The 72089-nt window shown below is 33.3% G+C and overlaps 2 protein-coding genes across 2 annotated transcripts; one reads left to right on the forward strand and one right to left on the reverse strand.

The window, feature by feature from the left end:
• Positions 1 to 1066: 1066 nt before the first annotated feature.
• LOC110103273 (sm-like protein LSM5) lies at positions 1067 to 29696 on the forward strand. Its single transcript, XM_020831916.2, has 4 exons — positions 1067 to 1227; positions 1302 to 1425; positions 12919 to 12991; positions 29412 to 29696. Exons 1-4 carry the CDS (start codon positions 1194 to 1196, stop codon positions 29442 to 29444), a joined length of 264 nt encoding a protein of 87 aa, XP_020687575.1. The 5' UTR covers positions 1067 to 1193; the 3' UTR covers positions 29445 to 29696.
• A 25569-nt stretch (positions 29697 to 55265) lies between these two features.
• LOC114580949 (class I heat shock protein-like) lies at positions 55266 to 55529 on the reverse strand. Its single transcript, XM_028699981.1, has one exon. It carries the CDS (start codon positions 55527 to 55529, stop codon positions 55266 to 55268), a length of 264 nt encoding a protein of 87 aa, XP_028555814.1.
• Positions 55530 to 72089: the final 16560 nt, after the last annotated feature.

Genomic DNA, 72089 nt, shown 5'->3' on the forward strand with positions numbered 1-72089 from the left:
ATCTGAGTATTTTGCATATGGTTGTTGGTTTTGGGCCATATTGCGGGTTGGTTGTTGGTGTTGGCCTGGGCCCCTTTTGCAGGTTTGGCTTGTGGATTATGTGCCCTTCAACTTCTCTCTTGTGATGTCTTGCTTCTCTGTCCTGGAGTTTTTCTGTTAGTGTGTGGAAGGCTCTTTTTTCTCTCTCTCGATAAACCTAGTTTGTCACAATTCAGGTTGATCGATTGGGTGTGGTTGAATGGGTTTGGAGGTAGGATTGAGTGACATTTAGATTACCTAAGTGATGAATGTTGGTTTCAATCTATTATGAGATCTATCAATCTGTACCCTTGTTTGGTTTTTATGTGGTGAAATGGTTTGGAGTTCTTTTATTTTTATGCATGGATTGCCCATCTACTTTTTGTTCCTACTTATGTTTCTTATGTATTGTGGTGGTTTTTGCTCGGAAGCTCAATATTGGTAATATCTCTCCTTGTTATTCTGCTTTTAATTTAGTCATTTCCCATTTATATTTCTATGTTATTTTGTGCTTTTATTTTTTGTTTTGCAGCCTTCTTGATTCTGAGTTGGAATTGCTAATGGCTGTGGTCAAATTTTTTTGCAGAAAGATTGTGCTTCATGCTCCTATCAGTATCTTTCTTTTTTGGATGCTTGTCTATAACATCACTTGCATGTTACTAGAACATTTTGTTTTTTTGCTAAGTGGGGACTATTGGCTCGTAGGTTTTTTTTTTTTTTATTTATTTTGTAGCTCGTTCAAACATTAGAGAGCTGATAGTCTCCCTTAAGGACTTTGTAATCGCTTTATTTATTTAACGCGTAGGCCGTTCTGCGAGTTTTAACTAAAAAAAAAAAATCGCACTGAAGTGAGCTTGATGAAGAGGCATTTAAAGAAAAAAAATATTTTCTAAAAAATAAAATAGTCAATATATTTTTTAAAATTTGAATATTATAATGCATATAAACTCAAATTTAACTAATGAAAATTACCGTAGTGAATGTGAATGAATCACCAAGTGAAAGGGAATTTCTAAATATCATGGTGAACGGGGATAATTTTAGCACCTTAGACGCAATAGAGAAAAAATCTTGAAAAAAAAAGAGTCAAATTTACAAAGCGGAACCTATCAGCACCGCCGACTCCCGTCGCCAGGACGTGCAGCCTTTACTACGGCGCGGAAACAGGCGACGAGATGTCTCATAACCCTTCTCAGCTCCTTCCTTCAGGTTGTCATTTTTGTTTGCTATATTTATTTTGGCTCATCTTTCCTCTTCTCAGTTGTTTCATATTTTGAAAGCAGAATTGATCGATCGGTGCATTGGTTCAAAGATCTGGGTTATTATGAAGGGAGACAAGGAGCTCGTGGGAACCCTAAGAGGTTTCGATGTCTATGTCAACATGGTTCTCGAGGACGTCACCGAATAGTATGCCCTAATTTACCCTTACGTTCCTTTTTTCTCACCAACAATTTCCTTGAGCACGCTAGTTTCTTTCACTGAATCCTTCTTTTATGTTGTCAAACAATCAAGCTAAGATTTCACATCGTTTTAGTTTTATCGGTCTGTTTGGGTTTAGTGTACCGACCTTGTTCCAGAAAACCTTTTTCGCCAATCCTCTTCTTGTCACATGCCTCCCTTTTGGCTCAATGATGTACACTCAACTTTTCCTCTTCAAGGCCTATGAAGAACTTCTACAATCCTTTTCAAGGTCAATGATAAAAAACCCGCACATACACATAGTTTAGTGGTGGAGCAAAAAATTTTAGTTAGGGGGGCCTGAATTAAAATAGTTCCGTTTGCCGTGTCATTTGGAAGGTTAGAATACATTAAAATAGTTCCATTTACAGTTTCATTACCGGGAAGAGGAGCTGTAAGATCAAAATTAGGAATACAAATAACATGACCCTTAAAGCTTAGAAGACATAAGCATCTGCAACATGCGGTATTCGTTTTGGGGGCGAGAGAGAAGTGAAAGGGAAAACGAACCATTGGTGTTTTTCATGTGTCCGGAAAAAAAGATGTTGGTGGCTTCTTTGAATTAATAATAACTTTAAAAGGAAGAATTACAAAAATTAGAGTAGGTTTCCTCGTTTTGCATGTGGGCTAAGTCCTCCCTTGCAACTCTACGTCAAAATCTCTTTTCATCATTCCGTACACAATGGAAAGTCATTCATCCCTCTCTTTCAATATTTTTCCCCATTTGTCTTTCTCTCTCTACAGTTGAAGCATTGCATGGTCTGGGTAGAAGGTGGATTGAAGACTTGAAATTGAAAAAGCCTGTAATAGATTAAATGAATGAGAAAAAGTTCTATATGTGGGCTTATGCCATCCATTGTTCATTAATTTGTTGATAAGATGTCTATCCTCCTTCTAAGTGATTTATTTTTTAGTTTGGGGGTGGGGGGGTGGGGGGTGGGGGCACGTGCCCCCCCTTGCCCCCCTCCCTCCGCCCATGGTAGGTAAGATGCTAGAAACTATAGCAAGAAAGCAAGTTGCAAGATAATAGATATTACAATGAGCAACACTATGAACAGTAACTTGGCAAACTAAAATTTTCCTGGAAGAAAGATTTAGAAAACAAAGTTCAAGTAAATGCCTAAGCTAGCACAATCTTATTATAATCTCATAAAGAATGACCTAGTAAGAGTTCAAAAGTTCCTTCTCAATGATGTGTAAGTATTGGTAAAAGTAATGGAAGCGGCATGAAATTTTCTTGAGAAGGGGAGTTTTGCTCATGTTAAGTTGAATATTGTGTTAACTAGAGTTGTTTAACTTTAGATTTTCCTTGTATTTATTGAAGTGACAGCAATGATAGTGGTCATTTGTGTGGGAAACATCATTTCCATTTTCAACCAAAAGCCTTTGTGGCACTAGTGGTACACAGTAGTCATGGGTGATCATTGGTCCGATGCTTCGGGCAACTCTCTTTAGCAAAGTATTCAATTAGTCATTGGGAATATTTTTATGATTTTGTTCACTTTCTCTATATAAAGACTTGTTCGAGGAAGAAGGAAACATAGTTATAGATATGCATTCCCATTAAATGATTTTAAATAAGATAATGGAAGCTCTCGTTATATGTTCTTAGCCCACATTCACCATCCTAAGAATGTAGGATAAAAAGAAACTTCTCAATTTTGAGGTAGGGGATTGTTATATCTTAAAAAGCTAATAGGAGGTGAGTGGTTTGATTTCTAGCTTGATTTCTTGTAATTGATCACTACAAATTGAATATAACATGGGCTGCTTATTGAGTCGTGCAATCAGTTTTACCAACTAATTTGACTAACAAAACTGAGTACCCCAAATTGAACATTCTTTGGCTAGTTAGTCATTTTTTTTTCTAGGAACTTGCAAAAATGATGCGCTATAACATACCCCAATTGTGGTGAAAAGTGAATAACGTTTGAATTGGTCTATGAATAAGACTAGATTTGCTAGATAAATTTTATGAACTTTAAATGAGATGATAACAGAATTTGATGACACAATGATAAAGCAAGGAGGCTATGATGCAAGGATCAAGGACTAGGAGCAAATATATTAAATAGAGTTTTAATTTATGTTTATGTATGTGTTGAATATTGTAAGTTGAGTTGTAGTAAAAACTATAAAGTGCAAGTGAAAAATTCAAAATTTTGAATATTTGACTTTTAAAAATTGGAATTTTGAATTATTGGAGGGAATGATTAATTCCTTGATTGCACATGTTTAATTGAATGAATAAATTCACTTTAAATATGAGACCATGCTTGGATGGTTGGCCAAGGCAAGATGGTGGGGGTAGTTATAGTTAGACAATCTCTCTCCCACACTATTGTGGTCAGCCCTCTCCTTCCTTGTACCCCCATTTGTGTGCAATTTTATTGGACTTTTTGTAACTATTTAAGTTTGTTGAAATGAAAAAGAAAAGGTTGCTGTGTTTACAAAGTTAGAGTTCCATCTAAGAAAAGGAGGTTTGGTGGCTAACCCTCACATAAAGAGATTTAGTGATCTCCTCAATCTTGCTACTTTGGTGAGTAGCAAACCTATTTTATCTTTTTGTTTTAAAAATTTTCTTTTGCTGTAGAATCTTTCTACACTCATGTGCTCACCACTCTAACCTATTCCTAGCATTCTCCAAACAAATTTTCATCCAAAATCTCTTCTGAAGTGATCAGCCAAAATTATGCTGAATATGACCTAGTTGGATTTTAGCCTTCATTTGACCAGTCAAAATCCCTTAGAATTTGGTGAAAATCTATTGAATCACTTTTAAGACATTTCTCTTTCCTCTCTAAGTGTTTGTAAGTCCTGGAATGCCCACTATTTGAAGCCCTAAAAATAAAAACTCCGCTTGTCTAAATTTGGCCAGAATTCCATCATGCATACATTTCACCACTCCATTGTATGAAACTTGAATACCACTCCATTTCTACCTTTCCCAAGGATAAACCATCAACGCTAACTCATTTTGGAACCTTACCAAGGCCAAAAAAGCAAACCACCTAGGGCGTGGCACCCCATCACACAATAATTAGAAGAACAAATATTTACTTATTTGTAGACAAATAAATGAAACGGTCAAAGTCTAAGGATAATGGAGAAAGTTATAAGTTAATATATTTAGAAAGGGTAACAATATATTTGTATTTGAGAATTGATATAGGGGCAATTTGGTTGGATAAAAAAGAATGCAAGATAAAAGGAATGTAGTGTAAAAGTAATTTTTTGGAGTTATTTGGATGAGTATAAAATGAATTCATGAGATTTCCTTTGTTGTTGGCTTAAAGTAAAATTATTGTAGTATAAATTTAAAAGAGAGTGGTGGTCGGTGGCCGTTGGGCGCTGAAGATGTTGGTGGGCTGTAGCAGACGGTGGAAGGGTTTTCAATGACTGGTGGTGGTTTGTAGTACTGGACATCAGTGGTGGCAGCAGCTGGAGCAACTGGCAATGGTTGGTGCCAGGTCGGCACATGCTGCACTGGGTGGCTACCGATTGACAACGAGCAACAGCGACAATCGGTGGTAGTTGTGTTGCTTGTTGGCTGGTGGCAGCAATGACCGATAGTGGTGGCCAGTGGTTGTAGCGGCTAGTGGTGTGCAACGATAATGATGATGAATTTATGGTATATTTGGAGATCGCCCAAATTAGAATAGAGTGTTTCGACCATACCTCAAGAGATTTGTATTGATTTTCTTTGATGACATCTTGGTATCAGTAAGTTGGATGAGGAATATTTGAAGTACTTGAGAGTGGTATTAGAGTTGTTATAGGAACATCAGCTGAGGGCCAACATGAAGAAGTGTTATTTTATACAACCTAATGTAGGGTACTTTGGGCATGTGGTATCTTAGGAGGAGGTGGTCGCTGATCAGGCCAAGCTTGAGGCAATGCTGAAATGGCTGCTACTTAGGAATTTGGAGCCGAGGGGTTTCCTAGGGTTGACTTGGTACTACTGTAGGTTTGTGAGGGGATACAAAGAGTAGCTGAAGAAGGATAGTTTTTTGTGTGGAGAGGCAGTTACCCAAGCCTTTGATAGACTAAATAAGGTCATGACCACGGTACCAATCTTGACCTTATTAGATTTTAGCCAGTTTTTGTGGTGGAGATTGATGCATCAGGGTATGGATTGGGTGCAGTGCTAATGTAAAATTACAGACCCATAGCTTACTTCAGCTGAGTGTTGACAACCATAGTTAGGCTGAAGTCGGTTTATGAAAGGAAGATGATGACCATTGTGTTAGCTATTCAGAAGTGGTGGCCTTACTTGCTGGGCCGATATTTCATCGCCATGACAGACCAAAGGAGCTTGAAGTATCTGTTAGAGTAGAGGATATGAGTATACGACTAAGGAGCATCAGAGGTGGCTGTCAAAGATGTTGGGATATGATTTCAAGATCTAATATAGGTCAGGGCTAAAGAACAAGACAGTTGATGCCTTGTTCAGATGCGTGGGGGAACTCCAGGAGTTGGCCATTTCGGTACCATTGATGTTGGATTGGGGGGCTTTGTTGGTGGAGAGTGTGCCGGATGAGGAGTTATGCGAGATTAGGGCAGATTTGTTAAGAGATAAGAGTAGCCACCTTGGCTATTCCCTAGAGGGGAGAGATTGCTGTATCAGGGGAGATTTGTGTTATCACGGACCTCGATTCATATTCCTCACATTCTGTAGGAGTTTCACGGGAGTGCTGTGGAGGTCATTTAGAGTTGCAGAAGATGTACAGGAGATTGACGACAAAGTTGTATTGGAAGGGAATGCATAAGGATATGAAGGAGATGGTGATTAGAGGTGAGGTATGCTAGAGGAGCATATATATGGCCATGACTCTAGGAGAATTACTACAACTTCTAGCTCTTCTAGACAGAGTATGGGAGGAGGTCACCATGGATTTTATAGATGGGGCATCTAAATCTAAGCGGTTTATAGTGATTTTGGTGGTGGTGGATAGATTGAGTAAGTATGCTCATTTTATTCCCTTATAACATTCGTACACGACAGTGACATTCATCAAAGAGTTGGTTAGACTGTATGACATATCAGTCTATCATTTTCGATCGAGATAAGTGTTCCATTTTTGGAAGGAGCTATTCAGACTGCAGGAGACAATATTGGAGCGGAGTATCGCTTACCAGCCCAAAGGGACGGACAGACAGAGGTGGTAAATAGAAGCCTTGAGATGTATTTGAGATGTTTTGCTTCAAAGGCGCCTCGACTGTGGGCCAAGTAGCTAGCATGGGTGGAGTACTAGTATAACACTTTATATCATTGAACTTCATAGATGACTCCTTTTAAAGTATTGTATGGAAGAGACCCTCCTTATTTGGTGCACTTTGGGCATAGTAGCACATCGATCTCATTGGTGGAGCAGTACTTGGAGCAGAGGAATAAGATGTTGACTGAATTAAAGAGGCATTTATTAAGGGCTCAGTAAATCATGAAGAAACAGGCAGATAGACGTAGGAAGGACATCCAATTTGAGATATGAGATATATTATACTTAATGCTTCATCCATACATTCAAAGGAAAGTAGCTAACAGGAGAAATGAGAATTTGTCCCTGAGGTATTTTGGCCCTTATGAAATACTTGAGAGGATTGGAGCAGTAGCTTTTCGCTTGAAGTTACACCTGACCGCTACTATACATTCGATGTTCCACGTGTCACAGTTGAGTAGAACTATCGAAGATCATGCATCCAATATAATGTTGCCCATGATACTAACAGAAGATTTAGAGGTTGTACTGGAACCACTGGAGCTAAAAGAGTATGGCAAGGAGAGGGAGGGGTCAAGGAAATGTTGATAAAATGGAAGAATCTACTAGAGTATGATGTCGCATGGGAGCCGTACGAGAGGATAAAGCATCACTTTTCATCCTTCCATCTTGAGGATAAGGTGGGTCTTTGAGAGGGAGCTATTGTTAGATCGGTCCTTTCTGGACCGGCTCTAGTTTATAAGAGGCGGAACAAGAGTTCCTCCTAGTAAGTCCCGCCCCCCTTTGGGGTGTGGTCCAACAATTTCAAGAGGGAAATTAAATTTGGTTATGAGGGAAAATTCAAAAGAGGGACTGTTTTGAGAATTGCCTCATGATTGTATGCTTGATGTAGGTGGATTACCCTTGGGTTCAGTTTTCATGTTTTGTTTTGGCTTAATTTGGATTGTTCTTAGGTTGAGTTGTGGGCTTTAGCCGGCGGTTAGGGATTTGGGAGAGTAGGATCTTCCTATCCAATTGAAAATCCAATTGTATCTTGTCTTTCTTTCATAACGATTTTAATAAAAAAGGTGTTCTTGTGAGTTTTTTCTCTAGTTTTCCAATTTTTGATTTGCTGAAATTAGATTTTAGCCATAGATTTTTACAAGTTATGCATCCACTTCCTATCAATTATTTGCAAATCATTTTAATTTGTTATATGTTGGTTGTCTCTATCAAGCATCAAGAAATCTAGATTTCTTGATTTTTAGCACTTGGATTTTCTCTCCGTTCGACTTGGTGCAGTGTTGAATAGGCAAGAGTTCTCACATCAAGGACGGATATGGGCAAAGAAGCTAGTCCATGAAACTAAAATTAGGATAGGAACTTGGAATATAAGCTCCCTGACAGGAAAATTAATGGAATTAATAGATATTATGATTCATAGGAAGATAAATATTATGTGCATTCAGGAAACTAAATGGGTTGGAGAGAAAGCTAAGGAGATTAATAATTTAGGATGTAAACTATGATATTCGAGTAGGAGTCGTACTAGAAATGATGTAGGCGTGATTATAGGTAAGAGTTTGAAGGATAATGTTATAAAAATTAATAGAATTGGAGATAAAATTATAGTTTTAAAAATTGTTCTTGATGTCAAGTAGGTTTGGATATGTGTTCAAAATTAAAATTTTGGAATGACTTAGAAAAATTACTATAAAATATACATTTTGAAGAAAGAGTTTTTATTGGAGGAGATTTAAATGGACATATTGGTAGAGAGATAGATGATGGTGGCCATGAGTTTGGAACGCAAATGAAGGTGGTAAGATTATATAAGATTTTTTTTTAGCTTATAATTTTTTAATAGCTAATACCTTATTAAGAAAAGAGATAAGCATCTTATCACTTATAAAAATGGATATAGTAAAACACAGATTGATTATTTTCTTATAAGAAAATTAGATCGTTTAGATTGCAAAGATTGTAAAGTTATTCCGAGTAAAAATTTATGTACCCAACATCGATTATTAATTTGGGACTTTAAGATAAAGGGGCAAAAAATAAAAAAATAAAGTAAAACGATTTTCTAGTACTAGATGAGGTAATTTAAATGATATTAACAAAAGTATTTTTGAGAGTAAGATTTTAGATCTTAAGATTCCATCTGTGTATGAGGATGTTAATATTATGTGGGAAAAAGTAACTTGTGATTTTAAAAATATTGTAAAAGATATACTTGAAGTTTCGATGGGAAAAACTCATAATAGTAAAAATAGTTGGTGGTAGAATCCAAATGTGCAAAAGAAGATAAAAAATAAGAAGATTTGTTATAAAAATTAATTTAGATGTAAAAATTCTGATAATTGGGAAAGCTATAAACATGGTTTAAAATTGCGTAATATGAGGCTCGCCTTTGCGCAATTCTAGTAAAAAACGCCTCGATGCTTACGCCTCAAGTTTTTTTTTATGATGCTTGTGCCTTAACTTGGTTGAGGCCCGCCTCGCCTCACTAGCATGAGGCTTACGCCTCACGGTATATATATTAAAACTTAAATAAAACTTGAAGTAAATGCCCGACATTAGACTCTATAGGAGAGGAGGAAGGGGAGAGAGCAGTTCATCATAATGATGATTCAAATGAAGAACCCCTTAGTGATGACAGTGCTTATGACTTATGAGTTCTTATGTGATATGTCATTGTTATTTATTTTTGAAAATTTGAATTATATGTTAATGAAAAAAATACTGGGATTTGAGAAATATAGAATTTTGAGTTGAACTATATTTCATGTTGTCTTATTATTGAGATATTTTGATTTCACTTCATATCTTATGTTTTTTTATGTTTTATATAATTCATTAATTAGTATATAAAAAATTTATCATTTTATGTTTACACAATCTTTTGATTTTGAAGCTTATGCCTCAAAATGCTTTGAGGCTTATGCCTCGTCTCACGAATGAAAAACGTCTGAATACTCGAATACGCAATTTTAAACATTGGCTATAAAGATGCTCGTAAGGAATCTAAGAAAACTATTTGTGATGCAAAGAGCTTAGCTTTTAATGATTTATATAATATATTAGATACTAAAGAGGGTGAAAGATATATGTATAAGCAAGCCAAACAAAGAGATAGGAGTAGTAAGGATTTAGTTCAAGTGAAGTGTATTAAGAATGAAGATCAAGAAATACTTTTCTTAGAAGATGATATTTAACAAAGGTGGATGAGGTATTTTGCTAAACTTTTTAATAAAGAATGTAAAAATATGATTGACTTTAGTGATTTTATCACCCTAAATGAAAAAAAAGATTTTTGTTTTTATCTGCGTATAAGTAAAATCGAAGTTAGAGAGACTTTAAAGAAAATGAAGTGTGGAAAAGCTTTTGGATCCGATGATATTCCATTAGAGATGTGGAAATGCTTAGGAGATGAAGGAATTTCTTAACTTACTAAACTTTCTAATACTGTTTTGAAGACTAAAAAGATGCCAGATCAGTGGAGAATGAGTGTGTTAATTCCTATTTTTAAGAATAAAGGTGATGCACCGGAGTGTGTGAATTATATAGGAATTAAGTTAATGTGTCATACTTTAAAACTGTGGAAGCGAGTTATGGAGCGTAGGTTGCGGTGTGATACTAATGTTTCTCAAAATCAATTTGGATTCATGCCGGGTAGGTCTACTATGGAAGCCATACATTTATTGGGATGTTTGATGGAGAAATATAGAGAGAATAAGGAGGATCTACATATGATGTGTATTGATGACAAAGCATATGATAAAGTTTCAAGAGAAGTGCTATGGAGAGTTCTTGAAAAGAAAGGAGTTAATAATGCTTATATTCAAATCATTGACCAAGTATTTTCCAATTTCGGTTGGATTACATCCAGGATCAACCTTATGTCCATATCTTTTTGCTTTAGTCATGGATGTTCTCACTAGACATTTGCAAGAGGATGTACCTTGGTGTATGCTTTTTGCTGATGATATTCTTCTTGTTGATAAGACTAGAGAGGGAGTTGAAGGTAAACTTGAATTATGGAGGTCAACTTTAGAGTCTAAAGGTTTTCGCTTGAGTAGATCTAAAACTAAATATATGGAGCGTAATTTTAGTAGTAATTGACCTAGTGAGGGGATTGTGACTTTGGGCGATTAAGTCATTAATAAGAGTACACCTTATAGATATCTTGGATCTATTGTTCTGAGTGATGGTGAAATTGATGGGGATATTATCAGCAGAATTCAAGTTGGATGGTTGAAGTGGAGAAATGCATCGAGCCTATTGTGCGATAGAAAAGTCCCCTTCAAACTTAAGGGAAAATTCTATAAGATGGTGGTGAGACCTGCAATGCTTTATGGTGCCGAATGTTGGCCATTAAAAGAGAAGCATAATACTAAGTTAAGTGTTGTAGAGATGAGGATGCTTTTAGGTGGATGAGTAGCTTGACCCTTAGAGATAGGATACGAAATGTGAGCATATACGTGAAAAGGTTGGAGTAGCTCCAGTGGAAAATAAGATTAGAGAGAGTCGCCTTAGATGGTTTGGTCATATTAAATGGATGTCTTTCATGACCCGGTTAGGGAAGTTGAGGTACTAGATTTGACTTATGATAAGAAAGGTAGAGGTAGACCTAAAAAGATTTGTTTAGAAAATATTAGAAATGATCTTTCTTTATTAGATTTAAATGAAAGTATGACTTTTAACCGGACACAATGGCGAAAAAGGATTCATGTAGCCAACCTACGTGGGAAAAAGGCTTGATGTTGTTGTTGTCGACTTGGTTATCTGCAAACAGCCCCCCTCCACGTGGGCGCCCAAGCGCCTACTGACATCTAAATTATATCCTTATTGATAATTATACTCGTATGATTGCTCCTCATTATCAATAAAATCCGTCCTATTAATGAAGCACATTTTATGCTTTCTATTTCGTTCTTTTTTTTTAAAGCAATAGACATTGGCTTGGGTTGGTCTAAGGATAGCCATATTCAGCATTTGTTTCATCTCACACTTTGTTATAAAAAGAAACCTATTTACCTGAGAAAGCTTGAGGTCTGTGTTGAGCAAAATATCACTCATATAAAACATAAAATATGATGCTCACACATATGCATCAGATTTTTCCGTAAACATGAAGTTTGGTATTATCAAATAAAATATAGATGCTACTCGCTAAGTGCTTATTTAAGTTCGTAACTTCTTATTTCAAATTTGCATAAATCAGCCATGTTAGATGTTCCTTGCCGTTTTAGGAGTTACTGAGCTGTTCCATTTGCATTTATAAATTGAATATTTATTAAATGAAGACAATTTCACATTCATTTGGTGAAGGTCTTAAAACAAACCATGGGAGCGAAGATCATCTCATATGGGTCCTTTTCGAAGCTGATTTTGTCAATTGTAGTAGATCCCTTGGACTAAATAGCTTCATTTCTAGATTTATGCCAGTCATCTATTCCCTTTGGACTCACTCCGTTTTGGTTTTAAAGGCCCATTTTTTTCCATAAAAGATCATTTCAAATGCCATGTCTTCAAGCCCCACAGAAGAGTCAACACTTTCCATTACCCATGAAAACATTTATATGCTATTATCTTTGTATTCATAGTTCCTTTTAGGTAGAAAACTTGATCCAGCATCTAGATCTAATTAGCTAGCTCCTCATTGGAGGGTTTTTCAGGGATTAGTTTCTCTATTTTATTAATATCACAAATAATAGTACTGACTTACAAAAGGGTACCTGATAAGCGAATTTACTGGATGCTCTTTACTTCGACTTGATTGAATTGTCTGACTTCCATAAGAATTCGCAAATAGTTTTATTTCTACTTTTGAGAAATTTAGGTTGTGCCTTGTTTTTCTTTTATTGTTAAGGGAGCATTTATGGAGCAATGGTTAGTTGTCTCCATTGTGAAATGGAGATTCTGAGCTGGATAGAACCTCTTTGCAATACCGAGATACTACTGTCCAACAACTCTCTAGATCTTCTATTGGCAGGAAACATCATGCATTGATTACACTATGTTTTTGATTCCTACTTCTCGACTAAAAAGTTACTACCTTCTTTTGGGGATATTTTTCATTTGCTTAAGTTGTTTATGCTGCTGCTGTTCCAATCAGTAGTTAATCAGCACGCTATGTTTTCTATGGCGTGGAACCATATGCAATAGTTTTTATTTTTCTACAATATTTACTTTGATTGTGATAAAGGATTGCCAGTGATTGTATTATATTCCATTCCAGTGAAATAACTGCTGAAGGGCGGAGGATAACCAAACTTGACCAAATATTGTTGAATGGAAACAACATTGCCATTGTAAGTTACTGTTATAATGACCTAGCTAAATTATTTAATTTTTTATTTGTGTACTTTAATAATATGGTCCCTTTGAATAGTAACTCCTATTTTGCTTGCATCATTACTACAAATTCAATAATTACATTGCTGTATTGTGACTTTGAGATATCGTTTAATGCTACTTACTGAAAATAGTTGCAGCAAAAGCGTGATGGTTTCTTGAAGGTTGCAGAGGCCCTAGGAGTTAGATAGGGTTGTTGTGAAAGGTGGGAGGAAGGGCTCCATCTGAGAAGGTGTGGGAACCTGGTAGGAGCACTTTGTTACAAAACTGGCAAGCGGGAGTCGGGGCTCCTTCCGGCCCAGACTAGCCAAACCCAAAAATTTTGCTGGGCGGGAAACAAAGCGGCAAAGAGGGAGTTCAGCCCTCCTTGTGGGGCCCAACAAAGCTATAATCTATTATGTGAGGAGGAATTAAGGGAGATTGTTTACGAAAGTTTTAATTACAATTGTGAGAGAATTAATTAGTGATAGAGATCTAATTTGAATTCAAATTTGAGGGAGAACTATTTAGGGAAAGGAAGATGATTTGGGAGGGAATTAGGGGAGCCTATTTAATGTTAACAATATTGTATTTTGAGGATTATGCTTGTGTTTTCTAAAATCAGTTTTTCTTATTTTGTGAGGGCTCTAGCCAGTGTTTAGAGATTTGGGAGAGCCATATCTTCCTCTTCAATTGAAGATCTACTTATATATTTTATTTTCCTTCAACGTTCTTTCAATAAAAATTATTTTTTTGTGTTCTTCCCAATCTTCTTATGTCGTTCTCTAATTTTTGGCTAAAATTGCATCAACTTATCAAATTGGTATCAGAATCGAGCCCTCAGCTTAAATATAAGTTTTCCTCATTGATTTTTGTTGTGTTTTTTCGCTCCATCTTGCTGATTTTGGCTGTTTGAAGACCAGTTTCGCTATTTTTTGTTGTTTGTAGCTTAAATCTAGGTACCTATGGCGGGAAAAAAAGGTCGTAGTGTTGGAAGGGGATATTAGACAATTGAAATATGAAATTTTAGATTTCGAAACTCAAATTTTAGCTATCCACTAGAAGATCGATGGGTAATTTGCCATCATAGAGATGGTAAAGAAGTTGCTCGAGAGCCAAATCAAAATGGAGTAGTTGAAGGCGAGGGAAGCAGCCGACAGTTAAGTGAGTGGGGAAAACCCTATTCTGATAAGGAGGGGGAAAGAACAAGAGATAGAGATTGTGGAGTGTGAAGAGAAGACCTCCTCTGGAGCCCATTCCTAGGGAGATAGGTAGAAGGTATGGGGAGAGGTTTGAGGGGGTTGGGTATAAATGAAGGGGTGCTGAATTTTAAAGATGAGAGGATGATTATGATTGGTGGGGTGCTGATTTTGAATGGAAGAGGGATTTTGACGAAGGGTTTGGGTGCTAGCGTAGAAGGGAAGATCAGGATATTTGGGGAGGACCACCTCATTGTGTAATGAGAGGTTATGGAAGAAATAGGTAGAACAGAGGAGATTTGTGGGTGAGGAAACTGAATATGCCTGTTTTTGAGGGAGATGATGCACATGAGTGGATTTATAGGGCTGAAAGATATTTTTCTATCAATGGATTGATAGAGGAGGAAGACTGATGACAGTCGGCCTGTGCTTGGAGGGAAAATCATTCATATGGTACCAGTGGAGGGATATAATGCGACCTATATGGAGTTGGAGGGAGTTTAAGAACTGTTTGTTGGAATTAAAAGATCATGAAGGTTATTAAACCTCAATGAACTAACTCGAGGTTAACCAAGAGGGGGGTGAATTTGTAATTTAAAATTTTATTTAACAAAAAGAAAATATTTTAATAACTTTTTCAATATCTAAAAACAGACAATTTTATCACTTGATGCGGAAGTGAATTAATTTCATAATAACAAAATATCAAAGTTTTCAACCAACACAATTAATCAGAGAAAAATAAAGTGCGAAAAATAATAAGAACAAACACACTTGAATTTATTGTGGTCCGGTTCAGCCTGACCTACGTCCTTTCCCCGGAACCCCCCTTTCAAGTATTGCACTAAAACAAGTGACTCTCATTTTTCCCTCACAATAAGGTGGAGAAACACTTACAAAATCACTTTTATCAGTTCTGCGCGGCGGAGAATTGGAAGCTTTTCACACCCCCAAGTGACAGCAGCGTACATCGAAGCTTTTTCTCCTTACCTGAGAAGGCAGAGTTCCTTGAATCCTTTTTCACCCTCCACGTGATGGCAAAAATCACATTCTAGTGCTGTAGAATGTCTCCCCGGTGTCACGACCCGGCTTGGTATGCTCGTATAGGCGAGATGTGAACGAAAGTCAGACAGTAGAATTTAAAAACTTAAATATTACATAAACAAAATATCTCCAAACATGTAGAAAGAGCCAATAAAATATTCCAAGTAAATTTTTTCTTTTTTTTCCTCTATCATCCAATATGTCAACTTAAACATAGAGGTTCAAAACATAAAAGGATATCCATAAATCTACCTATTACAAGTCATCCTGAATCCATCTGATACAAAATTTCAAAAACTAAAAAGAAGAAACCTGTCATCCATCGTCTCTCTACGACGGTACGTATAGGTTGATCTATCCGTCATTATCGCTTATTAGGTTCTCCTAAAAAATATTCCATAAGTTGGGTGAGTCACAACTCAGTAGATAAAATGACATTTAATTAAATTTAGAGGCAAGGAAAGAAGTACATGTATATGCTCTAAGTAAAGAAATAACCAATATGCCATAATATATCAATTAAAGTAAAAAATGCCTCTAAGTCAATCTTTATGTTCTCTTTCTTTGCATAAACTTGCAAATCTTTTTTTATTAAATATTCATGATTCATTTGATGTCTCTTGTACCTATAACATAATGACATGATATCATAATAATATAATATTAATCACCCGTTACGGAAGAATAATTTGTTTTGTACTTATCATGTACACTTTTTAATTGACCATTTCTTTACCATTTGGTTCCGAAGAATCCCTTTACCATTGGCTCAAAAGAGCTCATTTACCATTGATACTCCGTATCGAACATACACATACAAACATTCTTTATTTATTTATAAAAAAGACTTTAACATGCCATTCATGCGTATGGTCTAATGTTCTCATATGTTGCTACATAATTCATAAGAAAAGAGAGATGATCATATATATATATATTACATGTAAAAAGAGATATATGCATTACATATAAAAGAGGCATAAGCTTTATACTTTCTATTATCATCACATGAGAGATGCATTTGCATCATGTATTCAAAAGCATTCATGTAAGAACATGTTAAGCCACATATGAAGGTACAAGTTGCATTTAAAAGAAATAACTTTCTACATGATTGTATTTAAAGAATTTTTCAAATTTAAAAGAATTTCATTTTACCTACTTCACCGCGGTGTGATTTGTTGAATGTCCTAACAAACTCTTCCCTTTACACGATCAATATATAAAAGAAACATAACATAATGCGTAAATATCAATTGTTTTCACATAAACTTCTTAAAACCCTAAACTATGAAAATAAAGACCTTACCCATACAATATTCTTAAATTCCCTAATTGAACCCTTTCCCAATCCAAGATTAGTCTCATTCCTAATTTCTCTAAATTTGATTTCACCATGATTTTACCTTTATGGGAACCATGTTCATGCCCATTATATAACACATGCGTAAAGAATCTCCCATACACTTAATACTTACTATAAAATTTTGGATTAAACCAAACTTAAATGACAAAAAATAACATTTTGTATAAAAATTCTAAATTTCAACTCTAAATTCATTTCTAAGTTAAATTAGAACAATAATGCTTAACGGTTTCATGATTAGGGAAAACCCTAATTTCTAAAAACTTGAAATTGCTTATAAAATTAAATTGACTTTCTAAAGCTTTCGTGTAGAGTTTTATAAAATTTATTGTGTCGAATTCCGACAACTTTGAAAGTTTGTCTAATTTTGTTGCGGCGCATTGAAATGCGTGCGATGCTGATGATCAATATTTTTCGGGTTTTACACCCGGAGCCACCAAAGAATTAAGCCATAAACTTGAAAAAGTCAGGCAAGAACCTTGCTTAGAGTAACCTTGTGAATCCCTCACAAAAAGCTCTCCCTCTCCTCTCCCAATGCTCTCTTATACTCTTTTATGCTCCCTCTCAAGGAGATTATTCTGTGCGGACACTGGACGGGAGAACCGTCCGGTTCCGCGCTTGGTACCGAGCGGTACCAAGCACTCGGTACGGAGCGCGGTATATTTTTTGGGGCAACGTGGCACATTTTTATTGGTCTCCGGACAAATCTGGACCTGCACGTAATAATTTTTCCCTCTCAAGACACTTTGTAGCCAAAAGCTTTTGAACAAGTCTAAGTGAGAGTTTAAATAGAGAGTATCTCAAAAAGCCCTAAATTTCAATTTGTTGTTTAAGATCGTCCAGTATGATCCTATGATCGTCCTATACGATTAGTACAAAACAAATTTTTTTTTTATAATACAAACTTCATTATCATGTACAATCAGTTCAAGAGTTTGTACTAATCGTCTAGTATGATAGGCGAAGACAAATTATTGTCCCATGAAGCACTTGGTTCGTACAGTATGAAATTGGGGGGGTGGGTGGCGCTATGGTATTTTTCTTGTAAGATAAGCAACGATAAGTTATTGTCTCATGCATTGCTTGGGTCATACAGTACGATCGTCACCAATTGTCCTGTATAATTTGATCGAACAAATTAATCATAATTGTCCCCCTAATCACAGGATCACTTTAGGCATGATTGTCATATTTCGTATAGGGGTGTCAATTTCGGGTCACGGGTCAGGTTCGGGTCGAACCCGAAAATGACCCGACACTATTCGGGTCAACCCGAACCCGACCCGTTTTTACAAACAGGTCGATTTATCGGACCCGAACCCGACCCGACCCGCGGACACGACAAGGCCGAGAGCAGCTTCACGGCATCGGCGGCAGAGACGTCCGGCGGCAGCGAGCCTTCAATGCGGCAGCAGCGTCCTTCAACGCGGCGCGTTGGCGGTCAGTGGTCATGAATCAAGTGGTGGGATGCGACGCGGGGGTTAGCGGGCAGTGGTCACGATGGGGTCAGCGGGTCAGCCGTCAGCCGGTCACGCGGGGCAGCGGTCACGCGATATTCGGGCAGGGGGCGGGATTCAAAAAATTTTAAATTAAACGGGTTCGCGGGTTGACCTGGCAACTCGTCGGGTCAACCCGAACCCAACCCATTTTGAAATCGGGTCGGGTCCAACCCGGATTTTCCGGGTCGGGTTTTTGTGTCGTGTCAAATATTGACAGCCCTAATTTCGTACAACACTATGCATATCGTATGATACAATTAGAACAAAATTTGAATTTTAAAATATTATCTAAATTATGATTGGTGATTGTTTTCATGATTATAACTGATCGTTCAGTACAATCTTAATTAACATAAGTGTCATAACTAATAATTTTTTTGGTTAACTAATCGTCCAGTATGATGTAAATCTTACAGTACGATTAGTTAAAAAAATTCATCTTCCTAACTCACTAACTCATCCTTTTAAGTATATGTATGCAAGGTTAGTCAGCTTTAGGATCCACCAAACTATATGATTGACTAAAGAAAGATTAAGTATATGTGTGTAAGGTTAGTCAGCTTTAGGATCCACCAAACTATATGATTGACTAAAGAAAGATAAAAAGTACATAAATTTTGAAAATACAAACTTTAATCTTAGTTACTAAATCTTGAGCTAATCGAAGTTGCAAGTGAACAGTGAACCTAAAATGTTAGTGAGCAGGGCAAAACAGATATGCAATAAACTCAATTATCAGAAGATATCATAATAAGAAATCCAATAATGTTTATTATTATCAAAATTATAAGAATTGGATCAAAATTTGCAACAATCTTTCCCTTTTTGATGATGTCAAACATTATTGATTTATGTTTTAAAAATATTTTTCTATTCCCTAAGCTCCCCCTCACTAAGTAAATTCTTTCAAAAATAGGGGAGGTTACTTTTTTATTTTAATTTTAACTTTTTTAAATAGAAAAAATACATAATAACAAAACACATAATATTAAGAGACAAACATGGAATTAATCATTCCAGAACAAAATATAATCTACCAATAACATGCTACTCCCTCTTTTGACATCACAAAAATGGAGGAAACAACAACAAAAATAGGAAACTATAAAAAAGTATAGGAGCAAACAATGATCACAAAACAAAAACAAGCTAAACAATGTTTTTTAAAGAATCGATCAATTTCATCAAATGATAATTTTACCTCAAGGTGCTGAAGGTTTCAAAAGCCAGTGATTTTATAAAGATATTTGTAAATTGATTTTTAGTGGCTACATGATGTAGTTCTATTTCTCCTTTGGTGATATAGTCCCTAATGAAATGGTGTCTTATGTCTATATATTTGATCTTGGAGTGTTGGATTGAATTCTTTGAAATACATATAACACTAGTGTTATCACAAGATTGGAATGATGCCTACAGGTAATCTTAAATTCAATATTTGTTGCTTTAAACAAAGGGCATGTGCCACACTATTTCCTAAGGCTATATGTTCCGCTTTAGTAGTGGACAGGGCTATCAAGTTTTATTTTCTGCTGGAATAGGAGATTAAAGATTATCTTAATAATTGATAGGTTTTAGAAGTGCTTTTCCTATCAACCCTATATCCTGTAAAGTCTGAATCAGAATATCCTATGATTTTAAAGGAAGTGTTATGTCTAGGATATCAGATTCCTAAGTTTTCGATTTTTAAGAGATATCTAAAAATTCTCTTAACAACAGATATGTGATATTCTTTTGGATTAGCTTGAAATCTAGCATAGAGACAAATACTAAACATATTATCAGATCTGCTAGCAGTGAACTAAAGAAGTGATCAAATTATTCCTCTGTACTTTTCTAATCAACTGATTTTCCGTTCGAGTTCTTATATAACTGAACAGTAGAGCTTATGAGAGTATTTATTGCCTTGGCTTTATCCATTTCATATTTCTTAAGGATGTCTTTAATATATTTTGATTGACTAAAAAAAAATCGATCATCCTTCTGCCTTATACTAAATCCAAGAAAATAGTTTAGTTCTCTCATCATTCTCTTTTCAAACTCTTTACTCATTGTTTTAGAAAATTTATCACATAGATTTTTGTCAGAGGATCCAAATAAATATCATCAACATATATTTGGATAATAAGTAGTTCTTCTCTTACCTGTTGAGGAATAGGGTGATGTGTACGCTACCCTTAACAAAGAATCTATGTAATAGAAATGCGTTTAGTCTTTCATATCATGCTCTCGATGCTTGTTTTAGTCCATATAATATCCTTTTTAATTTAAATACATGATTGAGAAATTATAAATTTTTAAAGCCTAGGGGTTGTTCAACATACACATCTTCTTTTATTACCTAAAATGCACTTTTAACATCCATTTGGTATAATTTGAATTCTTAAAACAGACAAAAGCTAGTAACACTTATGACTTCTAGTCTAGCTATAGGGGCAAAGGTTTTTCAAAGTCAATCCCTTCTATCTAGTTGTCTCCCTTAGCTACTAGTCTTGTTTTGTTTCTTACCACTACATCAGAGTCATTCATTTTATTTTTGAAAACTCATTTTGTTCTAACAACACTCTAGTCCGTAAGTATTTCAATTAGCTTCTTAATATCATTTCTAACAAATTGATTCAATTATTCTTGCATGGCTATGATCCATAATTCATTCGATATTGCTTGATTTATGCTTGTGGGTTCAATCATTGAGATAAAGACAAAGTGATTAACTTCTTTTCTAAGTCTATGCCTAGTTCTAACACCTTCAAATGGGTCTCATAAGATCAATTCTTTACGATAACTTGAAGAATATCTCCATTTTCTGAACAGTGAATTTTTAGGTTTTACCCTTTCTTCTAGATTTACAGATTCTACTTCTTGGGTGACTTCAACCACTTCTTCTACCCTAGACCCTCCAGAATTATCAGATTCATTAAATACTATATGAGTGATCTCCTCTACCCCCATTGTCCTTTTATTAAAAAACTTTATAGGATTTTTCAACATATGAGTGTCCTAGGAAAACTCCATCTGATTTGGGGTCAAATTTTTTCCTAATAGAGGTTTCCATTATTTAGAATAAACACTTTACATCCAAAGACATGAAGGTGAGAGAGGTTTGATTTTCAACCCATAAGGATTTTATAGGATGCCTTATTTAGCTTGGATCTAACATTAACTCTATTTAGAATGTAACATGCTGTATTTATCGTAGCTGTCCAGATATATTTAGGAATTGAGTATTCTGCTAACATGGCTCTAGCAGCTTCTATCAAAGTTCTGTTCTTTCTTTCAACAATCCCATTATGCTGAGGGGTTTTAGGAGCTGAAAAGTTATGATCTATCCCTTGTTCCCTACAGTAAGTTTCAAAATTTTCATTCTCAAATTCTCCAACATGATCACTGTGAATGGTTAGAATTTCACAACTTAGCTATTTCTAAATCCAAGTGGAAAATATTTTAAACTCCTTGAATAATTCACTTTTATGAGATAAGAATCTAATCTAAGTAAAGCTCGAGTAATTATCAATAATCACATACAAGACTTTCTCTCCTAGGCTTGTAGTGCTAACAGGTCAAAAGAGACATGTGAAAGACTTCTAAGGGTTTGCTAGTGTTGATGTCCTTGATTGAGTGGAAGGAGGATATGACTTATTTTTCTAATTTACAGGCATTACACAAGTGGTCCTTACTGAAATCTAGTTTGGGTATGCCTCTTATTAAATCTTTTTGGGTGATTTTTTTAATAATTTTCATGCTTGCATGACATAGTCTTCTATGTCATAACAAGGATTCATCAGAAATAGTTTTTAGGCAAAAAAAAGTAGCAGATTCAATACAATTTATATAAAGCGTGTAAATATTATTAATTTTTTCCGTGTAAAATATTATTTCCATTTAAGCTAATCATGCAGTTGGTAGATACAAATTTTATGCTGAAGTTTTTATAACACAGTTGGCTAATGCTGAAAAATTATATTTCAAGCCATCTACCATTAAGATATTTTTTAATAATAAAATTTTTGAGTTGCCGATTATACTTGATCCAACCACTTTCCTAGTGATTTTATCTCCAAGTGTTACCTTGCCTCCTACCCTGGCCTCCAGCGTGATGAATTTGCTTTACATCTCCAGTCATATGCCTTGAGCATCTGCTAGTGCTCTTACTGGGCCTTTTGTGAGGCATTTCTACAAAGTCATCAAGGATTAGATTTAGGAACTCAAAAAATTTTGAATTTTATATTATGGATTGATGGATGAAATGCTTGCATGCTATGCTGTGATTTATACAGTTTTGGCCTCCACGCTAAATGTGTTCTACGATAGCTAGTGCAAGTGTGTGATATATGTCCTAAAATGACACAAGAAAGACACAACTCCTTGTAATGGATTCACTAGTCTATGTGGGTTATGATGCCTCTTCCTAGATTTAAATGATGCATGCTGTAGTGATGGGTTGTGAAATTCTGCAAGTGTAGGTGATGTTTTGTTTTTTTAAAAGCAGTTAATTTCAATTGCAAAAAATTGTTTGCACTTTCAAGAATTGAATTGTCAATTTTTAATGCCTCCCTATCATAAGCTCCATTTAAACATGCCTTTAATACTTTAAATGAATTTTTTAAATCAACATTAGATGCTTTCAAGGAATCATGTTCAGCAGTTAAATCAAGATGCTTCTTGTTTAATGCATCAAATTCATCAAGTATGATCATATGAGTGTTATTCAAAGTAATATTTCCTAAGGCATTCATGCTCTTTTTAAAAATTTGAAAATCAAAGCTGGCATATATTTTCTTGAGCTTTCTGTGTTATGATTTTTTTTCAGAAACTTCAAATAATTCATTGTAAGAAGGCTCACATACCTCCTTTTGATCAGAATGATCAAGATGATTATTTTTCATTAAGCACATATTGATTACCTCATCTTCTGCTTCTGTCTCAGATGAGTCTTCCTAGAAACCTTTGAGTTTGTTGCTTGGTCTTTTTGAATTTAACTTTTTCTTCACTCTTCTCCTTAATTGGGTGAGCTTTAAGATTTGAACAATCAGTCCTCATGTGCCCTAACTTCTTGCATTCGAAACAGATGACATCAGAAGAAATCTTAAATTTTTTATTAGCTTTACCTTTGTTCCATTGCTGACCATGTTTTTGCTTTTTCCTTAGAAAACTTTTAAATTGCCTTTTCATCAGCACTATGTCATTATCTTTTTGGTACGGAAGTGTCACTATCAGAATCATTTAGCTTTTAAGGCTACAGTTTTGTCCTTTCTTTTCTCACCTACATTAATTTGCCTTACTCCTTGCTCATGGGCAATGAGTGATCCAATCAAGTTATGAATTGAATAAATGTTTAAATTCTCAAATTCAGTAATATTTATTATTTTGCATAATAGGAACTAGGTAGACAACACAAAATCTTGTTAACTTTTTTAGAATTTATAAGTTCTCTACCTAAAGTATGTAGGGATGTCACAATTTTAGTGAACCTATTTTTTCATTTTAGAAATTGACTCCCTAGGTTTCATGTGAAATAGTTCATAATCATGAAGCAGAATGTTTAACCTATATTGTTTTACTTAATTAGTTCCTTAGTAGGTTATGCGGAGTTTATCCCAAATTTTTTTACTAGTAGTACAAATAGATATACGCATGTAATCTTCATATTTTAATACACAGAAAAAATAGTTTAAATATTTAACTTTTAATTCGGCTAAATCTCTATCCTTAATACTCCATTCAGAAAAAGGTTAGTTCAATTTTAATGTCGTTTATAAAGCGATGTGCATAATATCTTTCGTGAACTAACATCCACATGTGATTGTCTATTGATTGTAAGAAAATAGACTTGCGAAATTTTAAAAAATCAAAAGGAATGTTATCAAATATTGGTTGTCGTGTAATTAAATATTCTTCCGCGGTATTACGATTTCCAAAGTTAGCAATTAATTCTTTTTCAAAAGTTTTCAAAAACTTAGGTTTTGAATCCCACTTTGATACAACTTGAAAGTTCATGAAGATTGTTAAACCTCAAAGAACCAGCGTGAGGCTAACTAAGATGGGGGATGAATTGGTAATTTAAAAATTCCTTTAACAAAAAATCTTTTCCTAACTTTTTCAATATATGAAAACAGACAATTTTATCACTTGATGCAGAAGCAAATTAATTTCACAATAACAAAAAGATCAGAGTTTTCAATCACACAGTTAATCACAGTAAAATAAAGTGAGAAAAATAATAAGAACAAACACACTTGAATTTATAGTGGTTCGGTCTAACTTGACCTACGTCCACTCATTGAAATCCTCCGTTCCTGGTATGAGTGAGGGGCTCATGATACTTCATTTGCAAAGCAGGTGACCTTGTAGTCTTAAGAGGCTTAGTCTACAGAAGTGTATTGGATTCCTGGTATGTTAGCTAAATTATGGTGGGTGTGGCCTTCTATTGGTGTCTTCGACGACTCTTATCGTGCTTGCGAACCTTGTGCTGATTGTGCATTAAGGCCGTTCTTGGGCTAAGTGGTTGAGGGCATCGAGGTGAGCACTCTATTTTTAGCCTTCTTAGCTGAACTATCGAATATGAGGATCCTTTGGTGTACTTTCTCTTAGCTTGTTTCTTCGCGATCAATCATGTGTATCTTGTATCAACTTTGTGAGCCTTTCTTCCATCTCTACTATGTCATAGGAAGGGTTTAGGTGGTGTTTTCCATGTCTACCGACTATTCAGGGTTGTGCTGCTCTTTAGTCACTAGTATAAATCTACACTCATTGCACTTTTGAAGATGTTGGATTTGAATTTGTTTGTGGATGATACCCAATTTAACTAATAGCAATCTCGAGTCACGAGTTGGAGTGGATTTCGGGCTAGTATGGAGAGAGAGAGCTCTGTGTCCTAGAAGAGAATAATAGCGAAATTAGGGACAATTGGAAATTAAGATCATCTAGGGCTCTCGAAGGTAAAAAATCACCAAAAATTCTAGAAGTCTCAGAAGAGGCCTCTTCACCCTTGGGTTTAAAGGGCTACAATAAATGCTACTAAGAGAATCTTAAAAAATAATACAAAGTACAATGTGTGACATCATTTATTACAGGCTGTCGTATACATGTGACCTAGCTGATTGACCTCTATATGGATCTCTGCATATAATAGAACCCTTGGTCTCGTGGTGAGTCATTTGTGCGAGTTTTCATGGGCAAGTGCATTGAGAGAGTCCTTGGGGCTCTTTATATTGGGCGAGTTTGTAAAAGTGAATTCTTTGGACATGGTGGTGAGTCCATTGAGATGAGATTCCTACTGCTAGAAGTGAAAGGGTGAGCTCTCTTGAGACGAATAGGTTGTGGATGGGCAAATGACAATCTATGCCTGAGAAATCGGAGTTATTGTTTTTTAAGTGTTTACTTCTTATAGCTGGATCGAGGATATCAGCGGAGGCTGAGTAGCTTGACTGCAGGGAATGATTGTAGATGAATGGTTCCTGATGACTTTAGTGGTGTCTGAAATTTAGATGATTTTAGTTGAGTCCACTTTACGAGACCTGTTTTGAGTATGACTCCTATGGTTTGTTTTGCCTGAGCAAGTCTTAATATCATTATCTTGTTGAGAGCATGACCGTGACCCTGTGGAAAGATGTTGACCAGCTTGTTGTTCAAATGCCTTTCTTTGCTTTGAGTGCTTCTCTTGGGAGGTGGGATTCTTTAGGGTGAGAATCCCAGTGAAAATTTATTGTACCTACATGGACATGTACGAGAGCGTATATTGACCTTCAATGTACCCTAAGGAAGTCAAAAGCGTGCAAAATAACATAAAGCTCTTTCAAATTAAAATATTTTCAATTCTCAATCTAAGAAAAAGGCATCAATTCCGGATGCTATGCGAGCTAGTTTGTTCTATAAAGCATTGGCATGAACGGTCCTCCATATGAAGGATAAGAATTCAATGGACTTCTATAAATACAAACCTCATCTATTCAGACGCTGTGAACTGTTTTAAAGGTTGCCACTTTCATAATGACATAAGTTCTTTTTTTATTATGGTACAAACTCAAGAAATTGTCTTAGGGGTGTGATGTAGTAGATGCTACGAGGCACATGCGATCAGGAGTAAGCTGGGTTCTTCCCTTGGAATTAGTATTCTGAATCTGGTTGCAAAATGCAAACTTATCTAGTTCAAATTTCCCTCGACCAAGTCCTTTTTTTTTCCATGAGAAATGTGGTCCAATAAGAGCCTTAGTGAGGATGAGAGGAAACTCCTGAATAACTGTGCATTTAAATTAGGTTTTGTGAATTGTTGTTGTGGTATACAAATATTTCTATATGCTTAATAAATTTCTTTTTTATGAATTGCATTTAAACGAGTACTCAAAATACAATTACGAGGTAAAGTATCTTTCGTTTCCCCGTAGTTTCTTCAAATCAAACCGAGCCTAAAAGAGCTTATGCTTGGTAAGAGATGGAAATTGATGTTTATGTCCCGTAAAGTGTAAAGTTTCATTAGTCACACTGAACCCTCCCTGAATTTCTTTGTAAGAGGAGCCTTTGTTTTTTGAATGAGGGTGCAAAGCCCAAAGTAAAAGAACCCTTTCTTTGCATGAGAGGGTGAAGTCCCGCTTAAGAGGAGCCTCTTGCCTATAATATTCTCTTTTTGTGTCTAATCTCCGTGCTCATGGGTCTTTGTTTATATGAGGCTTGTATAATGAAATTCTCCAAGTTATAATTGTGTTATTATTTTGGTTAAAAAAACAATAAGCATATTTAGAATGGGGTATCATTATACATATGACTTGCTCATGTAGTTCTAATTGATGAGATTTTTGTTAAAATAAGCAAAATGTTAGAACATAAGAAGAATTATTTAGAATATATGGGGCTGAGAATAATAGAACAAAAATTGATCATATAATATCTAGTTCTAATGAATGTGAAATGAAGAATAGAGTAAATATTTCTTAAAGACCAAGTGATACATAGGCTTGATTGTTTTAAGCATTTTGTATCTCTATACAGAAGAATGGTGATGCAGACCTAAATATAACTTCTAAACTTAATAGTTGGAAGATTTAATTAGAGAAGTTTTTTATGAGTACTATGTAATAAAATTTCATGGATATGTGAATGTAAATTTTATGACTTTTATCAGATTAAATATGTTATATGGATCTTATTGTTGATTGATAAATAAAATTTTGACAGTCAAGTGTATAACAAAAGAGATAAATATGTTATATGGATCTTATTGTTGAATGATAAAGAAAATTTTGAAAGTCAAGTGTATAACAAAAGAGTATGTTACCGATGAATGTGACAAATTTTGGAAGAATGGATTGTGAGATGTTGTGTAGGAGATACTATGGGAGTTGCTCCAACTATAAAAAGGGATTGGAAAAATATCTTGGTGATTTGGGCATTGCAATGGAGGGTGGCAGAGTTACCAATATGACGAGTAGTTTAAAATTAATCTAGAAGGATCAGAGGAAAAATATTTGGGAAATTTACAAACATACCACTATATTAGTATCATTTTATATATCTAATACATCAAATGTTAATATTACACTTATACCACCCAAATTCCTATGTTACCTCGTTTCAATCAGTCCGTCTACCACATACTTCACGACGTATTTCTTCCCGCCAAATTCCCCCCTTCACGCTCAACTTCTCGTGAGCTGTGTCTGTTTTTGTGAACTCCTTTGCGCGGACATCGGCTTGCAAATTCCTTCCGGGTTGCTGCCTTCCAGCGAGGTAATGACTCCATTCAAAGTCATGCTCTTCTTTGAAATATGAAAGTATAGCAACTACGTAAAAACAATGAAAATATAGCAACTATTTATTGTTATTTCTACTGAGAGCACGTAGGGAGAGCTACAACAGAACTCAGCTAGTTACGTCTACAACCTCATGCATACAAAAAAAAAAAAAAACCAAAAAGACCTAGAGGAAACTGCACTTGGGAAACACAATCGCAACCTCATGTATACAAAAAAAAAAAAAAAAAGACCATGTAAAAAAAAAAAAAAAAAAAAAGACCTCCCAAGCCAACTAACAATGCTACCAGCCACCGCTTATTGTCTTTCGAAGCCAACGAACAATGTCCGGCCACCACGGTCCTCCAAAGCCAACGAACAAATGTCCAGTTGCGAGCCCTAACTTCCTTCAGATGCGCACCAAACAAGGGGGAAAAAGATATCGTGAGGACCACAGTAGACGGAGTGATAGAAATGAGGTAAAATAGGGATTTGAGTGGTATAAGTGTAATATTAATATTTGAGATGTTACATATGTAAAAGGATAAAATGTAGTGGTATGCATGTAAATTTCCTAAAATATTTTTGCCACAATATAGATGGAAGTACGAACGGATTTGTGCAAAACACCTCAAACAACGTTTAATCACAAGATTTGTACACCTCAAATAACATGAGAATAATGATTCATAATGCCAACCACTAAATAGTTGGTATAAGTAAAAAAAGAAGATTATGATGATTATCCTTATTAGTTATGATTATTATATAGGAAAACATTTATGATTTTCTTGCCCCCTGTTATGCGATATGTGTTTGTGCATATAAGGTATATTTTAGCGGCATTTTTTATTTATCAATGCTCATTTTATGGTAAATTTTATGAGGTGCATGTTAGAAATTCGTTGCATCCGAGCTTACTGAATTAGATTCTATTTACTTGGATACGTTTATTTTGCTGGTGTATTTGACATGGAGAGGGTTCCTCGTAAGCTATAATTATTAATCAAGGAAATTATGATAACTAAATTCTATGATCTGGATGGCGGAACTGTGACATTTTTTAGCTTTACTTTTTTGTTGGAAAGTTTTTATTGGTGTTTTCTCGAAAACGATATTGGCTTTGGAGCTTATATTCATATGTCTACACAATTGCAAGTCCGAATAGTCTTAACCACAATTTTTGGAACAAGAAGTCCTCATTCTCTCAACAAAGGGAAATTTTGTATGAGAGAAATTGGGTCAAGGTACTTTGATCAAACATTGGCCAGTAGTTTTAAAAAAAAATTAAATTTACTTTCAGACAATTCTATTATAAAAATTAATTGATTATTCATACATTGATGTGATCTCAAAACAAATTTAAGATTCTAAAAGTCCATATTGATTCAATATTTTAATCCACTTTTTATGTGTAGGATTTTGACGTAGATAAGCTCTTTTTGATTCATTCATCCATAGTTGTAATTTTGTATAGGTTCTTGATTGGTGCTACATGATACCAAAACTCTACAAAAGATCAGCGTATTCTTATTTCTATATTGATTGGTCTATCTTATGTGCAGCTTGTCCCTGGTGGTTCCCCTGACCCTGAATGACCCGCAGCTTGCTTGGCACAGGCTTGCTTACATTTTCTTGTTTGATAATCCTGTAGTGATTTGTAGGACAGCCTATTTACTTTTAGCTCAGGAAATGATGTCAAAATCAGGAAGATATCCTGGCAAAATTCATGAAAATATATTTTTCTTTGTTATTTGGAGCTCCTGCATCTCCCTGGTTGATTTGTAGGTTAATATTTTCACCTAACCCTTATTTAAATTACTGCCTTTTTATTTATTGATAAGTTATCATGCTGAGAATTCTGGTGCAGACAACCACTATTCATATTTGTTTGTGATTATTAAGTGAGGCCGTAGGCTAATTAAGGTTTTATTATTCCTCTTTTCTTTTTATAGTTCAAAAATTTATTGGAAGCAGGAAAAACAACCGTGGCCTAAAGTTGTTTCAAACACACAATCGATCAGTTTTATAATATATTAACATTTTTTTTCCCTTAGAATACTCTTTCAATTTTTTTTTATATAATAAATTTTTTTAAATATTACATGAAAAAAGTAATTTTAACATTGATAAGCAATTTTGATACTCGCAAATTTTAAAATGAAAGAAAGCATGTTTAATTAAAAATATTAGATCACGAGAGTAGAAATTCTTGGTATGAGTAAAAATTAGCAAAATCATGAATTCATTTATAATGCTTTGGGTGAACGATCATGTCTGTAGTGGTTGATTGTCAAAATTTAATTAATATTTAAATTTTATGATCATCCTATTATTAGTTGATGGGTGAGTCATTCATAATGAATTGGTGGCATGAGCAGATCTGTTAGTTTGATAGTTAAAAAAAAAATGTTAATTTATTATAGAATTAAGTAAAACATATGTAATTTTCTGTCTGTGATATGTTTAGTTTCCACGAACCGAAAAAAGTGCATATAGTTTAGGTAATTGATGGCAGTGTGAGATACTTGTCCCTATTTTTTAATTGTCTGCATATGCGTTTATTATTACGTTTAAATGTTGACGAAATATTATGTGATTATATAAATAATAAAATGATAAGTAACAGGGGCCGAATTAATCTCTTTTGAGGTAGGTAAAATAAGATTATAAAATATATAATTTTATGTATAAAATAGGAAAAAAAACTTAGAATTTGTGCAAGGTGGCCAAAATAGTTAAATTCTTATTCTTTTAAGGGAAAAAAAATTTGGGTAGTTGGTCACCCTAAGTTCTTCCTAGTTCCACTCCTAAAAAGTATTATGTATAAATTGTGAGAAATAAGTACTGAACTAGGTTCACATTATGCCATTCGAACAATCTAATTAGAGTGGAGATTTGTGAGAAGAAAAGAATATTAAATTATTTTTAAAAAAAAAACTTAGGATTGACAATTAAATGATTAAACATATGTAATAGATTTCATCATATAGATTTGATTGAATACAATCAATTAGCTATACAAAGTTATTATAACCAGATCGATGAAAAATTCATCTTTCTCATGAATGCTGTGGGCTCCAAAAATTTGCACCCCGGCTTCCCCTGCTTTTGGGAAGAGTTTTAATGGATTAAGTTATGGGGTAAATTTTCAGAAGGCATATTAGGTTTGTAGATAAGACATTACCAAAGATTTCGCCCTCCTTTTACGAGGACTATGCAATTCAAGTTCTAGTTTCCTATAGGTGCAAGACTCTATAGTTAATTACCTCTCACAATAACAATAGAGAACTTTCAATTATGGCTAGTCGTTAATCTTATACGTAGTTATATATTTTATATGGCAAATAGTAGTAGCATGGGTAAATATTTGAAAAATTGATATTTAAAATATGGAATTTTACCATCTTGCACTTAAAGTACATGGTGAGGAAATGAATGATGGATCCGATCAAGATCCTATTGTTCTGTAGTCCCGGGCCATCATGGTCCATAGTTTACTTAGTTAGAGGAAGTAGTCGACCCAACCTGACAGAAGGATCCTTGTCGGCAGCCATGGGCTGCTTCATCTAAGGGTAACTTATAAACCTGTGGTGAGTATTTGTCTAAGGGGATAAATTTAAGTCCACCTTAGCTAACATAGGGATTTGTTCCCTATAGATCATATCCTATTGATTAATATCTCAAGAATTTGTTATCATTGGGGACCATATGGGTTTTGGCCATGATCATAATTTAGTGATGTCATTTGGCGGCAAACCACCCGGTTTAGAGGGCTCCGATCATAACTATTTACATGTGCTGCTATTTGACAGCAAAATCACCAATTAGAGGATATGTGCAACGTCCCCGCTAGTAAGAGACTGATTGAGAATGAGGCAGAGTGATATTATCAACAAGATATTAGCTCTTTATGAGATGAAATAATTTTCATATTTGTCCACCTCGACAAATTGTTATGGAGGATGAATGGGTTTTACTTTAAGCATTTGATGGTTATATATCGACTTTAAAACATGTTAGACTTTGATATTTTTGGAGTTTTGAATTTTATGGGCATTTAGGTGGTATTTTTTAAGTGTTTGTGAACTTAACCCCTTCGGTTGAGGTCTACGTTCAATACAACCAACTTTAGGGTACATGGGCTTTTTTTTTTTGGTAGGCTTGGTGCCTTGGTATATTCTTGAAAATTAACCCATCCAAATGAGATTTACATTCAACATAATAATTATCAGGGTAATATGAGTATTTATATTTTATTGATTGGACCTTATTGACATACCCTGTATATTTGTCGACAGATGATCAAGTCTGTTGTCGGCTACATGCTTTTATTAATGGATTTTCTTCATTATCAGCCTTTAAGGCCTAATATGATTTGTAAAACAAAACATTATGGTTGATGTCGTGATCGTATATTTATTCATTGGTTCAAGTTGTGTCGACTCTCGTTCTATCAAGGAGAAGGATTGAACTTAAAGCTAAGTTCATTTCTTGACTCGCACAACATCCTCAGATGTCACGTGTGTAAATACAACATGCTCGTCAGGGCCCATGTGAGTATTTGAGGGCATTTTTATGATTATCTATTGAAACTTGTCATCTCTGTTTAATTCCTGACTGAGGACCAGAATCATTATTGGTTTCAAGTTTAATTAATGATTTTTCATCATTATATATCTTGAAGGCATAATATGAATGTATTAAAATAAATATCACACCATAATCGTATATTTATTTGATGGTTTGAATGACGTCGACTCTATTGACTCGTATAAAAGGATCATACTCGAACTTTGATTTATTATTTTACATGTACACCATCCCTAGATGTCACGTGTATACCTGTAACACACTCATTGGGGCCCATGCGGGTATGCTTTTATTAGTGAATTTTCTTTATTATGATCCTTGAAGGATTAAATTTAACTATAAAATAAATATTCCAGTTGATATCGTGATCGTATATATGTTTAACTATTCAAGTTATGTTAATAACCATCTAATCATGGAGGAGGATTGAACTTAAACTTAAATATATGTAATTTTAACCCGTGCAACATCCTTAGATGTCATGTGTGTACCAACAACATGCTTCCTGGGGCCCATGCAGGTATATGATTGCACATGCATTTGTTTGGGTTTATATGCATACACATTATAGTGCATATGAGGGGACATTTTTGGAATATTTGACATTGGTCAGTTGTGCGGGCAACTATCATTTGAACATGAGCGATGCTTTCTATGAGAACTTGTAGATGCCTTCTATCCGCTTGTATGTATGTTGCAGATCTGGTGGCGTAGCGTTGTACTATAATCATTTGCCATTTCATATAATTAGAATATCTTGAAGTACTTTTTGCTTTCTACACATAGATTATTGTGAATTAATGAATCTTCTGCTATCTCTCATTGATGACTATATTTGCCATGAGCTTGATTCTTCTTTCTGCAATCAGGTTGCTTTGCATGTGTTTGTTTGATTGAAAAAGATTAAGTTTAAAAAAGATTACTTTTTTGGGATAATTAAATTTCAAAAATTTTAGTTTTTTGAATTGAACACATCATTATGAACGATATATCACATTGGGAGGATAAAAGATTATTACCAAGTGAGTTCGGATTACAAAATTTTGAATTTATCCTGATAATCATAGTCAAATTCAGGGAATGATGACATACTATCCCTATGATCAAAATGATGTTTGATAGAGTGTTTGAACATAATAATCCTGATCATTAATTTTATAATCAAAATCATGATAATAAAATGATATATCTTCTGGAAGGAAGAAAATATCGTTCAATGTCAATATTTTGAAAATGATGATAATGACTGTTAAATTTGATTTTTTTAAAGATAATTAATTGAATTTTGAAAATTTAATCTTGGTTCTAAATTTCCTACGAGTGCCAGCTCTCGTAGTTAATTATATTATAGGGAAAATCAAAGTTTTCTATGAAGACTCTCAATTAAAATAATGATAGAAATTTTATTTAAATAGTTTTCAAAAATTGATGTCAAAGGAGTGAGGTTGGAAATTCAACTAGGATTAAAACAAATTGGAGCTCTTATTCTTGGAGGTTAAAGGAAAAAAAGTAGGAGGTGTTTGAGATTCTGAAACAATTTAGAAGCACCTTGATCTATCCTTTGTGTTAGACTCAAATTTTGGATTGAACGATATTTAACTTGAGCTATCAACTTTATTAGAACGTTGAGATTTATTCGGAGAAGGTTGATGTCTCATTTTTTTAAACTTACCTCAAACTTAAATCTAAATTGAGCATTAAAAATCAGTAGCCCAAACCTAGCTAATGTAGTACAAATATCGACTCATCTATCCTGGATTGGGGAGCCATCTAACCACATGGGCGCTTTAAAACCATGTATCCAACTTTTATGCAAGAGTGGTAGGAATATTGTTTAGTTAAGTTTGAGGAAATGTGAGCAACATCTAGAGTAGATCCTAATTGGCATTTTAACTTTTGTTTGGTAAATTGATGCTTTGAAATTAAAAAGCAATTAAACTTTTGACTCTTTAAAATTAGTTTCTAATACAATGTATGCTAGTTGAATCGATAAATGCTTAAATCAAAATGAAGCAGTTTTAAAAATGCTTAAAAATAAATTTTATCCTAAGAAATACAGAACTTCCCCTTGATAGGACTGCACCGTAATTGGTCATGTGGCCTATTAGAACCTATAAGTAGAGAGGTGCTTAACAAGGAGGAGAAAATACAATATGTATATATGAGACCCTCAACGATCCGAGCATACTTTTTAAAATGGTTAGAGTTTCTATATGAACTTAAAATTTTTAATTTTATTAAAATAGAAAATATTTTTAATGTGCCCTCACGAGCCTCCGATCAAATTCCAGGCTAAAATAAAATATAACATGTAGTCGTTAAAAAAAACAAAGAAAAGAATGTAATCTTAATCTTAATTAGAGTAAACAATCAATTAAATCAAATTAATTAAATAAATTTAATAGTCCATATGACAAGTGCCACTTAATATTACAACTCAAAATTATAGAAATTAAAGTGGCAGGGTACCACTAACAATAGTCTAGGTTCTACTCCTAAGTCTCAAGTGAGTTTGAGAATATGATTATTCTTGATCTCCACTTCTTCATCCTTCTAAGTGAAAAGAACTCCTCCCCGAAGGGGTGTTTTCTTTTTTCCTTGGACACTTGAAATCATCCAAATTTGGATCTCCAAATGAAATGCTCTCTCTCTTAAGGGATGGTCCTTCCTCTTGGGATCAAAATTGGATGTATAACATCCCATCTTAAAATACTTTTACAACACTTGATTATAACTCAAGTTACATTAAATTATATTTGAATATTAAAAGAAAAACCTAGACATAACCGGCAGGATTATCCTAGGCAGTTATAGGCAAATTTAATATCTTAAGCAGTTATATAATATAATATTAAAATGCTCAATCCAGTCATATTTGTCCATGCTCTTTTTAATTTAAAAGGGGACTTAAGCAAGCATAACACCAGCAGAAAATTTGTTAATTGAAGGCTTAATTTTTATTTTCCCCCTTTATTTTAATAGCCCGATATAAGCATGACCACCTGCATAAAATTATATTAGCAATGTATAAGATTATATGAACAATACAGATTGTCGTAACCTAAGGGTAATCTAGTGCCTACCACATCAATTCATAGATTACATAAAATGAATAAACAATCAATTTAATCACTTAGTTCTAACAACCAGCATGTAATGAAACTAAAAAAAAAACTAGCACACAATAATAAAAAAGAAAAACACTGACCTAGCCTAAGACTAGTGTTGGTTGTCATGGCAAACCATCTAAAGTGTGTGAGGTAGGCTGTGTGGTTTAGATATGTCCTATGTTGGATAATTTGTTAAAATTGTTTGACATTCTAGTTGGTTGAAAGGCTTAAGGGGAAGTTTAGTTAGAGTTTAACTATAATGATTTAGAATTAATTTTAAGATATATTTTAAATGCTAAATGTCTGCCACCTTTGCTTCTCACCGATGCCGTAAGTTTATTTCACCATCCATGGGACTAAGCTAATAGCTTTGTAGGCCCAGGTTACCAAGTGGTAACTAATATAGTTAAGTGAATTTAATTGATTGAATCTTAAAGGTTGATCAATTTTAATGAAATTGATTGGTTATTGGTTTTTAATGTTGAATTAAAGTTTTTTGAACTTTTTAGATTAAATATTAAATTTCAAGAATTATTTGAATTATTTAATTAAATTAATTATAGGGGTTAAATTTTGAGTTTTTTAAATTAAAGTGAACTCTAAAAATTCAATATTTTCTTAAATATTATAACTTAAGATGAGTAATTAGACACTAAGTTTGCTGGATTTGAATTTTTTTACATTTAATTATGAATTTTTAAAATTTTAACTTATTTTTGAACTATAATTGACTAGTTTGTTGACTTGTTGACTTTGAAATATTTCTGGTGGTTTGATATTTTTAATAAATATTAGGCCTTAAATGGAGTCTAATACCTTTAAGTTTACTCAATTTAGAATTTATTTGAATTAGTTATGATTTTCAAAATTTTGACTATTTATTTGAATTTTTAAAATTGGGTTTTTATGATTTTAATCCAAATGAAATCCAAATTTATTGAAATTACCTCTAAAGGTCAGAGATGACCTAAGTAGCTATTTTGAAGTGTTTGAGAATTTTCTTAAAATCTTAATTAATTTAATTAATTAAATATTTATTTTTACTTAAAAATAAATTAACCTTTAAAATTAAAATCCAGTCAAGGAGCTTTTAATTTTCTCTGCTTAAGGGTTAAATTTTGGTCAGTTTGATCTATTTATTGTAATGTTTGGATTTAATTTGAATTTATTAGGATTTTTAGAAGTTTTAATGCTTAATTAATAAATTAATCTTAAGTTAATTAATTAAGTGGCTTAATAATTTTTCTTAAATCAGTAAGAAATTTTCTTAAGGTATGCGTTGTCACTGAGTTTAAATGGTTCAAGTGTCAAGTCTATCATATGCATATTTTAATTTCTAAATTTTCATAATTTTTTTAAAATATATTTTTAATTTTTATCCTCAAGATGTCACTAGGTTAGGTAAGTTTAGATCAATGTTATTAACCCATGACACATATTCAAATGGATTACATAAATATTAAAATCAAGAGGTAGATTGGCTCTCCACAAACCATAGGCACCACTAGGAATAACTCCAAAGAAGATTATAAAAAAAACATAATCACATGATAAAATTAAAAAACCAAAAAAATCCTTAAATAAATTGCTCTATTTTCATCCTAAATCTGAATTCAAATCAATCCTCTTTCTTTAAAAAACAATCTTTCCTAATTCTCTCCAAAATTTAATTTTAAATCTACCCTCTTTCACTAAGTAAATTTACCTAATTTTCACTAAGAAAATTTACCTAATTCCCTCTCAATTTGAGTTCTCTATGATAAGTAATTAAAGGTGGAAATATTCCCCTATCAACCCTTCTCTCTTATTGTTCACCGCCCACCCTAGTGACCCCACCAGCTTAATAGCCCATCCATCATAAGCACTACTTTTGTCATCTAAATTAGTGGAAAAATCTCTTGTCACGAACTCTAGCCTATTCATTAGTTAGTTTTAGTTTCAAAATGATAGGTTAACATAACTTTTATTTTTTGAGATGAATTTAATATTTCCTATAGCATGTTTAATTATGAAAATAAATATCATTTCTCATTTCAAATTAATAGCCCAACTTTAGTCATATGTCAAAGTAGTAGAATGTTCAACTATGTAGACTTAATTAAAGAGATATTAATGGGAATATATGGACATCCATCTTTTTTTATTTTCCCATAAATTATAGTAGAATGTTCACTTGAACTTTTGAAAGATGAGTTGTGAAAATGACTAATGGCAAGCATTTTTATGGCTACAAGATACTTAAAAGAAAGGTGTAAAAAAATTCACTTGCCCATTTTTACTATTGCGTAAGGCAACATGTTGTTTCCTTATAATGATATTACAGTAATATGATGCCAATCACTTTTCTCTTATATAAGTAGCAATTTAGTGCTTGATGCTCTTATACCATTGAACACTTTATTGAACCCTTGGACATTGTAATGGACTTAATTGAGTTATTCTTGTTAAGTGCTAACTTGATGAGGTGGTCATCAATTCACCTTTCTAAGGGTTAGAGGAGTAAGAGGCACCTTAACTCCTCGACGAGTAAGATGAAGGACATCAAGGTAGGCCCTTAAAATATTTAGGGGTCTACTAAATCTGTTGTTCCCCCTCCCTTCTCTAATAAAAAGTAATAAGTTGAATTTGGTAGTTGAAGGACAACATGAAGCTACTAACTAAAGATGTTGAATTATAAGATCCCGTTGCAAGAGATAAGGAAGGAGCGAGTTTGAGGAGAGTGGTGCTTTCCTCAAGTTCCAAGGATAATATCATGACATCAAAAATGGCAAGATGGATTCCCATTGGGTGACCAATGAAGGTAGCTATTACTAAAGGTGTAGCCTCCACTAAGGTCAATGCAACGTTGTATGAACTTAAGTTAGCTAGGTTGGACCTCATGATCCTACTGAGATTAATAAGATTTTGATGATAAATAATATTAATGGCTCTAATAATCAGACTAAGGAATTTATACATGCACATCTCATTATTTTAATAAATATTTTAATAAATTAGAGGTTGAAGGTAACATGATATTGAACATAAACTAGACAACAATCACAAAAGCATGATAAACCAAAATTGAAGAAATTTTGTAGTTAAAGAAAAGAAGTATGTCAAAGTAATATCTCAAAGTATTATAACTTATAATTTTATTTTTCATTTTCTATTATTGATTTTTGTTGACATGGTGCCAAGTATATGATTTACAAAGACAACTACGTGCACACATGAAAGTAAAGTAGGTTAAAAATAGAGAAAATTTAAAATTATTTAAAACACTTGATTTAATGCAAGATTGTAATGTTTAGCCTTCTTCATAGTGTATGATTTGCATGGAAAAATTATAATATAGAAAAATTAAGTTTTCTTAATTAACAAGAGGTATAAGGAGTTTTTTTCTAAAAAGACTAATCATACAATATGACCTAGTTAGAATCATGCCATTTATTAATTTTTTTTTTAAAATAGGTAAATTCAAAAGTAAATAAATAATACTATACTTTTCATACACTACTACATGATTATTTAATATATTTACCTACTTAGTATATGAAAATCTAGGATAACAGTTAAAAAATGAAATTAGCAAAATTTCATAATCTACGATACATATCGTATAGCCCAAACAAACAAAGAGCATGTTGATACAATTTTTAATTGTACACATTGATCTAATATATTGGTATAAGAGATTAAACTACTATTATTATACAATCAATATCATATAGTATGATGAAACTGAAAAAATAATTTCTAGGGCTTGAAGCTAGTTAAATAAATTGTACTATATGATCTCGGGATGAGCAAAAGGAGAAAGGCTTATCTTCCTTGTTGAAAGCAAAAGGAGAAAGTACAAGCGAAACCCACAAGGAATGGACTTGGAGATTGGAAAGACCAGTTGGCCGAACAACTATAAATCGATTTGCATTTCAATACTTTGTTTTGTGGTTGTATGCTTAGTAGTGAAACCATTGTTGGAATTTATATTAAAAAAAAAAAATTAAACAAGTGATAGATTTGTCTTTCTCTTAATCTTGTTCAAAAGCATTGTAAAAAAATAATCTCTATTTTATTATTTTGGTGCTTAATTTATTAAATGAAAAAATATAGAAATTTATTCCCAAAATAAAATAGTCTTATTTTTTTCATTAACAAAAGAGAAATTGATGATTTTAAAGCTTACACATAATTACAATTTTTAAAAGATGCACTAATTCATCTCCCCTCTTAAGTGTACACACTTTCAATAGGTATATATGAGGTTGCTTGGTAGATAGATTTTAACACAAGTAGATCTGTATATGGAAAAAATATAAAAATATGCATACATTAGAAGGGTAGTCCATTACCCGAATGTCGCTATTCATTAATTCCCAATTTGACTTTTGAAAGGTACACATGACTACTTTTATATAATCAATAAACTATAGGATGTGGAATCTAGTATGAGTAAGGAACACAACACCCCAGAGAGTAGAAAATGTAATAAAAGGAGTGTTGAGGATAGAGAATTTGCATAGCTTTATTATAAATATTTAAATTACTTTATTTTTGAACTTTGAAATCTAATCACACGTGTGTCTCTACTTTCACTATGGGGAAACAATTTTGGATGTTATTCCTAACATTTGAAAGAACAAACTAAAATAATTCTGCAAGAATATTTTGTTACAATACTATGAACTTTTCTGCATACAACTAAATAAAACTATTTTGGATATTTATACAAGTTTCACAAATATTATCATTTCATACATGCTATAGGTAGAGAATTTACCAATACTAAAATGGTTAACAAAATGCATACATAATAAAGTTTGAATTACTGGGAAACCAACCAGCTCTCACAGTTGTCCTATCATTGGTTTCCTCCACCTCCCGAATGGATCAAATTAAACATAGATGCCTCGGTGAAAAGGAATTATGATGCAGGAATTGGTGGAGTATTCCAAGATCATAAAGGGAGATTCCTATTTGCATTTGGTTCGAAATATAAGCATTGGGATTCAGCTCAAACGGAGTTGCAAGCAATTTTGTCTATCGAAGCTTTCATTTTGGAATGGAAATATGACTACAAAGGAATCATCATAGAGGGAGATAATAAAAATATTATTGATTTTGTCCAGAACATCTTAAATAAGCAACCAGAAGAAGAAAAGGAAAAAGGGAATTGGGACTTATCTTTTCTTTCGAAATTTAATCAGGCAATTTTCCATTTTGTTCATAGAAATAGCAATAAGTTAGCGGATTTTTGTGCTAACTATGCTTGCTCTTTAGATTTCTTTTGGGATGATCTATTTAGCAATAAGGTTCCTCCTGATTTTATTTCTATACTTAAGGAGGAATGTAATTGTGGAGCAATCACGTAGTAGTTTGTATTTACTTTTCTTTAATAAAATTGCTTTATGCATTCCCTCAAAAAAAAAAAAAAAAACAAAAAAACAAAATGCATACATGACTACTAGAATCTTAAAATGTCATAGTGACGGCTATTTTTAAGTCTAATGATTTAATTACTTATTCTATTGATCATCAACATGGTTCTTTCATAGCTTACAAATAAAAAGTTAGCCAAAGGTAGGTTGATGCTATTGAAAAGAAAAAAAGTCAAGGTAATAACACTAAAAGTGGACAAAATTAATCATAGTGACTCAAAAGGCATTGATGATTAGGACATAACATTGATGACGATGCAATTTAGAACTTTCCTAAAGAACAATGGCATACTTAAGGATCAATGTAAGCAATTCAATAAGGTTTCATATAATATTGTTCATATTGAATGTAAGAAATTAGGTCACATTGAGTGGGGAATATCCCAATTTGAAGAATCAACTGTAAAGATAAAATACTAAGGAAACGTGGAAAGAAAAAAGTTACTAACTTATGCTTAATGATAATGATGGCTCATGTGACTTGGATTATAGTCAGGTATATGAATTTTCATATGATAAATTATTGTTGTTTGTTGAGCAATTTCATATAAATTATAAGAAGTTAAGGAAATAATTTTTAGTTTAAAGAAAGATTTTTGTGCATTACACAACAAGCATACAAACATAATATTAGAGTGAAATTTTTAAAAAGAATTAAATAATAAAATCATTATGCATATAGAGCCTTAAAGTGCATATAATATATTGGAAGTTAAGATTTTGCATTGTTATGAGGTTTAGAATTAGCTTCAAGCTAGAATTATAATTATGACAAATGTAAAAGGAGGCCAAGCTAAAAATAATTTTCATTTAACCCCACACTTACTCATAAACCACTAGGAGAGAACCTTATGCATCATTCTCTCCTAAGAAGAAATCATCAAGAAGATGCTTTTATTTATTTCCTAAAGTAACTTATAATTCTTTTGGCATGGTAGAAAATATTGTAACACCTTAGAATCTAAAGTGAAAGAATTTCTTTTATGTGTTTTTTTTTTCTTCTATTATTTTTTCAATCTCATTCTATTCATTTATTAACCATATCGATGAATATCTAGAGCTAATTGAATGATTAAAGAAAACCAATAAATAGTAGAAATCATAATTCACTTTAATATAGATCATAATTACATCATCATATCGGTAGAGTCCAAAATAATATATAAAATAACCACACTGGCTATAAAAAAAATATACATAAACCAAAAAAATTGAAAGAAAATTGAGAAAATATCATTACAGCTAAGCTTTAATCCATAAGCTCCTTAACTTTTTTTAAAATAATGTAAAATCACATAAAAAGCATGAAAGCTCAACAAGTAACAAAAATTTTATAACTGAAATCATTATGATTAAAAAGAAATAATATATTATAAATCATATAAAGAAACTTAAGCATCAATATTTATATCGGTTATCTGTACCTATTTCTTAATGTATAATACATCACATCTCAGTCTATTACATAATCAATCACAATATCAATATATTTTAGTTATAGTGTCAATAATGATATCAATATCAATATTCTTAGTATCAGTGATAGTAACAGTAATCACTAATCATTAAGAATAACCAATATTAATACAATTTAAGATATGGTACCAGTAATAGTAAGGTGTAATTAATGATAGAAATCAATACAAGTATAGTATTCAGATATTCAGAAAAATATATCTTTATCTTAATCTTGCTCTTGCTCTTATGACTCATAATAAGTCGCCCCTTTTGACTCTCAATCAATAAACTCCTTATAACTCTCCTTAAATTATAAGAATTAGTTTTCCCAACCAGTCTCTAGTTTCTTATGGCTCCCATTAGTGAACCAGTGAATCTTGAGGTTATCACATGAGGGTTATCAATTCATATATATATGATATCATTCAAAATATCCATTCAGCTAAGTCAATATCATATTCCAATATATATCAATTCATTAATCAATTTGGCACATATTATATTTTATTATTATCACATCAAATAATATAACATCAGTTTAAAACCATTTTTAGTATGTCTTTTTCCTACTCATTTCATAAAAAAAAAAAAAAACATTCCTGTTCATAGTTCTAATCCGTGAAAGTATAATAAAATCATATCAAATTATTCAGAATGATCAAATCTATAATATAACAAAAAGTATATAGTGAAAGTTTATGAAATCAAAGGATATTATATTTTTAACAAATTTATGAGAGGTAAAATCCGTAGAAGTCAAAATCACCAAAAATTAAAGGAAGAGATTATTCAATTAATATGAATAGAACAATTTCTATATAAGAAATAATGGATGAAAATGCCCATACAAACTCTCTCACTCCTCTTTTCCCCCTTCTCCTCTTCCTTCTTTTATTCCTTAAAAGGCATGGAAGCAAGAGTGAGAGTGAGGTGAGGGAATGGAATTGATATGCATAATTTAATATATATATAAATTTTGTTAGTGGCTTAGCACCGTAATGCTCAGACCTAGTGCTCCAGCACTATATATCAAATATAGAATTACTATAAAATATATACTTAAAAATGACAGTGGCATTATTTAGCATTTGTGTGCTCTCAAACCTAGCATCATAGTACTCACAATACATATTGAGGTTGAGCCCCGAAAGTAAAATAAGATTTCTATATGAATTTACACACACAGAATCCACCAGAAAATTCAATACATATCGAGGTTGAGCCCATTCATTGTATTATCATTGGGGGTTATTAGACACCATGAGATTGATGAGATTGCTATAGTTTTGATTATCAAAATATTATTGATTTGATAATTATGCTAATGAAATTGTAAGCCCATGTCTCTTTTTATTTAAACTAACATCTCCAATAAATAAAAAGATCGTGTTTAAATGATATTAAACACTCACTATATGGCAATTATAAAAGCATGTTAAACCTAAATTGATGAAATAATGCAATCAAAGAAAAAAAGTCTGCCTTTTTAAAGCCTAAAGATTTCAGTTGAACTTGATAATATGAAGCCTAATTCGGTTGTGGTTGAGGGTAGTGGTTCTCATACACAGGTTAATGTTTCTCCAATACAGGTTATTAGGGAGGATTCTACTCCTATCATGATTGAGGGTAATGGTACTAATGTGGAGGATGCTTTAGAGGACCCATGTAACTTAATGCATAATGAACCACATTCTATTCATATGATTATATGATTTCTGTTCAGAGAGTAAATCCTCACTCTATCCCTCCCGCTAATAGTGACTATCAACATGTGGATGAGCATATGTTAGCTATTTCTATTAACCCTAATTTTGCTTCTTCTTCATCTATTACTCATCATGTTACCAACAATAATTTGTTTGAGATGAATATCATGTTGTCTAATAATTTTGCTAATATGGAGCCTACTCAAACTATTGTTCTTGCTTAGGAGGAAGACCAACACTGTATGGTGTTGGTAATGTTGGTAGTGAATTAAGAAACAAAACAAATATGGATGATGGAAACATCTTTGAGGAGGGTGATTTGCAGCAGGAGATTAGACCAGAAGGTTTGAATGAGGATAGTAAGCTTCCCTTAAACTATCATTATCATAGTGATGCTTTTACTACTACTGAAGACATGGATATGATGACTAAATGTTTTGCTAAAGATGTAATGAAACTAGTTTTATCAAGTTTAATAGTAGGAGAGGTAGGAAAAAGAAAACCATCATTTTACAATCGCCTAGAACCACTTATTCACATGCTTCTCATTAAGTCTATTTTTATGGTTAATTACATTATTTGGAATGTTAGGGGCATTGAGTGTCTCTCTTCTAGGTTAAGAGTTAAGAATTTATGCAATATTTAAAATGTTTCTCTTCTTATTTTTCTTGAACCTTTTGTTTCTTCTGCTAAGTTAGCTAGTACCTCTCTGTTTTTGGGTTTTAAGTATGCTATTTTGAATGTGGCTAATAAGATTTGGTTTTTATGGAAGGACCTGATTAAGATTGATGTTATTGGTGATTTCACTCAGGTGATACATTGTAATGTAAAAGTTTTAAATTTTCATTATTATGCTTCCTTTTTCAATGTTGCTTCTTCTCAATTTATTAGAAAAATTTTATGGGATCAATTTAGTAACTTTCATAGTATTTGTAATTTACTTTGGCTTATTGGTGGTGATTTTAACACTTTTACTAATATGTTTGAGCATTTAGAGGTTTCTCCTCCTTTATATAGCTCTTTGGAGGATTTTTGTAACATGATTATGGACTATAATTTAATTGATATTGGTTTCTCTAGGAATAAATTCACTTGGAACTAGGGTCATTTATGGTAGCAGTTGGATAGTGTTATTTAATGATTCATGGATTAATTCTTTTACTACTATTAATGTTGAGCATCTTAGTAGAACTCTATCGGATCATTCTCCTTTGTTAATTAGTCTCAAGACAAGGAAAATAAACTCTTTCCCTCAATTCAGATTTCAAAACATGTGGTTACTTCATGATTCCTTTTTGGATTTGGTTTTGGAGAATTGGAAAGCTCTGATCCATCACGATAATTCTATCTATGATATGAGGAGACTTTGGTTTAAACATAAAAGACTTAAGAAGTTTTAAACTGGTGGAATCATAATATTTTTTAAAATATTTTTACTAATATCTTGGATGCTGAGCAGCAAGTGAACAATTTTGAGACTACTTGTCAAGTTAATCCTTCTGATGCTAACTTCAGTTTATTGAGGGATTCTAAAAATTGCCTTTTTAAATTACAAACACAGGAGGAGGCTTTTTGGAAATAAAAAGATGATGCTTTACTTCTTATTGAAGGTGAAAATAATGCCAAGTATTACCATGCCTTGGTGAAGAGAAAATAGGCAAAAAATTGTATTAAAAAAATTCACCGGTATGATGGTTCTGTGATTGAGGATAGTTTGGAGATTTCTAATTTAGCGGTTCAGCATTTCAAAAGCCTTTTCAATATTACTCCTGGTCATATTGATAATCCTTCTATTATTCCTAACCTTATATCTTTTGAGGATAATGATTTTCTTTCTATACTTCCTTCTTTAGAGGAAGTTAAAGAGATTGTTCATGTCATGAGTGGTGATTTGTGAAAGGGCATGCTATTGCTGATAATATTCTGTTGGCTCATGAATTTTGTCAAGATCTTGATATTAGGGTTAGAGGTGGTAGCTTGATTTTGAAACTTGATATTTCTAAGCCCTATGATAACCTTGATTGGAGCTTTTTTTATAATATTTTGAAGCTTTTTGATTTTGACTCTATTTTCATTAAGCTTATTTAAAATTGCATTGAAGGCCTATTTTTCTATTATTATTAACAACAATAGCAATGGCTTTTTTAAATCCTCACATGGTTTGAGACAGGATGACTCGCTTTCTCCTGCCCTCTTCATTATGTCAGTTGATTACTTTTCTAGAGGTCTTTTCAACCTCTTTGAGAATTATCTTGGTCTTTCTTTTAGAACTGTGGGTGGTTTTCCTATTTTTTACTTATGCTTTGCTATTGACATTATTATTTTTACCAATGCTTATGTTAACAGGAAGAATAAACTTATAGATTTCTTACATCAATTTGAGATGGTTAGTGGTCTTTCTCTAAATAAAAAGAAATGTTGTTTATTGCCCCTAAAAGAACATCTAATGATTGTATTGTGGCTATTAAAGATTTAATTGGTTTTGTGCATGGCTAATTACTTGTTAAGTATCTTGGGGTTCCTCTTTTTAAAGGAAGAAAGAAAACATTTCTTTTTGATGATTTAATTACTTATGTGCAGAATAAGCTGTTATCCTGGGATTCTAATTTTCTAAGCTTTGGGGGTAAATTAATTCTTATCAAAAGTATCCTTTGTTCCTTGCATGTTTACATTTTTCAAACTCTTCTCCCCAGTAAAGCAGTTTGCAATAAATTGATAAACTTACTAATAAATTTTCTTAGAAAGGAGCTAGTAGAAACTCTAAAATTATCTCATCTTCTTGGGATAAGTGTTGTGGTGTTTTGGAAGTGGGGTCCTGGGTTGTAAGAGTATGAACGATTTGGCTTATGCTTTTTCATTCAAACCGTGGTAAAACTTTTATGCTAGAATAAGCCTTTGGGCTAACTTCATGTTTGCTAAATATTATGTGGGTAAAAACCTTACTACTTAATGCTTCAATCAAGGTAATTTTAAAGTATGGTAGAGGCTCTGCAAAATTAAATGGGTATTGAACTCTTCATCTCTTGGGGGCTAGGTAATGGTAATATTTACTTTTGGCAAGACCGTTAGTTGGGTGACCAATCTATTGATTCTATTATTAACTCTTCTTCCACTATGACCATTAAGGTGAATTACTTCATTAATGATAACAATTGGAACTATCAGAAACTTGCTAATGTTATTCCTAACTTTATTATGTTTCGAATCTATTTTCATGAATTATGATTTTGATGATAGCAATACTCCTATTTTTCTACGACTGCCTTGCCTACTGACATTTAAAGACCACAAGATCAGAGGGTAAACGGAACCAACTCAAGATTGGGTAGACAAGGTCTGAGTTAGTTTATAATATACTTTTTCCCTTTCTTGAGTCAATTGTAATCTTTGTGGTGCCTGATGCTAAGTAACCTTGCACACACACACCTTGGGAGAATTTTTGACTATTTCTTAGAGTTTACTATTTTTGGTAACATCGGCCGGGCCAATATTTATATCGGCCTGGACGATCGGTTAAAAAACATAAACCCTAATCAGGGCATCATGAATAAAGCAGCCATCATTAAGCCAATCGACATGGACGATATTGTATCGGCTAGGACGATAGGCTCAAATAAAAAAGAATCAACCGCCATGATCTATTTAGGTATTTTTTATTTTAGGACATCGACCAGGATGATATCCTATCGGCCTGGATGATGTAGCACAATTATGCCTAAATTAATCTAGTAATTATGGAAAGCAATTAAGGCTGATTGCACGATCACATCGACCGGGCCGATCGTAGGATCAATTGGGATGATGGTAGGGGTGTCAATTCGGGTCAACCCGTCAGGTTCGGGTCGAACCCGACCCGACACGGATCTAAACGGGTCAACCCGAACCCGACCCGTTTGCAAAAACGGGTCCGACATTTCAACCCGGACCCGACCCGGCGGGTAAAAAATGCCGGGATTACACCGACTCGACCGTGACCAAAAAAAGGCAGAGGGAAAAGCAGACGCGGAAGTATCGGAGATCTTGGGAAATCCATCAAAAAAAAAAAAGAAACAGCAAAAAGGCGCCGGATCTACAGACCACAGCAAGCAAAAAAAAAAAAAAACAAAAAAAAGAAAAAACACTCAAACATATAAAGGGCGCGACAGCGCAATACAAGCGGCAACAAAGAATAAAGATGGCCGCACAACAGCGTAAAAACAAAAAAAAAGCAAAACAATAAATCACCAAAAAAAAAGCAAAAGGACAGTGACACGAGCGGGCAGCAATGCGCCCGCAAAGGCAAAAAGCCAGTGCGGCAAACATAAAAAAAAAAAAACGGCAAAAGCTGGCAACGCAAAAGGCCGATAGCCAGCAAAAAAAAAGAGCAAAAAAAAAAAAAAAAAGGTGGCAGAAACAAAAAAAAAGCAGGGGCGTCCTGCGACACGCAAAAAAAAAAGAAAAAAAAAAAAAATAAGGCAAAAACAAAAAAAGGTAAAAAGGCAGGCGGCAGCGTTGGGGCGATCGATCGCTGCACGCGGGGCTCGAGGAGCAGGCGCAGCCGGAATTGGGCGCAGATGTCGGCGCACCCAGAGGCAGAAAATTTTTCAAATTTTTTTAAAAATAAATGGAGTTCTGCGGGTTGACTCCCAGGCAGCACGACGGAACGTTAACATGAACCCGACCCGTTTGATAAACGGAAACGATTGCTGAACCGACGCCGACCCGTTTATCAATCGCGGTCGGGTCCGGTTTCGGGATATTTTCGATGTGTCGTTGTCAAATGACACCCCTAGACGATGGCAAGGAACGACATGATTCAACCTATACTTTCATTCAGACGATGTCAGGATACGTGTCCAGCGATTATGGGCTCAGATTTGAACTAATCGGCCTAGGACGATATTATCCTATCGGTCCTAGCTATGATATGTGACCAAAAATTACTATAATTCATCCAAAACCGACTCGATGAATTGAAAGCGGAAATTTATGCTGATCGGCCCAGGCTGAAAAAATATCCCTATCGGCCTAATGAAAAGCACAAAAAAAAATGTTTGTATATTACTAAGAGCTATTTTAAAGCTCTTATATTTAAAGATCTCTTGCTCTATCCTTAAGAGGGACTTTGCTGCAATAGTACATTGACATTGAGAAATCTAGAGGAGAGGAGAAGAGAGGGGGAGAGAGAGGATTTTATGAGGGGGAGCTTGTGAGTGGAATTCATAAGGGTTGGTCCAAGCATTGTTCCACTTCTTCTTCCACTAGAGTCTCTTATCCTTGGAAGGGTTGAGAGAGGTGAGCTTCAGCAATCGATCAGGGTTCTCTACCTGCTTCAGGAGGAAGCAAACGGAGTTGGGTTCTCTGCCTCGTCGAGGTTGGCGGAAAGGAGTTTTTGTGAGGGCTTCTCCACCGCTGTGGGAGGAAAAGGAGAGTCACTTTTGTAGTGTAATATTCGGAGGGCGCCTCCAGGGAGTAAACGTAGGTCGAGTTGACCGAACCAATATAAATCATTGTGTTCTTTTTCTACTACTTTCGCATTTAATTTTTCTCACTTTGATTTACGTTGTGGTGAATCTTGGTTTGAGTTTTGTGTTTTGATTGTAAGAATTTTTAAAATACCAAATCACCCCTCCTCTTGGTTAGTCTTGGGTCGATTCATAGGGCTTAACATCCCTAATGAACTTTCAAGTGGTATCAGAGCTATTTTTATAAAATTAAGTTTAAAATTTTTTTGAATTTTGATCCATGGCTAACCTTGGGAATTGTAATACAATGGAAGGATATGCTATCACATGATTTGTTTTTTAGTGTTATATGTCAATGTTAATCCAATAACATCAATGGTGATTTTATTTGTCAGTGTTATAGAACTTTGGATCAAATTTTATAAAACTTTATAAATAAAACCCCAATGTTCATGTGACAGAAATCTAAACTTGAGTTTAGAAAAATCTGTGAAGAATTGAAGTTAGAGTTTGACCTGACAATTAAGACCAATGATCACTACGAAACTCTCCTTTATTCTGACTGCCAATAAGGCATTGCCTTTGCTAAATCGTCATCGTTCAATCATCCTCACATGATCATCACTATTTGACTATCATTGATCTAAGAGATAGTCAACTTATATATGGATTTTATTTATTGAGTCAAAACACTAATAACTATTGATAATGCTATTGGTGCCTACAGAAAATAATAATCCTTAAATAAGCATAAGAATTCACGATAATATGATCAGCGATGTGAGCTAAAAATGCATGATCAAACAAGAGACCAAAGGTGCCATTCAAATAAGCTATATCTAATTAAATATATTTAGGGATAATATTATAATGAAAATACAAATTTCAAAAACCCATAATCACTAAAAAATTAAAATATTAGAGACATGTTTCAATATTAGTCCTCCAACACTCAAGAAAATATTTTATAGAAAAATATTTAAAAAAAACAAGAAGATATTAAATGTCTGATTTGTCAAGGACACTTAGGCCGTTGTTTATAAAAACAAATCGAGTTTAAACGCACTTAACTTTGTTTGAGATAACTTTTTACTGCTTTTTAAAGCAGTCAATTAAAAAGTTATTTTAAGTAGTATAAAAATCGTCCCAAATGAAACCTCATCATTATGTTCAACTCATTCAAATTTGCATACTCATGTTTGACTTTTGTTTGAAATTGTTCATATGAATCACACTCAAATTTAAAATTATTCGGCTTATGTAAATTTTTTTTATTCATCTTATTTACTAATCAATGAATAAATCTAAAATACAAGTGTTATACATATATAACTTTTATTTTGCATTTTCATTATCAAATAAAAAATATTTAATATGAAGTCATTTATTTAATAAATGAATTAAATACATGTTTTTTAGCTAGTTGAAAATGAAGTGAATTGAGAAGGATAACTTTTTTGAAATCCTACGTTTGAGAAATTAGTCAGCCAAAAATTAGAATAGAAATTTGCCGTCGCTGATGTGACAAGGTAGCACGCTTACAAAGGGCAAAATCTAGCATATTAGTTAGATTAACTATTTAATAAAATGTTTTGCTAAACTCAGTATAATCAAATCATATTATAATTAAAAAATAAATATGAACTAGAGTATTATAAAAAAATAATATAACTTTTTTATTAAAATTAAAAATATCATTTGTTAAGATAGAATGTATCTAATATCTTAATTTTGAACAGAATTCAACACGGAAAGAAATTATAAGATATTAAGAAAATTTATAAAAAAAAAATTAAAAAAAAAAAGAGAAAAATCATTAGATCCGATCCAACAACAATAATTCAATATAGTGCGACATCTTGAAAAATCATTATATATATGTATTACTAGTGCGACATCTAGAACAAATATTAGGTAGGAATAATTATATGATTCTCTTTTAAGAAAATACAAAAAAATTAAGCTACTACTAATAAACTATTAAAATTTTAACAATAAAATTATGTGTTAAACAATAAACATCAAGCGAAAATCTAATTATGATGCCAGTTAGATGATCGTTAAAATTTGTTAATTTTTTTTTCTCTCCCAGCTCTCCAACCTCTTATAACAATTTTTGGGAGAACATTTTAATAAATTTTGATCATAATTCAAAAAATTCTACTGTATGATATTAATTATAGATTATTTATTCAATATTTGAGTGCAACTCGATTTGATTTAAATTTGAAACTTTTTTCAGCATAAGATTTATCAATAGATTCATCTTATCAAAAAATGAAGCCTAATTATAAATTTGTTAAAATTATAGTTCTGATGATTATGAATTTAATGCTGAAAGTTACGAGAAAATTTTGAGATAAAGCCATTAAAATTGTAGCGCTAAAATATTCAGAAATTTAACAAAAAAAAGGAGGATCATAATTTAATGCGAAATGTTCTAACGCGTTTATAAATAAGCATATAATCATTAAAATTAAGAAGAAGAGCACAATTTTTCCGCACACTACAGGAAAACACGCGTTTACCGGCGAAATTTACCGGCGGATACAATTGCGTCGGAACACACGGCGCCTGCAGCGGCGCATAATACGAAGGAATAGCTACAGCGTATTTTCCGGCGCATATGACGCCGGTAACATACCGATGGATATTGCACCGGAAAATACGCCGGTTAATAACAACAATTTATTTTTGCGCCGCACTTTGCGGAGGAAACGTACCGGCGCAGTTACCGGCGGATAAAACGTCGGGGTATTTAAACTCAATGACTTAGGACCGACGCATTTTGTGCCGGAAATGTTTCCGGCGTCCGGGACGCCGGAAAATCTGCCGTCGTAAACCCTATTTTCGAACTTGAGCCCGACGGCTGCTCATTTCTTTTGTTCGTTTCTCTCACCAATTTTTCTCTCCCTCGTCGCTCTCCGTCCGCTCGCCGTAGATCGACGTCCCCGATTGATCACCGGACGCCGCCGATGATCACCGCATTCATCGTCGGGGAAAGCACGCTTTTTGACCATGAGTTTCCGCCTCCCTCCCGTCGCCTTAGTCTTTTTTTTTTTTTTTTTGTAATTTCTTTTTAAACATTAGATTTAGCGTTCATATTGTTGATGCTTTTTGTTGAAAAATTTTGCAAAATCAATTTGGATTCATGCCGGGTATTTCTATTATGGAAGCCATACTTTTTTGAGAGGTTTGATGGAGCAAAAAAAAAGAGAGAGTAAGGAGGATCTACATATAATTTTTGTTTATTTAGAGAAAACATATGAGAAAGATAAAGGTTTTATGGCTACAGATGTTGAAGATTGTGGTTAAAAGCATGTAGGTAGAGTTGTTAAGGTGATTGATTATGTGCTAATGGAGAACAACTTTATGAAGTAATCTGGGTGGTCAGATATGGAGAAAGGTAAAGGTTTTATGGGTGCAAGGGAGATATTGGAGTATCAAGAATTTGATTGTGGAAGGGATCATAATGATCTAAAGATGGAAGAAAGAAGAAAAATTCCCAATGATTTTGGCGAGAAATGATAATTTAAATATTTCTGAGACATCGAGTGTTTGGAAATTAGATCGGATGGTTCGTTCAGATTACTTGAAGTAGGGTGAGAATGGTGAAGGGTCAGCTTCTTGCTAAGGGAAGGAAGATTGCCTAAGGAAGGATAGGGTTTGGTTGGCACTAACCTGAAGACTATCTGGGGTTAAGAAAATGTCTAATTTATAGGTCGGGTTCTGGTGCTACTCCTATAGTGGCGGATTGCTTCATTTGTTTGTTTGAAACTATAGAAGCCAAGAACATTTAACTCATTATTTTCCACCAAACTCTTCAAGACGGTAGGTGGCTTATCCTCCAACACACCTTTAGTATTAGCACTTATTTCCTCAACATGTTTAACTACTCATAGAGCTGTAATAGACTTTGTTCTGTTAAGATAAAAGAATCTTTTCATGCCATGATTAATAAGAATCCACAAACCATATTCATCATTATCTTCCTCTACTCCCTTAATGGGAACAACATCAGAATTTTTATTCCCCTTTCTTACAATTAGATTAGAAGAATTCTAATGTTAATATCTCTTTATATTCAGTTTTACATCTACTTGAGCGAAAATTCTTTACTTATTTGCTCTTATATATAGGTGATGGATATTAGAAATCAAAGAAGTTGGATGTATAACCGATTATCTCAAGGACGAAAGACATTAACAGATGAATTCATTAATGGGGTGAACATTTTCATTCAGCAAGCGAAACAACTACCAAGATTCATATCAGAAAGAAAGTTTCGATGTCCATGTTCTAAACATAAAAATCTAGTGCACCTAGAACCAGATGATGTAACTGTTGATCTGTGTCGCAGAGGGTTCATGCCACGTTATTGGTATTGGACTTCTCAGGGAGTTTCGAGCATATAATATACTCAATCTGTCCTTCTACAGAGCACTAATATAGCTGAGGCTGAAAATTACCGACCAAATCTTGAGGAATTAGTTCAAGATGCAACTGGAATACAATTTGGAACAAAATGTAGAAGATTACCGAATAATGGTGCACATAATTTTTATATTTGCTGCATGCTTCCAGCAACCTAATCTGGAGAGGTAACCACTCTCACTGAGCTTATTTTGCTGTGAAGATATGTAAGGCATCAAGTTAGAATACTAATGTGCTTGTAATATTTTAATCAATTCCCATTGGTGCTTAAGAAACCAATCCAACATATAATTTAATTCCTACAGATTTATATTGACAAAAAAGTTAGTTTCCAAATTTGTTTGACATACACAAAGATAGATGTTATGGTAATGGATGCATGATTATACCTTTAAAAAGAAGATTTCTCAGAATTGCATCCATCATTGTAATGCACCAAGTTATATTCTTTGAATCTTAGTAATATGAAATAATATGTGATGTTTTTAATGGTTGTTACTTGTCTGACAATTTTTTAATGAATTATAAGTTTTCTGTGCATTTGTGATGAAATTTTATTTGTGAAACGTTTATATAACTGTCGGATAGAATATTGTATAGGTTTGCAGGTGTGAAAAATGATTGTTGGTCTGGAAGAATTTTTTTGTCAATGCTACAGGTTTCCATGGATTTTGCATCGGAAAGACGGAAACGAACGATACAACAAATTAGATCGTCATGCTGCGCGTCTTTGTGTGCGCCGGAAATTACGCGCTTTCCGTCGATCGTAATCTGGACGAGATTGCCGACGCGAAGTTGCGGTCGGAACTAAGTCGTAGCTTTATTTACGGCAACCTTACGACTTTTATGCGCGGTATATGTCGGATTAACGATTAATACCGCGTATTTTCGTCGGATTAGTGTTTGAAAATCGCTTATTATGTCAATATGCCCGAAATGCACCAAAAAGTGCGCCAGAATGTTTTGCGCTGGTGCATTAGAGACGTCGGGTAAATGATTTAGCACACACCGCCATAACCGGTGCATTGAAATCCGACGGAAATGCGTCGTAAAATTGAGTGGAGTTTCGTCAGATTTAAATGGTTACCGGCGGATACTGTCCGCCGGTAATGACGTGTTTTCCTGTAGTGGCATCACATACACTGACCGGAAAAAGGGCATACTTAAGACACATAAACGTAGAAGGATAAACACGAGTAGGGTTCCGAAACCGACAAAAACAACTTTGCATTTAAAAGGGGTTCACCAATTTCATCAGCCGGAAATCTTAATGGACTTCACCTCCGGCTTCTTAACTTCCTCCTTAGGAACTGTGACGGTGAGCACGCCGTTCTCCATGGCGGCCTTCACGTCGTCGGCCTTTGTATTTTCCGGGAGATTGAAGCGGCGTAGGAAGCTGCCGGTAGTGCGTTCGAAGAGACGCCAGGTATCGGACTTCTCCGCCTTCTCTCGCTTCCTCTCCCCGCTGATTTTAAGCACACTTCCTTCCTCTAACTCCACCTTCACAAGGTTAGCCATGGATATCATATATATATTTCTTAGAGAAATTGTCAAATTTGTTTTCATTATTTCACTAAATCGGAGAAATCTGTGTTTTTAAGATTTTTGAATAATTATAATATTTTTAAAGACGCAACAATTCACCTCCCTATAATGACTCATTTTTTATTAGATTAATGATATGTTAATGATCCAATAGGAACATAATATGATCTCTTATATAAATGAAAATTTTGCATAGGAGTTGAGTGGCACTGCATTGGTGAGCATGGTGATGCTGTCTTCTTTGTCTTGTGGCTTTTGGATTGAGTGGCATATCAGAGATTGAGAGATACATGCCGATATTGTGCTCTCAATCAAATTGAGCGCTGCAATCCTAAGAAGTGTAGCCCAATCGTGTTGACATGACAAAAATATTTTTTAATAAAATATTTAATACTACTTTCCTTAAATCCAAAAACCATCCCAACCGCCTCATTTCACCTAAGGAAAATTTGTAAACCAAATATCATTAGTAATTAAATTATATGATTAACTATGTTATACAAAAAATTAAAATAGGCATATTCGTAAATTCAACGAGAGACTTACTTGCCCATTAAAAAATTTTAAAAGTACTATAGTAAGTTGCTCGTTGAACGGGTGACTATCTATAGTAATTTTTTTTATTATATATTTTTATTTTTTAAATCAAATTTATTTTTTCAAAGGAAAAAAAATTAATTAAATCACATTAATTTAAATATCATTATTAATTTTTATATATTTTTTAATTTTATAATTTAATATTGAAAATTTTAAATCAATCTTACATTTACTTTATTAATCTTAAAGATAATTTATTAAAATGCAACATCATTGCTTCCTTGGGATTGCATTTAGAATATATATTTTAAAAAATTGATTACATATTTATATTCAAAATATTTATAGATAGACTAACATTGAATATATATTTTTTAAATTTAACTAAGAAAAAGATATTTAATTTTTAAAAAGATAATGAAAATTTATTTAAAAAAACTTGAATTAATGATGTAAACTTGAGAAATGATTTCTATTAAAAAATAAAATTGACACTCAAATTAATTAATATTTTAAAATTAAAATTTTTTCATAAATTTAATTAAAATTTTCCATTGAGAAATATAAATTTGAGTTAAAACCAAAATAAAATGTAAAAAAAGTATAGTGTATTGTATCAAGTTGCTTGTTCAAATGGCAACTTGCTAACTTCTTCTTCTTTTTTTTTTAATTTATTTTTTAAATGCTGATTGGGCAAATAAGTTGCCCATTAAACAAATGATTATTCCTTTTTTAATTTTTTTTACAACATGCTTAATAACATAATTTAAGTACTAATGATAGTTTGTTTAAAAATTTACCCTTTCTCCTATTTGGCCAAAGAAGAAAGTAGAGAAGGGGGAGAGAGGAGGATATAGAAAGTTTGCCTTGGGCCAATTTTCTCTATCATGCTAATTATAAAAAATTTTCATCTCATGATTGTTGATCTTTATGCTACCTCTGATTTCAATGATTACAATTTCTATCTAATTTGTCTCTTTTGAATGTAAAAAAAAAGATATAATTTCTTTTAATCTCCCAAATTTTCAACAAATAATTTTAGATATGTTGTATGATTGTTCCTTCTATACATTTGATATGATCATATTGAGATTTTACCTTATTGTTTTTCATGTATATTATTTTATCTAAAATAATAAGGATAAAGGCATAATAAAAATGATGTGGACTTCTACCTTTCATTTAATCTGATTTGACATGACATGCAACATCTACGATACACTAGGCTTGACATGAATATTTGATATGATGCATCTAATTTGACATGCATTCTAACATAATTTTTCTCATGCACACTAACAAGTATACTTATAATCATAATTAACATAATTGTTGTAGTTCATAGTACTAATATATTTACATGCTATTTTATTTGCGATTGATATGTACATGATGTATAATGAATGTTATTATGAATCATAAATACAAGATATGTTATATATGCATATTTAAGAAAAGTAGGCAAGATATTTAATTGATTTAGGTTGGCTGGAGATATGTGCTCATATATAAGATGGTGAGCTAGTGGGCTTTCCTTTAAATAAGGATCATGATGTAATCCTAAAAATATGATGGGTGGCATAAGGAGAGCTTGGCTAATATGGTATTATATGCTAACAAGTAGGAAATGATGAATTAAATCACAATAAATGAAAAAAAAAAGTAAATGATGACTTCTTATATGAAACTACTTGACTTTTGATTGATGAGAATGATGATTGATTAATGTAGGTTTGACCTACATGATATGGTGTAGAATACAACATGAGCCAAATATCCTTATTTGCATAGATAATAATAACTAAGATTGTAGAGTTATTGCATGCGGAGATAATTGATTTTACATGTATAGACATAATGCATTGATATTGATAGAACATAGATATGATGCATTCATAATGATAATATCTATACTATCTTATGATTGATAAGTATGGATTTGGCCACTATTTTACTGCATATGGTATAATCACATGAGTAGATTATATAATTCATCAATACAATTGAACTAATAGTATTGACTTATGTGATGACATTTCATATAGTATTTCACAGGAACTTCATGCACTGCTTAGAATGAATTCTATTAGTGCTTGAGAAACTTCAAGAAGTAGCAAGCCTATAATATACATCTTCGAGCGAGTTAATTTGTTATCCATGGAGTGAGAACAAGGCAATTGTGATAATACAACGAGCGGTTGACTTATACACTAAGATGACTAGTCTCTGCAACAAGCAACTTGAGGTTTGTTTAAGTTTTTGGATAAGGAGTTCATTGTTGTTGATCCTTCATTATTGACCACAAGAGCATCTGCTACGACAATGAGGCCCCCCACCACTAAGCTTACAATAAGAAATGAGTTAATGCTAAGAGTTAAACTAGCTAAAGAGATTGCCGAGAGCAAGAGGAGGTGCCTGCTACTCAAGAGATCCTAGCGAACAAGGAGGCATTAACACTTACAATCAAGCTAACATATTGACAGAGAGACTTGGGCTATTTGGTTGCTTGAAAAAGAAATACAGTGTAAAGTAAATGCAATATAAAGTAAATGTAATGCATTCTAAATACTTTGAGCCTATTTGGTTGTCTGCAAAATAAACACAAGATAATTGTTTCCCTTATTTGGTTAGGTATATCTAGAGTAAAGTAAAAGCATTTTTTTTTATAATTTATTTTGGCATTAAAATTAGTGTATTTATAAAAGTAGTTTATTTATAATAATTAGTATTATTTGGTGTTATAAAATAAAATTAATGTATACATTTATTTTATGATCTTATTATAATTTTTATTATTATAAGATATAAAATTATGTTGTGTATTAATTTAGTAGTGTGCTACAATAAACGAAAATATACTTGTGATAAAGAGAAATTTTAGTTTTAAATTCTTTTAAAATTTTTAATTTTTATTTTTAAGTAATGTTTTTATAACAAAAAATTATAGAAAATTAAATTTTCAAACTGATTTATTTGTTTAATTTAGCAATAAAAACAATTGATTTCGATTAGTAATCAATAAATCACATGATTCTCATTCATAACATGTAAACAACATTAATAAAAATGTATAATTAAAAAAATGATAAAAATATACCCATTGTTCGTAGTTATAATTACAACAAATTAACCTGAAACAGTTTATAAATAACAACTTTAATAGATATGCCAATCTTCAACAAGTTATATCAGTTTCCTAGCTCTTTACGCATCCATCTATCCTTCAAATCTGTAGGTTTTGAAAGAAAAGATGGTATAAGTATGGGATTTTTTATTAAATTATCATATATCGTATCAACCTCTTCTTCTGAGAAGCCAGAAATATTTGTTAACTCAACATCAGTTCAATATACATATTCCGTATTTGATTTGGATATGTTATTGAGCTCTTGATAATGTTAGCAACTTCATTCATACTATCAGTCATCAAACAAATACTCTCATGGATATTTTCATCGACAGCTGATGTCTTATACTTCATTTTTGCATCACCTCTTATACTAGATGAAGGAAACATTTTCTTTATTGTTACAGTAGAATCTTCTATAACTTGCATATCAGGCTACTTAGTAGGCATTGATCCATCTGCACCAATATCTGTAAATTATGAGGGTTCATCATCGCTTAAATGTATTTGTTGAGATCCAAGTGGAGTTTGAGAATTTCTCAATTTTTCCCACTCTCCAGTTGCATGTCCAAGACCACATACTATCTCCAACTCTACATAATTTGCAATTGGAATATTTAAATAAGCAGAATCCTTGGGAAAAGCCTGTAAGTAATAAAAAAGTTGTTATCCCCAAAATATAAATTTAAATGATGTGTTTAAAGTAATACCTAAATATGTGATGCATACTCTTCTTAACCCATCACTATCATTTTCTTTATTTCATCCCTAAATACACCTAATTTTCATTTTAACTCCTGAATGTGAATCCACACACTTCTTTGATACCTTATTTGGTTCTTGCATTGTTGACCTGTCACCTCTATTCCAAACTTCACATTCATTTTTTGGGTTGCACCTTGATACACATAGTCTTTGAATTCTTGGGCACTTCGCATATTTACATTTACATATTCCATCATTATTTGAAGCAATCCAGTTATCCACTCAGGTTTTAAGCTCCATAAAAATTTTTTCCTCTTGGGCTTTGAATTACCATTCGTCTCTATTTGTGATGAATTCATTATCCCTTACATAAAATATGATACATACAGGGTCTTAAATTTGTTATATGATGTAACAAACAAGAATTGAAATAAATATGAAAAAAAAATCAATTTGATTCTCTCAAGATTTACTAAATCTGGATATACATAAATTTAACATATCCTACTTGTAGCCAAACCAAAAAGAGTTGGAGAGAAAACCACAAAACATAGCTACAAGAAAAGCAACACATTCGCTCTCCAAAACAAGAAAACTAGGTGAGAAAATATACCACAATGGAATTGTGGAGAGAGAAACAATTCTAAATATTACAAAACTTCTAAATCAACCTTAATAGAAAACACAACCGGAAATTTAAGCTCTCATGTTGATTCATATGAACTTCAATATGCTCGAGTTTATAGCTCTATCAGTGAACAAAGTGCATGTTTGACAGAAATGAAGAATTGGGAAAATATTTACCTTGGCAGGAAGTACGAGGTAATTACTGGCTATGTTACCAGCTAGATGATAATAATGTTACTGCACCTAGCCAATCTGATAATTTCATAACAACGAATGCAAATACCCATGAGAGTAGTGAAGTTAAAAGTCAAAATGCATTTGGAGGTACAATATCAGAGAGATCAGATATCATGAATCTTCAGCAGACTAGTCATCCACTTTTAGAAACCATATCTGAAGAGAGCAGCGTCGTAAAGAGTGGGAATCAGGTTTCTCAACATAACCATGACTACCCTCCTAATATGGTGTTTGATCCCCACTATCCTGAATGGTGTTATGACACAATCACAAACAAGTGGTACACTATTGAGTCATATAGTTATGCCATTCATAATTCTTCAAATGTAACTCAAGACCAACTTCCTACAAATGTGAGTTTAGATAAAGCTAAGAATGTGAGTTTAGATAAAGCTATAGAGGTACTTATAAAAACTTATGGTGGATTCCTAATAATTTTTCATGATATCCAGTTATCCACTTTGAGAAGTTTTATACAGTGAAACCTCCAAACCGTCAGGATGGTGGAGTTCTCAAAATCTTTCCAGGCAAGAAAAAGACAAATCAAAATTGCTTTTGATTTGTTTCTATAATCAAGTCTCGCATCTCTCGGAATATTGATACTACCACAAGTTCTAGCATGCTATATCCAAAAATGCTTGTATACAGAGCAAAAATATATTCCGTATCCAAAAGTACAAGATCTCACAAAGATAAAATACTAATGCAACTCAAATAATTTGGGTTTCATAAAAAAACTATAAACTTGTAGATTGGAATCAGCACTCCAAAGCTCACGAATTGACAAATGGAGATTAGATCTGCACTTGAGAGCAATAAAACCCCTCCATTAATAACAAAACTCATTTTATAATAAAGGAAGTCTTCGGAATAATATGAGAGTGGTAACAGCATCAATACTTATGAATAGTTGAAGCCACAAAGAAAAGAAAGAAAGTCTATGACATCAAATGAAGGGTCATTATCACCATATCTCTCTCCTAAAATTATTGCGATGAAAAGTTAAGAGTTTCATTCACAACACCTTTCAACAACAATAACAACATCAAGCCTTTGTCCCACCATGTTTGGTAGGCTAAATGAATCCTTTATTATACTACTAGAAAAGTGATTGGTAATTCAAAGAATTTAATTAATAATATCATGAAAAAAATTAACTTGAAAATAAATATCATGAAAGAATACGAATACTAGGTGCAACATTGAAAGAAATGCATAAAAAGGAAATAAACCAATATAATTAATAAAAACACAAAGTATAAATTAGTAAGTTATAGTTAAATTCATAAAAAGTAAATTAACAAATCTAGTATCCATCATTTTGCATGCAAGTCCACATGAATTGAGCAATTTCATCTCTTTATTCTAGCCATTCTCTAGAATCATCTGCAGTTGCTTGATCAACTCTTCTATTGTGACTTATCCTATCCCATTCATCCTTGGATTGAATGAACTCATCGCCACCTTCTGTAACTATGCAATTATGCAGTATGCAACAGACAATAACAATGTTAACTTGAGTTTGTAGAGGAAAGTAGGGTTCGCATTTTATAATTGTGAAACAGTTCTTCAAGGAACCAAATGCACGCTCAACAGTTGTGCGTAATGAGGAATGTCGTAGATTAAAAAATTCCTTAGAATTTGTAAGTTGAATAGAACTGAACTACTTCAAGTGATATCTTGTGGAATGATATGGCAGAATAAAACCATTGCGTGTGGAGTAGCCACCATCAGCCATATAATATTTACTTGCTGGTACATGCAAACCATATGATCTTTCTAATGCATTTTTAAGTACTGCTATGTTATGAGAAGAACCTTCCCAACCAGCAAGCATGTATGTGAACCTCAAATCAATAGCTACTGCTACTAAAACATTTTGTGTTGGATATTGTTTCCTTCCTCTAAATGTGGCTTCGTTCACTTTTGGAACTCTAGCTTTAATATGAGTTCCATTTATCAAACCAATACAATCCTAAATTTGACACAAAGTATATTTAGGATTTCGTAATAAATAAAAAGATTTTCATTGAATAAAAATTGATTATACTTTGAAAAATGGCATAAACCTATTACTTGATTTAATCTTATATGGAGTTTTGGGTGGTGGAGGCTTGATAAACTCATTGCGTAACTCCCCTACAGCAAGTAATGCAGCTTTGAAGTACCTACTAAAAATTTTGCTAGAGCGATGAAAGTTAAATCGGATAACTCGGTTATGAACATTATGCCCAAGTGTATGTGATGACATAACAACTTGTTCCTCAATTCAAACATTTATTGTATCTAACAATAATCCTCTTGTACGCATTAAATCACATAATTTGAAAAAATGTGCTTGCCCCATGCGTACCATGTCAACACAGTCAGAATCACATCCATTATATAACCAAGATATATATGTGTCACGTTGTATATTCAATTGAGGATCATAAATTTTTTCTTTGTGAATCTGCTGCAATAGTACACATACTGTACTAATTGCAATAAAAATCACTTTTAGCACATCATTATATTTTTTAATCTCATGTAGTTCAGAAACATTTCCCAATGGTTTAACCATCTTTGTAACTATAACATCAAACTTCAAGCAAAAAAAAAAAAAAAAAAATCAATGAGCAATAATTCATGAAATAAAATGAATAAAGAATAAAATCATTATATTTTTGAATCTCAAGTTTGTTTTTTAATAAAATCAGACTGGTACTTGGTACAAGTTCATTGTTTCGGTGATGCTGATCTCCTGCATTTCAAAGGTCACTTTTTTATATTTGCATTGATATAGAAATAATATAGAAGTTGAGACACAAAATCTATCCCGCTCCAACTGAACAATCAAAAGTTTAACTCACACTTTTAAAACATCAATAGTTAAGCCTTTTCAAAACAAAGTGTGTGTTACGGAACAAAAACATTAGTTAATCAAGTTATACATAACTCAAATAGTAAATATGAAGAAATAACAATCAGGGTTAACTTTCATGGTTAAATTTGGAATTTTTTTTAGAGTAAGGCGAAATGATTCAAGTGCAACCAATTACCATACTGTTCTTCCTTAACAGGGAATGAAACCGACCATGTTCTTTAGAGAGGGGTCAAAGGGGAAGCAACAATGCAAGAAAATGTAAAATGACTTTATTTAGACAGCCTATTAGAAAGCATTAGGACTAGTAAACTTGGAATTATAACGGATGTCCAGTAGAATTGAATTTGCAAATAAAAAAGCGAAATTAATAAGTAAAATTATGAGGCATTCATCAACCCCATTACAATAGCATAAATATGAATTTGAGGCCCCTCATGAAGAAACAATAGGAATTGACAAAAAGGTAGGATTACATCAATGAAAAATATTTTTTCAAGTGCATGGAATAGTCTTTTATTGATTCTGAAGCTAAATATGGCATATATGTGAGATGCACAAAATTATTACAACTGCAATACTTGTGGAAACAAATACTCCACAAAAGTGCTAAAAAACCTGTAAGTTAGTTGCATGTATATTTATACAACAATACAAGTCATTTGATGCCTGATTAAGGCTTTGTTTGGGGACAGCTTTTTATTTGCTGCCTGATTAAGGCTTCTAGGGGAAAGATTTATGCTTTTTAATTGCTCTATTTTTTGCCGATCAAATTCAACCTACCTCGCATGGTTTTTGTGTTAAAAAAACTCATTTGTTAGATTTGTACAAAAAGTTTGTACATGCAAGGACCAACAAGTCCCGAGCAACGGGAAATATAAGGTTTTATATAAAAATTTCAACAAGACAAAAATAGTATATGCTAATTTAGTTAAAATAATTTTATTAGTGTGAATTATATATTACAAATGATATGCTTTCTAGTACCTAGAAATACTATGAACATGATGTAACCGATTGAATTGTTCGGTAAGGGTCGGGACAATTGTAGTTGGTATGTATCAAATGATGATTGTGGAAAACATCAAAAGTCAAGTAGCAATGAGATCTAAACTTGGTCATTCTTCCGGTTGGATGGGAGATTAGAAAGAAGAGTCACCATTCATATGGTTAACATGTGTTTGCGGTAGTAGGTGTTGAACAACATAAAGAGGGGAACATTAGAAATCAGGTAATAATAAGCTAAGCTTTTTGCCGTCTTGTTTCTAGTAGTCAGGTTAGGTAAATTTTAAGATAAAAAAGTAGCTATAACGACAATAACGAGGTTTATAGGAAAATTGTGGCACATAAATGTTTATGTAGCATATAAAATAGGTGGATGGTCGCAACATTTTGGATAGAGATTCTTGCTTGAAGATGTTGAGGATTCTCCAAGAAATGGTGATTGTACAGTATCTATGGCAAAAAGCTTAGCTTGCCTTACAGATGAGCCTTTGTCAACAAATAATCAGAATGACAAGAGACAATTGGAGCTGAAGAGATTAATTTAGGTACACATCAAGAAGATGGTGAAAGCACAATATCTCACCAGGAAAAAATATGGATTTTTTACCAAATCCTCTAGTTCGAAGGATTGACAGGATTTGATCGAAGAAATATGTGAAAAGGAGAAAGTTACCTTCAGAACTAGCGAGCTTCCATCCTTACTTCCGATGAAAATGTCACAACTTCTGATCCGATAGGCAAAGGAAACATCATCGAAGGAGCGAAGTCAAACAAGAACGAAGTGTTCAAAGAAGTCACTTGTTCAGTCTTACACCTCCTATGAAGCAATGAAGCCGAACATCAATGACGATGCGAAGCATTTCATCCAGAGAATTTATAACCCGCTCAATATGAGCGGGTTTCTATTTCATACGAAAGATGCTTTGTAATACACGGCTAATGCTTCAGAGGGTATCCTTTTGTTCCCCTCAAAATCAACCAAACAACTGCATTTAGTAAATACATGTAATTGTTTTATTTTGCCCTCCTAATTCTGCATACCAAACAGCCCCTTAGTGTTATGAAGAAATCTGTTAAATTGAAAGACATTGTTGGTGAGGGAGGATGGAGCTCATAGAAGAATGTTCCCCTATAGATAAACACCTATGTTAAAGGATGTCATTGATCTACATGCTAAAATGGAAGAATCTTGTATCCTCTTCCTCTTAAAGTGCCTATTAGATGTAGGCTATTGTTGCTTGAGTCAGCATTTGAAGTAGTGTGTAGGATGTTTTAAGATAGTAAATTTACCCCACTTTATATATATATATATATATATATATATATATATAAAGCTACTAAGTAATAAAATTTCATAATTGAGGTATGTACCTTTGTGTCAACTTCATGCACTATGTTGTTATTTCTTTTTTCATTATTATGGAATCAACTTTATATATACTGTTATAGTGTATATGTGATGAAGACTTAGATTTTTTCATTTGATATGATGGAAAGTTAATAGATTAATTTTGAGTGACAAGTTCATTATTCATCTCCAAATGAAAAATTTATATTGTCTAATAATGTGATGAGTCAAGGGTTTACCTTTGAGTGGCAGGGTAATTATTCTCCTCCATATAGTGAGTTTACACTTAAATTTTTACAATGTATAATAATATTTCGATATCGTTGGTGATCTCTTTGTGAGATGATATTACTAGTGAGATAGATTGTGCGTAGCGCTTGGTCAAGTTTAAATGGTGCTTTGGCAATGGCAACTCATGTTGGTGATTAAGAAAAAGATTTGTCATACCTTGGGTGATGATGAAAATATAGATGAAAACTTAGCATTAATTGCTAATTTGCCTAATGGCCTCAATATGTATTATTTATCCTGCTGTGCCATTTGGCGGCAAAACTGTCAGTTAGAGGATACATACCACATCTTTAGTGGCAGAAGATTATTTGAGATTGGATCCTAATGATATTTTTTACTAAGCATGAGCTCTTTGTGAGCTAAAGTAATTTTTAGATTTACCCACCCCGACAAACAGTTACGGAGGATGGATGGATTTTATTTTAAGTCTTGATGTTTGGATTTTTGAATTTTAAATATCTGGAAACAAAATTTGAAATTTGGATTTATGAGAATTTGAGTGGAATTTGAAAATATTTGTGAACCCCTCCGATTGAGATCATCATTCAACATGACCATCATCGGGGTGTTTGGGCCCATTTCTCTTTTGTTGATTGAACCCTGTTAACTCGACCAAGTTGTTGATCAAGGATTGAGTTTCTTGTAGAATTTTTTTCTTTGTTTGTGAATTTTGTTTATTAAAGGTCTTGAAGGCCTAATATGAATGTATAAAATAAATATTATGGTCGACTTAATGACCGCATATTTATCTGATGGTTTGAACATTGTCCACTACTATTTACATGCTTAGGAGGATCAAGTTTCATAGTCTTCATGCCTTTGTTAAAAAATTCATTTGAATATAGGCCTTGAAGGCCTAAAATGGATGTATTAGAACAAATACATCGGTTGCCACAACCGCATAATTTTTTGATGGTTCGAACCCTGTCAACTCCCATTGATACACATAGAAGGATCGAGTTCGAACTTGAATTCAATTATCGACCCGCACAACATCCCTAGATGTCACGTGTGTACCAATAACACGCTCATCGGGGCCCATGCTGGTGTTTGGGAGGCATTTTATAATTGTTTGTTGAACCTTGTCAACTCCTATTTATTTGCTTTAGAGGATCAGGTTCAAATTTGTTGACTCGCGTAGCATCTCTAGATATCACGTGTGTACCAATAAAATGCTCGTTGGGGTTCATGCAGGTTTTGATTGTATTTACCCCTTTAGTGTACCTTTGTGCATAAAAGTTAAGGTTTATGTGCAAGGGTATACTTGGAATATTTATAAATGCCTTTGCTCCACTTGCAAGGACGTTGCAGATCCGATGGCATTTGTTTGTAGATAGTATGTAATATTCGTAGCGGGGCTCCAACAGAAGCTCATGGGAGCTTGTATGTCATATTCTTCATGCACTTTATTGTGGTGTTTAGCTCATATAGTACATCTGCCATTGCCACAAGTAGCCAGGTAGATGTATTCCTTCACAAATTAAAATTGACTTCAGGATACTGCATTTAAAAAAGTCTTTCTGCATCTACCCATAATTGGCATGTGGCACATGCATCTGTCATTGTAGAGAGCTTATATGTATTGTAGATATTTCATATTTGACCACAGATAACCAGTTGAATGTATAACGTGTATCCTTCAGCAGCTCGTGGGAATTTATATTAATTGTTATCAGTTAGCATTTTGTCTGTAAATAACATTTTGTGTGTACAACGGATGTCATGCAAGTGCTCAAGGGTGTAGCCCCTAATCATTGCCAATAAATATCTGCAATTATTTACACATTGATCTCTGCTTACTTGCGAAGGACCTCTACTTTTGACTATCATTGTATAGCTACTGACTTGTATGCGCTATAGGCATACTACCCTTGCTTGTGGATGATATATTGCATGTATGTTTACATCCATAGAATGTCGATCCTTCTCGCAATCTTTATGTTGTTATTATTTGGAAAGACCATCATGTCTTCTTACAAAACTGTTAAGGGAACTACACATTGTTGGCATTATTTATATGCATGTGAGATCTAATGTGTCTGCAACACATCTTCTCTCGTCACCAATATGCCCATCTATGACTTGTCATTGACCACTGCTCAAGTTGTAATTCACTATAATTTTTTTATCACATATGTTGTTTGTGTATCCTTGTCGCCACCTACCAACAGCTCTTGATGAACCATATAAATCTCTTTATCATGTAGCCAGTTGGTCTAAGATACGAATGGCATTCATTAGTATTATGGTTGATTTGAGTTTTTCACTTTTACTTGAGTAGCTTTCATGGGTCAATTACAACATCTATTAGAGCTCTTATATGATAATCATCCAATTGAAGTGATGACTCCTATCAATTGTTGCTTGGAGATGAATTATCACCCTCCAAAGTCTCTTAGGCCATGGCAATGTAACCATGACATATCTTTAAATATTTTCTTGTAATTTGTAAGCACATCGCACTTGCAAGAACTTTATCTTCAAGGTGGTTCATTGTGTATGCTACACTCAACCTCACCATTCATTTGTACTCCAATTGAAGTAGTCACCTCTTAGCATTCATTAGAGATTAATCAAATTCATTCCTTCACTGACTGTTCATCCAATTTAAGTCAAGTTTATGCTCCAAACTTCTTATCCAATTTGAAATTTTAAGCTATTGTCATTTGATTTAAAGTCTTTATCATTTTATTCAAACTTTATTGATCATTCAAGTTCCAAATATGTCCAAGTTCAAATTGTTTGAGTTTGAGTACAGTTCAGGCTTAAGATGATCCTCTTCCTTTGAGTCCTCTGTGGTTCATTATTGTTTCCATCTAAATTCAAGTCCTATTTGAGTTCATGTCTTGTTGTCCAAATCAAGCTTGAATGTTCAAAGGTCTACTATGGTTCGAGTTTGATTCAGATTTGAGTTCGGTTCAATTTTTTTTACATGGGTTCAATCCTTTATTAAGTCACTTAGATTTTGTTTAAAAGTCTAAGTACAGGTCCTCTGTTGTTCTTTCGAGTTCAAATCCGGCCCGAATGTAGTAGCATATTCACCCAAAATTTTGGCAGCCTCCCGACGTCTCCCATGTTTTGGGGAAAACAATGAGAAATTTGGCCTTCCCACCACGTCCAATAGAGGCGTGTATGGTAGGTGTTCTCGGATGAGGACACAGTAGCCGTGATCATCCTTCCCACCATGCACAATAAAGGCATGTATGGATCTTTGACGGTATCTATTTTAAATGGCACAGTTTTGCTTTCCCCCCACTTGGGGGTTCTTATAAATAACCCCGCCTCACCGTAAGCATCGCACCGGGGTCCCATCCCACTTTTAATTGATTACTTGTAATTATAATTAATTAAGATAATTAATTATAATCATTATAAATTATTAAAGTAATTAATTATATATTACATTAATCAATTAAAATTAATTAATTAATAATAATTTTTTTATTAATTAATAAAGGATTAGTTATAATTAATTAAGATTAATTTTTAACTAATATAATTATAATTAATTAAATATAATTATAATTATTTAATCAAAATTAAATATAATAATCATAATTAATTAAATTATTTATAAATAAAATTAATTAAAATGAATTTTGAATAAGATTGATCCCTGGTTCCGCAGATTTCTAGGATTAAGTCAAAGGAGTGCGTGAAAGGTAGAGAGTTACACTCATTACTAGCATGCCCTTGTTGTTACTTCCGAGCAAAATATCATAACTTTTGATCGGACAAGTCATGGAAGGAGCAAAGTTGAACAACCATGAAGGTTTGAATAAGCATGTAAATGGGAGAAAGTTACATTCTTAACAGGCGAGCCCCCGTTACTGCTTCTAATTAAAATGTTGTAACTTTTACCCCTATAGGAAGGGAGAGTCATCAAATGGGGCAGAAATCTTTGGTTAGGGCAGGGAAGGTTCGGAGAGGAAGGAGGTTGGCAAAGGCTTTGTATGAGGAGGTCACTCTCTCTCTCTCTCTCTCTCTCTCCCTCTCTCTCTCTCTCTCTCTCTATCTCTAGATTGAAAAGACCAAGAGGTCAAGTAATGATCCCGATCGAGCTGGCTTCGGCGAGATGGGGTTGTGGGGTTGAAGGCTTCAGAGTTGAGGTCGATGGGGTTCAATCAGGTGCAAGAGAGAATCAGCCAGTGGAATTCTTGCGTGTGTGGAGTCGAAGGTAGAAACCACATAAGCCTTCATCTAGTTAGATTTTAAAGACGAGCGCAGAGGGAAAATTATGGGAAGATCAGGCACGTGTGAGAGGACTGTTTGGCACTATCTGCAGGGAATGGCCCTGTAACAGGAGGTGGGATATCTGCGGGATTGGGGCATGGACAATGACAGGTAATCATTTTAGTAATTATTTATTTTTTTCTTTTTGTTTTAATACAGAGGTCAATAAACGCCCCCCAACAAACGTGTTTTACGTCTAGAGTGAATCACATTTGTTGTATAAGATTGAGCCTGTGGATCTCTAGATATTTATTCTAGATGTTACATAGAAATTTTCTTATAGTGGATTTCCAAAAGTTTACTTGGATGTCACACTAAGATTATCATTTAGTGGATCTCCAAAAATTTTCTTGAATGTCACACTGAGACTTTTATTTAGTGGATCTCCAAAAATTTGCTTGGATGTCACACTAAGATTTTCATTTAGTGGATCTCTAAAAATTTGCTTGGATGTCACACTAAGATTTTTCTTCTGTAGATCTCTAAGAGTTCATCTCTGTGCCTTTATAAATCTTTAGATGCATTTGTAATCTTCAATATAGTTAATATATTTGCTCTTATCCAAGTAGAGATCCATAGGGTAGAGATAAAGTATTTCATACTTAGATCCTTAGAGTATCACTTTGTAGATTGAGGCTAGTGGATAGAATCACCACCATTTGTTCTCTTTAATCACCACACTCATTTTAGTTTATAACCTTTTTGTATATGCTCGACATTCTTCCATCATCTGGTTTTATCTTGGCAAAATTTTAAATATTTATTTGGGGATCTCAGCATGCGGAACGATGTCAATCCAAATAAATATTTAAAATACCGCTAGTATTTAGGGACATTTGTAGGTGTCATTTAGGATGCTTCTTTTCATAGCTTTAACTTGAATCTTGAGATTTTGGTTCTTCTGTCTGTGCTTTGTGCTGTAGACATTTGATGAAGAATTACCTGATTTATCTTTTTTGACTTGTCAGGAGATTTGTACCTTCGGACCTATGCGTCTAGCTTTGGCGGGCTTGATGAAAGGGTAGACGTAGGTGACCTAAACCCTTTGGTTTAAATAAGGTTGGTGGCAAGAAGTCATCGATCCAGAGCTTTATGTATAGCGGACTTGTTGATAACAAAATCCTTTTAGTTCAGCCTTAGGCTTTATGTAAACTTTTAAGATATTTTTTTGGTCCTTTGCTTTAGCTTTGATGTACTTGTTGAAGAAGAATTCATTCGATTCTTGCTTTGTGCTTTATAGATTTGTTAAAGGATTTACAGGTTTCGGATTTGATTGATAGTACCAATTATAGATAGTATCTTATTCATTAACCACTTGAGGAGATTTTAATCTGAGTCACTTGAGTTGATCATATCAGGAGAGCTAGGATTTGATAGCTCTTTGTCCTCTAGTTACTGAGATGGGGGTTCCTCTACTACGGACTTTTCTTATGGCTTGTTGAGTAGACGGAGCTGCCAGCGATCTGTCCATATTTAGACTTATTGGATCCAACCTTTTACACCCATTCAGGCTTTGGACTTGAGCTATGGGAATTACACTTCCAAATATTGATTTTA

Source organism: Dendrobium catenatum, unplaced genomic scaffold (genome assembly GCF_001605985.2).
Source record: "Dendrobium catenatum unplaced genomic scaffold, ASM160598v2 fragScaff_scaffold_1422, whole genome shotgun sequence".
In the NCBI taxonomy this organism is placed as follows: Eukaryota; Viridiplantae; Streptophyta; class Magnoliopsida; order Asparagales; family Orchidaceae; genus Dendrobium; species Dendrobium catenatum.

Coding starts and splice junctions, on each gene's coding strand:
- LOC110103273 (XM_020831916.2), top strand. CDS start 1,194: ATGTCTCATAACCCTTCTCAGCTCCTTCCTTCAG. Junction 1,426..12,918: donor CTCGAGGACGTCACCGAATA/GTATGCCCTAAT, acceptor ATTCCATTCCAG/TGAAATAACTGCTGAAGGGC. Junction 12,992..29,411: donor ATGGAAACAACATTGCCATT/GTAAGTTACTGT, acceptor TCTTATGTGCAG/CTTGTCCCTGGTGGTTCCCC.
- LOC114580949 (XM_028699981.1), bottom strand. CDS start 55,529: ATGGCTAACCTTGTGAAGGTGGAGTTAGAGGAAGGAAGTGTGCTTAAA.